This window comes from Camarhynchus parvulus, chromosome 2 (assembly GCF_901933205.1).
Source record: "Camarhynchus parvulus chromosome 2, STF_HiC, whole genome shotgun sequence".
Taxonomy (NCBI): Eukaryota; Metazoa; Chordata; class Aves; order Passeriformes; family Thraupidae; genus Camarhynchus; species Camarhynchus parvulus.
In genome coordinates this window covers 102,219,866-102,291,954 of record NC_044572.1, presented here as the reverse complement: position 1 = coordinate 102,291,954, position 72,089 = coordinate 102,219,866, and the positions used below count along the sequence as shown (strand labels likewise).

At 39.3% G+C, this 72,089-nt stretch overlaps 2 protein-coding genes across 2 annotated transcripts; both read right to left on the bottom strand.

The window, feature by feature from the left end:
- Positions 1-24,604: 24,604 nt before the first annotated feature.
- AKAIN1 (A-kinase anchor inhibitor 1) lies at positions 24,605-39,858 on the bottom strand. Its single transcript, XM_030943806.1, has 2 exons — positions 39,799-39,858; positions 24,605-24,795 (listed from the first exon to the last, which is right to left on the bottom strand). The coding sequence occupies exons 1-2, from the start codon at positions 39,812-39,814 to the stop codon at positions 24,605-24,607; spliced, it is 207 nt and encodes a 68-aa protein (XP_030799666.1). The 5' UTR covers positions 39,815-39,858.
- Positions 39,859-50,469: 10,611 nt separating this feature from the next.
- ZBTB14 (zinc finger and BTB domain containing 14) lies at positions 50,470-56,724 on the bottom strand. Its single transcript, XM_030944115.1, has 3 exons — positions 56,640-56,724; positions 54,460-54,528; positions 50,470-54,047 (listed from the first exon to the last, which is right to left on the bottom strand). The coding sequence occupies exons 2-3, from the start codon at positions 54,460-54,462 to the stop codon at positions 52,704-52,706; spliced, it is 1,347 nt and encodes a 448-aa protein (XP_030799975.1). The 5' UTR covers positions 54,463-54,528; positions 56,640-56,724; the 3' UTR covers positions 50,470-52,703.
- Positions 56,725-72,089: the final 15,365 nt, after the last annotated feature.

The window sequence follows — 72,089 nt, the reverse complement described above, 5'->3', positions numbered from 1 at the left end:
GAGGACAAGGTAATTTCCATCTGGATGTCCAACAGGAGATCATTACCTTCCACAGTGGCGTTGTCTTTATCAAACAAGATGATCTTCACTATGAACATTGCCTGACTTGTAATCGTCTCCCTTAGCCCCTGTTCCATGTTGTTGGGAGTCTGCCTATGCTGCTATCCCATGGCTGCAATTCTGTCCCATCTCTAACTTCATCTGGCTATAATTATCTTTCTTTCCTCTGCTGTTCTTCCGTCTCTCACCTGGAGTTGTTGTAAATGACCTTGGAGGGGAGACACGCCTGGCTTGTTTTACTTGGTCCTTGTAGACAAATGGCTGTTGAAAAGAGTTGTCCACTTTTTTATACTTTCCTCAAGGTAATATTCATATACTTCTTGGTTCTGGATCCTCTCTGCACATGTTCTCCTCCTTCACAACACCCCCAACAATTACAGCAACCAGATCCACCACAGGGTGGGACAGGAGACTTGTGAGTTTGCAGTTTTCCATGCTGGCGTCTGTAGAAATTCAGGAGGCTTAATCCTTGCTCTGCGTAATACACTCATGTCTCAAAATCCACCTTTCCTCTAGTAATGTGGAGGAGCATCAGCAAAGGAGGAAAAGGTGGTCCTCAAATTGAGAGGCCAAGGTCAGCCAAGGTGGGAGAGGAATGCCAGGTGGATAAAAGGCACTCTGCAGAGGAGAAGCCCCCGTACCTTTAGGATGCATGGTCTGCATAAAGATGCCTCACAACAGGCCTGCTTGGAAAATAAGGCTCAACAGACTGGGAAGTAAAATGCTTTCACAAATTCAGAAAATCGGAAATGTAGAGAGTAATTTTTAACAGCCTTGGCTCTGCCCTGAACGTACAATGAATATAAATTCCAAGTGGACAAATGTGATAACAGGAAAAATGTAGGACATGGCATAAACTGCATTTGGTCTTTCAAAAAATGCAGATGCTGCAGTGAGCATCCAAAGGAGTGTGAGTCACTTTGTTCAAGCATCTTCCCAAAACAAGGGGGCACACAGAAGCCAACAGCTCTGAAGCATCACCAGCTCTTGAGGGAACGCAGCCCCACCACAGCAGCTTGGTATCTCCACTACTGCACATCTGATTTTTGGACAAAAAATTGATTTCATAGAGATAAAAAACAATAAATCAAAACCCCTAACCAAATCAAGAGGAAAAAAAAAGCCAAAGCCCAAATGAAACAAACACATAACTATACAAAATGAAAAACTTTTTTCTATGGGGCATCTGGGCTGCTTACTTCTAAACAACCACAGCACTTATAAGGATAGGTTCAGAAGGGGAAAAAATTATTTGGGACAGTGAAGATTAAGTCTTCAAAGCAATAGAAGAGCAAATCTTGAAAACACAGTAAATTTTGCACATTTTTATTGGACTGTTGTTTTACAACTGTAAATAATTTCTGGTTTCATTGACAGCACAAGAGCTGCCGGGCTTGCTTTGACTCCCTTTACGCTTTAGCACCGTTTCCCGGAGGTGCTGCCGGGCCGGGCCGGGGAGCGGCGCTGCCAACGCGGGCGGGCGCGGAGACACCGCGCCTGCGGTGGCGGCAGCGCGCCGCCAGGTGGCGCCATCGCACCGCCGGCCGCCACCGCGGCTCCCGCGCACAGGGGCGGCGCCGACCTGGCATGGTCCTGGTAGCCCTGGCATCGCCCAGGCACCCCTGGCATGTCCCTGGCACCAAACCGGCATGATCCTGGCACTGACCTGGAATCGCCCCAGCACCCCCGGCATGGTCCTGGCACTCCTGGCATAGCCCTGGCACCCCTGGCACCGCCCTGGCATCACCTGGCTTTGCCCTGGCACCGAGCTGTTGTCACTCTCACGCTGCCCAGCATTGCCCTGGCATTGCTCTGACACTGCCCTGGCACCACTCAGGCCACCCACATTGCTCTGGCATTGCCCTGGCATTGCCCAGCGCCACTGCAATGCCCAGCAGCACCTGGCAGCACCTGGCACCAGTTGGGATCATCCTGGCACCGACTCGTCAGCACCTGGCGCTGCTGGTCATTGCCCTGGCACTGACTTGGCAGCACGTGCCAAGTGCTGCTTGGCTGCCCTGTCACCACTCTGGCATTGCCTTGCATCACTGCAGTGTTGCCCAGTGCTGCCCAGCATCAGCTGGTCCCAAGCCTGAACTGGCCTGGCATCACCTGGCAGCAGCCCAGCACTGCCCCAGCTCTGCCTTGGCATCGCCTTGGCATCACTCTGGCATTGCTCCAGCACTGACCAATAGATTCAGGGAGACTCTTCAGGACCTGTTCATTTCCCTCCACATAATTAATACAAACACAATTTATTAAATGCATACATTGCTTTCCATTTTTAATCCAATGAATTATTCAGGATGAGTACTTTATTAGGCTGTTCGTCTTCTCTCCTTCCCCCTTGGGCTGGGTCTCTCATATTTATCACTGGAGGGATGCAGCACAACCATTTCTGCAGAGAAATACTTGTCTGGGGACTGGTTCTAAGTTTATGCTGCGTGTGTGTATGCAGGTTTTCAAATAAAGCTAAATTTTTCCTCTTCCACAAATAGAGGTGCGGTACAAAAGCTTTGTATCGGAAAGTTGCAACCCAGTTCATCACTCAGTGTTTTTAGAGCAATTCATTGGTCTGTGGTGCTTCATGTGACTTTCATCTTAGTGCATCCACATAAATCATGGAATCATTTAGGTTGGAAAAGACCTTTCAGGTCATCAATTCCAACTGCTCAGCCCAGCACTACCTGTCCACCACTAAATCACGTCCCCATGTGCCACACCTACAAGCCTTTTAAATCCCTCCAGGGATGGTGACTTTACCCCTTCCTTGGGCAGCCTGTTCCAGTGCTCAACAGCCCTTTCCATGAAGAATTTTTTCCTAATATCCAATCTAAACATCCCTTCAGGCCATTTCCTCTCATGCCAGCACTTGCTACCTGAGAGAAGAGACCAACACATGCCCTGCACATTACACCCTCCTTTCAGGTTACACAGAGTGATAAGGTCCCCCCTGAGCCTCCTTTTTTGCCAGACAAAACAGCCCCAGGTCCCTCAGCTGCACTCATAATACTTGTGCTCCAGACCCTCCAGGATCTCCACTGCCCTTTTCTGGACACACACAACAATCTGTGAATAACAATGAAGTGTGCAAAATAACTATTTTCTCCCTGAGCAAGTTGTTGTTGCTTTTCTAGTGTAGACTCCAAAGTGGCTGTAAAAGATCTGTTTCTGAATTAGGGAAAAATCCACCAGATTAAGAAACAATTTGATGGGATATTTTTGTCAGCAGTGCTGGGTGACAGCAAACATGGGAAGACCCAGCTGCACAGAGCTCAGTGGGCTTCTCTGAACTTCATCTGGCCTTCCTACACTTTGAGACACATTTCAAGAGAAAAAAAAACAAAACAAAACAAAAACAAAAACAAACAAACTAACTAACTAACTAAAACAACAAAAAAAACCCAACCAAAGCAAAGCAAAACAAAACAAAAGAACCCCCAAAAAATAAAATCAGGAATTAAAAGATATCCAACTGTTGATATATATTGACAGATTGTCAGTTTGTTTTCTGTGTAAGTTCAGCATGTTTTTCAAGAGCTTTATGAAACTGAAAGAGAAAGATTTGCTGAAGAGAAAGATTTCTGAAATGTTTCTCAGGGTCACAGTGGAAATAATTTTTTTGGCAGAGGATTGTGAGGATTTCCATGGCAGAGCAGCCATAGAAGGAGCATCATTCTGAAACCTCTTGTTCATACAAATAGTAGGTGATTTCCAGAGGGACCTTTCCAACTAAATCATTCCCAGCTGTCTGTCTCCTTCCCATTGCTCTTCTGGGAGTTTTGCTGCTTCTGGGAGGTGTTGCTCATTCTCTGTACCTGCTAAAGTTCACAGGACCTGAATTCACAGTGCTGCCCTTTCCCAGACTGAGTCCAAAAACCCTACAGCTAAGCAAGTCTTGGAGAGTTTTTTCCCAGAAGTGCTGTTGAAAACATCAGCTCTTTCAAGAGCTCTCAAAGAGCCTCAGCAATGACCCTTCTCAGCTGGGCTGCCCAAAAATGCCCACAGAGAGCAGCTGAGGCAACTGACACCTCAATGAGGAAGGACAAAACAAAACAAAAAGGTCCAAACACCAAAACTGAGTTTCAAAGGAAAGTGAGCTGGCCCAGCTTTATGCTTATGAAGCATTAAATAACCAGCGCCAGCCTTGTTTTTACAATATACCTCTCCTTAAGGAAAGTTAAATCTGCTCTCTAGCTTCTACAGCAAAGATTTATTCTTTCTTTTAATCACATAGTAGAATGGTCTTGGTATGTATATAATCAGTAACCCATAAAACCTTAAGGGGAATTTTTGTTCTAGAGACACATCTCTGTCCTTGATGATTTAGTAGTAAAACTACAATCAAGCTTGGGACACATGGGATTATGAAAAAAGATTTAAAACATTTCTTAAAATGCCTAATGACACAGACTCTTAAAACATTGTGAGAAAGGAATGCTGGAATCCTTTGAAGTGACTTTCAATTAAGCTTTTAAATGAATTAGGATGTTATTTCTGTGTAACAGCTAGACCATAAATTTAGTTTCTAATTAAATACCGTGTGAAAACTTCATGTCACACGTCACTGCTTGCAAATTTATCCGCTGTTGGATTTGACTGAAGTGACTTAGGGAGATGCTTTTTTCTCCTTTTCAGGGGCACAGCAACTTCCCTCTGGGAAAACAAAGGAAACCTTCCATTGTGCTGTTCTATGGGAAAATAGCAGTTTCATTACTATAATAACCCAACTCACAGAGTTCTTCTGCAGCTCTGGTCAAGATTTCACTCGAATTTCTCTGCCATAGTCTCCCTGTTCTCTGGAGGAAGTCTGTCTCTGTTCTCTGGAGGAAGCTACCCATGCCTGGTACCACATTATTCCTCAAAGGGTTAATTAAATTCATTTTTACTGGACCAGTTTCTGTTATATCATACTTTAAGAAAAATATGAGCAGCTTTCACTATTTTGTCACAAAAGCTAAGGAGCAGATGATGCCAAGTCCTATTGGCAGCATTATGGGGCAATGTATTTTTAATAATTACACAGTATTACAGGTATAACTCTTTCTCTGAACATTATGCCTGATAGGTCTTTTGTCTCTGTCCTTTCTTACCCTTTATTCCTCCATCTCTCTAAGCATCTCCTCAATTTCTTCACCTAATTAAAATTAAAATGCCATATTTCAGGCTGTAAAAATAACCCTACCCTTTTCATTTTTGTTCCCTTTGCTTTGACTCCAAATGACACCAGTTCAAAGAAAAATGTTATTGGGCACTCAGATATTTTTTCCCAAGGTAACCCTTAAGTATTCCCAGCATTTAGTGATGACTCTTGTTGTTTTGACATAAAAGCAATAGAATATAGATGGTTGCTAATATTTAACTGTACCTAATCTGTTTTTTATTCATAAGGAATATTTACCCATGTTCCATAAGGGTGGGATTTGCCTGAAACAATCAGGAATAAGAAAGTGTCCTGTACTTTTTTTCCTAAACAACCGAGTTGGAAACAGAAGTGCTCTCAGTCCCTCCCATGCAATATAGCCAAATGTTGGAAGTGTGTAGCAGACACTGGTCTGGATAATCAAGCACCCAGAAACAGACCTTTGGTTTAGATATGCTGTAGGCAAATATAATCTCAAAAAAGCCCCTCAAATGGACCCTGTCCATTTTTAGACTGCAGTGTAGAGCTTCCCAAAAAGTCTACATAAGTGTTGTGCCGGATGCAATTACTGCAGTCTAAATCCTACCACTCTTACTAATAGGTATTTTTCCTACCTCACAGCCTTCATTATTTTCCTCCTCTTCTTTTTTTTTTAATTTAATTTTTATATGATCATAAGCCAAAATTTCAAAACTGTTGACTGATTCTGTGTTTGATTTGCCATGTCTCCAAGGTCCTGATTTTCCTAGTATGCAAGGCCAAAATTTTGTGAGTTCAGACCACATTAAAATGTCAGAAGTCAGACAAATACAGGCTCTCAAAATGCAAATGGCAAATGGAATCACTTGCAGACTCATAAGTGAGATGGACAAATTTTATTACCAGAAAACATCATTACCAGGTTCCATTAAAAGAAATGTTCAAATTAAGGCTTCTCTAAATACATGTCTAAAAGGCTTTCAGAGTAACAGAAATGGGAAGGTGAAGTTTGCTGTCTGCTTTCATTTATGTTTAACAAAGGTCTAGCAAACAGAGAAATTAGGCTCTTGCAAAGTCTGTGAAAACAGCTAGCTGCACAGCCATCTGGGGGAGTCTGCAGCAGGACCTCCTAAATTACTAGACACTGAAGAATCCACTTAGAAGACAGATTTTTCCAGATGCCATTATTAAGGAAAACACCTTTTGTTGTTGTTGTTGTTGGGCTTTTGTTGTTGTCGTCTGTTTGGTTTGTTTTGCTTGTTTGTTTTTGGTTTTTAATATGTCAGCCATAAGACTCCAACTCTGAAGCCTGTTCTATTTAGCATTATGCCTTCAGAACAAGCTTTACTTGCTGGCTTTACAACAGTTCATTGCTTCAGAATTTTTTCCCCAGGTAACTTCTGATAAGTCCTGTTGTATTGCACTAAATAGTTTATTTAGCTGTTGTTTTGCACTGGGTGATGGGAAATTTGTACTGAGTATGGTATGTCATGTAGATTATTCCCCCCCTCCCCTATGTACCCCCCTGCTGTATCCCCTGATGGTGTGTTCCCTGGTTACCCTTCCCCTCGCCCCTCCTCAATGGTATCCCATTGGCCGCAGGCCTTTTCCCCGCCCCCATCCCCTCGGGAATAAAACCCCACTGCAGGTGTGTTACGCCCTCTTTTCCACCTGGGTGGTCGCCGGAACCAGAGCGTTCCATCCCAAGCCAATAAACAGGACTCTCGTCCCCACGTGGAGAAGAGCGCTTCTCATCTTTTATTTCTGTCTATGCAAGGCCATGTGGGCTAGGGCTCGAGCTAGCCGGATTGGACCCATACAACAGCCCAGAGACATGTGGATTATTGCAAAGTCCTTTTTCTGGCCAGCATTTTAGAGGATGCTATTTTACTTTTCAGGGTGATGCAGTGGCTTTGTTGCCGCCCTGTGAAAGTCATAGAAGTGCAGGTTCCAGCTGCACAAAATCCACTACGTAAATAAAATGATTGCTCAAATGTCTCTCTTGCCATTTCTGAAAGGACCCAATTTCTACTAGAAATAGTGCAAGTACATGAGTCTTCTTATTGACTACACTCCTGCTCACTTTTTCTTGAGGCCAAGTCTTACCTGTCGTGATATGTACCCCATGCTTGGGTACACAATTTTCACTAACAACAGGGTGGTCTCCTCCATCTTTATCATGGAAAGCCTTCTTCCCACAGTCTTCAACAAATCCATCTTCTTGTGTTTTCAAGAGGAAGAAGAAAAACCCCTCTTTCCCTCCTCCTCTGTGTGCATCATATATCAGAATTAGAAAAAGGGTTATTGAAAAGAGTTAGCCCAATGGTGCCAAAATAATTGAAATAATTTAATTGTGTGTTTGGAAAGAATCTTCATCTGGAAAATTTATGATCTTTTATCTACAGAAGATATTAAAAAATACTAAGAATTGTGCTAAATATACAAAATTAAAATGATGATCTGAAGTATCCTGTGGTATTTCAATATGCAGTGGCAAGAAGTGGAAAACGTGTGCTGATGTGGAAAATTCTTAATTAACATTTAAGTAAGTATCCTCTGTCTACCTGTTTGTCTATCCTCAGCTCGCTGTGAAAGACTTTAATATCCTCATGTATTCCCTGCACTATAAATCCTCAGTTCTACATCAGGGAGTGTCATGTATGATCAATTACTATAAATTGTGATGGGTACTGTTGAGCTACTTACCAATAGGATACTTGCCCCTGACTTGGAATGAATATTAATAAAGCTGTTTGTCCTCTGTCAATAAAGCAAGTACCTTCTCAGTTTCAGTAACTGAGCACAGTAATTGCCATCGCTATCCTTAAATGTCAAATTCATTATTTCACCTCCAGAGCAGCCAACATAAAAAGTTATTTAACATAGTTCTTAAACATGAAAATTATTTTATTTTATTTTGAGGGAACTTGCAAGCAGCTTCTCTGTTTGTCAGGTGATGAAAAGACGTACCAAACACCACTGAAAATCTGTGTTTTCCTTGTTGGCTTTCTATGCTAGCATGACCCCAACTCATTTCTGATCTGTGAAGACAACAGCAGGTGAAAAAATAAAGTGAAGGATATTCCTGCAGGGCTGAGTGGTACCCACCATATAATTCATTTGATGTTGGTTTGTTTTCTTTTTTTGTTTTCCTGTGTAAAGTAAAGGAACCCATGGTTGGTGATCAGGATTGCTACCTGTAGCTGGGTTCCATTAAAAAGCCTTTTACTATCTCTCCCAGCTTTGTAGCCCATCCTAAATTTTCTAGAAGAGACAAATGCACGTTCCAGAGGTGCAGTCAAGGGCACACAGAACACTCTGGGGCTGTTGGAGAAGACTGGCAAAGATGGGATACACATGTGGGAGGCTGAACTGCAGCTGTCAGAGGCTCAGAGGCACGAGACAACTCATACCACTCCTGTCTCTTTTCAGTTGGATATTCCACAGGAATCAGAGACAATTGGGTTAGAGCCTAGGAGAGTGGTTAAAGTGTTCTGGAACAAAACAAAACAAAACAAAAAAAAACGGCCTCAGAAATGATGGTAGGAAAAGTACTCAAAGAATCATAGGAAATCTTCCTGTTTTTCCTAGACAGTCAAATTTTGAATCTAATATTCACATGAACTGATCTAAAATGTTTTGTTTACAAGACCCCAGACTACGCTGTAAAAACACAGAGTAAGCAGAAAAAACACAAATTTCCCATGTTCATAGATCAGGGAAAGCCATTTATAACAAAGGTTAATTTAGGGGTCTAATTAATGACCAATTGATGCGTGTGTTGTGCTCAGAGAAGCTATACACTTTTCAAAACCTCAGCCTCATTGGTTGGTGAGAAGCTCAACATGAGCCAGCAATGCACCTTCACAGCCCAGAAACACAACCATATCCTGAGCTACATCAAAAGAAATATCACCAGCAGGTCAAGGAGGTGATTCTGCCCCTCCACTCTTGTGAGAGCCCATCCGGAGTTCTTCATCCAGCTTTGGTATCCCCAGAGGAAGGATGTGGAACTTTTGGATTCAGTCCAGAGGAGGGCCATAAAGGTGATCAGAGGGTTGGAGCACCTCTCCTATGAGGACAGGCTGAGAGAATGAGGATTATTCATCTTGGAGAAAAGACGGATCAAGGAAGTCCTTGGAAGGCCTTAGAACACATTCCAGTGCCCAAAAGGGCCTACAAAACAGCTGGAGAGGAACTTTTGATAAGAGCATGTAGTGATAAAACAAGGGCAAATATCTTTCAACTGAAATAGACTAGATCTGGATGAAATATTTGGAAGAAATTCCTCACTGTGAGGGTGGTGAGGCACAGGAACATGTTGCCCAGAGAAGCTGTGGATGTCCTATGCTGGGAAGTGTTCAAGTCCGGGCTGGATGGGGATTTGAGCAACCTGGTCTAGTGGAAAGTTCCCCTGCCCACGGTAGGAGGCTTGTACTAGGTTGCCTTTAAAGGTCCTTTCCAACCTAAACCATTCTTTAATCCTATCATACAGTATTAAAAATAATCTAAATTTTGAGAAAATATTATCTTTTTAATATTTGGCCTGAAAAACACTGAAGATAGGGCCTCTGAAAATGGCCCATGAGCTGCCAGTGACAACTAAATTGTCAGATCAAAAAAGTGCTTGGGGTAGAAGCAGTGTTCTTGGATCCATGTTTGCAGGTCTCTTTTCATCCCAGGAAATGGTTCAGAAAATGCCAAGACTGTGAAGACACCCAAGGCTGAAGAGCAGGAACTCTGTTGGAGCTGCATCAGCCAAGTGGGCCAGCCAAACCAGATGCTGCTCCAGGGGATTATTCTTCCTTCACCCCCATATGCAGCAGCCTTTCACCATCCTTATAACTGGCACACTAATTGTGCCATTTTGAACAGCTCTAAAATAAACCAGACTGTAGTCACATTGAAAAAAAATTATATAATATGGCTGTGTCTGAAACCTAACTACAATCTAATTTCTTTAAAGGCTGCCTGATAACTATATCACAAGAAACAGTTCTGCAGCAGCAAGGATTGATTCCACTTCCTCTCTTTTCTCAGGGGATAACCTTAGAAAAACTTTCAAATTGATGGTAATTCACAAAGGCCAGACAAAATAAATCTTTAATAAAAAGGTTTGCCCCAAAAAGGAACAGGCTGTTTAAAGAGCTTAGACCTCCAAACGGTCAGCCTGTGTGCTCTCTGTAATTTAATTCTGGGGATCTTGGCTAACTTCATTAAGAGGATGACAGTGAAATTGAGATAAATTATCCTTTGGGGGGGGACCAATACAGAGAAAAATTATAACCAGCAGGACAAATAGGTTATATTTTAACACAGGTAACTTAATTCCATTTTAGTGTTAGAATTAATTTCATTAACACAAAATATGTATTTTACATTGGAGCCAATGTCATTGTGAAATTAAGCACATTGTATGATTCACACAAATGCATCCACAAGATGCTGGACCATTCTTCGGTTTAGTTCTTGACTATTTTCCCACTCACTGAGTGGGAACTTTCAAATCTGTTGCAGTAACTTTACAGTTGAAAGCACCATTATTTTGATTTTTACATCTTTACTAACTAATATGTCAAAAATATCTTTACTAACTCTGTCACTCAATCTGAATTGCTACTTCTACAATTACCTTGTGTTAAGTTTGGAAAAAAATTCACTGTGAAAATATGCCTCTTCTCTACCATCTCCTAATACTCCTGCCAGGCAAATACTTATGAAGACTTCCTACATGGCTCAGTTCTTGGTGGCCAGAAATAACCCAATATTAAGGGGTTTAATCCATTCCATAGAGCTTTAGTTCTGTCTTGTAACTGCTGGTTTTTTGAGTTTTTTTTTTTATCCTGCAGGGAATATCAGTGATTCCTATAAAGACTTTTCCTCTAGAAAGCTGAGTCACTTTTTTATTAAATGCATTCAGCATAAACTGCACATTTTAATAACATTTTTTCTATATTTTGCTTAAAATTGCACCGAATAGCATTCAATTCTTTCTACCTAAAATAATTTAAAATTAAACAATTTAAAATTTTATTTCAGGCTTTGTAAAAGCAGCTTCTCAACACCAGCCATCCATTGCACTTCATCTGTTTGTGTCCATTCCTTTCCAAAGGCAGAGTGCTTGATGCTGAGGGAAAGGCTGCCCTGCCTCTGCCATTCTTTTATCTCATTTTTGTGCTGTTGGTGGTGCACATCTACAGGACTGTTTCCATTCCGTGATTTGGAGGTGACTTGGGAGGGATAGGTGTGGGTTGTTTTTGGCTGAGCCCAGCCCTTCTGCTCTCATCTTCTCCCCTCTGCACTTCCCATGGGTTACTTGTCCCCTCTGGATGGGAGGCTCAGTGGAAGTACAAGTTTTGACTATGGATAAACACTGATCATCACAAGACAGTGCCCCATTAGCCATTTCCCAGTGCATCATGCAATGCTGTGTTTCACATGGCAGCTGCCTGACACCCTGCACTTTTGGACTACAAACTCAGCTTTAGAAAATGAAGTTAATCAGTCCAGCTAAGGAGGACACACACCAAAATGAGCTCTACTCCTTGTTCAGTTCTACTTATGGACTCTGTCATATTGAATTTACTAATTTCCTGAAACAAAGTTTATATTTCAACATAAAATACTGTAATGTAAGACTGAATGAAACCCAAGAGCCTTGTCTGTACTAGGAAATCTCTTTTTAATAGTTTTATCCCATTTGCATTGAGTTAGAATACATTTCCTTTAGTAAAGGGCGCAGGAAAATATTCTTTTTATAACTGATTGATTTAAAAGGGTTCTGCTCTACATCACCAAAGGGGAATAATACAGACCTGTTGTAGCAGACAACCTGATTTTGAAATAAGAGCACTAAACTTTAACAGCTTCAGTAACTGACCTGTCACATCATCTACATGAAAAAGGCTTGAAGAGTTGCTTATAATCAAAACTGCAGAGTGGAGAATCACTGGCTATGTATGACTAATTCCTTGCAGATGGGTGCTAATGCTAAAATTGGAGCAGTCACAGGGGTTACAATGTCAATGTTAGGTTGGACATGACATATACACACGTGATTAGGGTCTAAGAAGAAAAAAGTCTTTATTCTGTATGTTCTCTAGCTCATATACTCTTAACAAAGCACGATCTTAAGTCATTAACTACATTACAATAACTTATTATATTCATTGGTGCAGAACAATTAGCATAAATATAATTCGCAAAAGTTTTACAGAAATTTAATAAGGCACATAGACACATCTACTTAGGCATGTAGTCTAGCTTACAAAAATTTTAATGTATCTTTTCTAATCTGTTTACATGCTGACAGTCTTGTCTTCTTCCTTGCTATGGATACACTTGAAAATCATCAATTGTTATTTCTTCTATTAACTCAGCTTTGTTTGTAGGCCAGCTGTTAAGCCCCTCCATATTACTCAAACTCTTATCTGCCATCACCATCCTTGATAGGTCTCCTGGCTCTCTCTCATGGCTATGTCCCTGGGCCACGAGCTGGCCTCTGCTTTACTTGGGCAGGGACAGGAGGTGGCTGGTCCTCCCCTGGCTCATGCATGGGGGGAGAGTCTGTGGAGAGCCAGTTGCACAGGATGACATTTATGTCCAGATGGCTTTTTAATATCTCCTGGGATGGTGACTTCACAATCTCTCTGGGCAACCTGTGCCAGTGCCTGGTTACCTTCACAGTGAAATGCACACAACAAAATTAAATAATCATAGAATAAATTAAAAAAAAATTTAAAAAAATATTTTTTTTAAAGTCCAAAAGATTGCTGGGAAGGTTTCTATTCTGAGGATGGGAGCAGCTGTGTCTATGGTGGCACTGCCACAAGAGCTCCCTAAAATTTCCATGCAGAGCTACCAGTCATGCAAAAATGCATGAGACATCTCAGGGGGGTTCCATAATATAGCCTGGCACGACACAGCAGAGTGCAGTGATGCCTGCATGGCTGAGGAAGCTGCAGAGCTCTGTGATGGGAGCCCTGGGAAAGGCTCAGAAGGGAAAGGCAGTGCTTTTGAGGTTAAAACAATGTTTAAAAGGAAAACTAAATTGAAAACTAGATCGAAAACCTCTGCCATAAAGCTCTCTGAGACACTGACCTTTTTGTACTGCTTCACTGCAAACATGGATGAAATAGCCCTTTTTTCTAGCATCCACAAAAAGCAGAGCTATGCAGGCTTTTAAAAAACCCGATTTCTTATATTGCTGGCATCTCTTTGTAGAAAGGAATTCAAGACATCTTTAGCAAAAGCATATTTTTTCTCATGCCACAATTCACAGAAATATAAACTATTCCTAAGAGTTATTAAAATATTTATAAGAGTTGGGAATATTTACAAATTTAGAGAATGACTACAGTAATTTAACTATGGCAAATCCAGCATCAGTGACTAATAAGGAAAGAATTTTCATGGGAAAATACGGTGTCATAATTTGAATTTTCAGTCATTTTCCAACTGTTTCTGACTACAAGTGATGTTTTGCTTAAATGTTCAGAAATCCCGAGGCATATCTTCACTGCATTTGCAGTTAAAGGATCTTAACAAATTTTCTATGTTCCTGGCATTTCTGTCTGTGAATCAGGTAAAAAATGTATAGCTGCAATATTAAAAGGATTGAGAGTAGTCCTCAGTGAATAAGTAAATAATACTACTATTTCTTTTACAATATGAGAAATTACTCTGGACGTTAAGACTAATCAGAGCCTGCATTTGCTGCAGCTCATAATGTAATGCATTCTTTGAAGAGTGAACTTCAACAAAGACTAAAAAACAAGTTCTTTGGTTGTAGGTACATCTTTTGTTTGTGTATCTTGGTACAAAAGAAAGAATTTGTTGCAGCTACTGTTTCTGAGTTGTGTGTGTGTCTCACAAAGTTTTAAGCATTATTGAAACCTGATAAAAGCAGAAAATACCATGTTTATATGAAGAATAGTGTATGAAGTGAATAATTTCCCATATTTTAGCAACAAATTGTTCTCTCCCTTTTAATATGCACATTTACTCACCTTTTCTCTCCTTTATGTGTGAATTTTGATTTTTCCTTTGTTAAAGTACCTATGGAGAGAATATTTGACCCTTGTAAATATTTGCTTTGATAGCAAATATTTCTGTCTAGGTATCAAATAAAGGGTGCTCCTGTAATTTATGTAAAGAATTCAAAACCTTCAAGAAAACTCCCCAATCTCCAAAATCCCAGGTGTACTGATATGTCTCACAATGAAGTAAGACCTGTTACAAATAAGTAATCAAGTTATATATAAAGTGTGTAGCTCAGGCAGGCTCAGGAGAACTGTTTTTTCCTTAAAGCATCCCTCAAAATCAAGCCTTGCCCACTGTTTTTCCCTGGATGCTCCATCTTTGAGCAGGAAGGGGTGTCACGTCCCGAGACCCTTCTGTCAGGTTTTGTTGCATGGGCCAACAGATACAAAAGATTTCAGGAGACACAAGTCCTGACAGCTAATACAAGCGTGTAAACCTCACTTTCTCAGGAAGTCAGGCAAAGAAAACTTCACCACTGACCCCAGATGACCACATAGTGGGGTAACTTGGGTTCAGCTGAGCTCATTGTGCATTGTTGCATAAGGTGTGTTGCCAAGATATGGACTGCAATTTGTACAATATGAAAGCAGCAGTTGCAGCTTTGAAGCCAGTGTTGGAAGTGTAATTGGGTAAAATCCAGACTTCTTTCAAGATAGTGAGAATCCCGCCAGGATTTTTAAGAGCTTGGGTTCATTAACTGTAACTGGCTTCAGAAATAAAGGCAAACATGAATAATATTTTCTCAGCTCCTAGGAGAAATATTCTATAGCTCATTCAAATTATTGATTTATTTACATGACTCTTCTAAGGTAATTTTAGAAACAGGTAGACTGCAGACTTCAAAATGGGAATGAGCTAGAGCCAGTGCCCCTCCAGGTGCTGTTCTTACAGGAACATCATGTACCTTTAATGCAATTAAAACATACGCACGTACAATTTCTAAACCCCAGCTGGAGCCTTTGGCTTTTCTTCTTGATTTGCCCTGAGTGATGCATAATGGCTAACTTGGCAGGCTGCCTTTTCTGCACAGAGACAGGTAGAGCTAGCATGTGAAAAGAGATGACTTATAAAATCCCTTACCCCATTCGCTAGAGAAAAAAATTCTCCCTGTCATTGATTTATCTCTAGGAGGTTCAGCTGAGAATTTATGTTAAACCAAGAAGCTGCTCATATGAGATTTTAGGACCACTACAGCTGATAGAGAGTGAGATCTGAAGAAGTTCATTTATAGTACCAGGAAAGTTGCCTGTCAAAATAGAGCCTACTGAATATTTATCAGCTACTCCTGCTCTGACATGTTCCAGAAAACACCCTTAGAAATCTTTGTGTTTTGAAGTTACTAATGGCTTCTGAATCTATCCATGTACCAACTGTGAACACAAAAGTGCAGCTGCTCTCTCACCCCTTGATTTCTTTCAGCTCCAGCCAGAACAAGTTTTCTTTGTTTCCAGATAAGTTAATGGTTTCCCCTTAATAGCAAAAGACTTTTTAAAAAAGGCAAAGACTGGCACGAGCCTGTCTCTTTCTCCCACAAATACAAGAAGAAGACTAGTCAGAAAACCACCAACAATGACTTTTGGGATGGAGTTGACTATGAAAACAATTCTGACAGTCTGACCCATGTGTTTAGTTCTGGGTTTCGTGTCCCATCACAGGCTTTCTGCTTTCATGCATTAACCCTAACCCCAAAAAAATTAATGGGGGTGTGATTTGAACTATCACAGAGTGTTTACAGCAAAATTACTGCATTTGAGGTTTGGGGGTTTTTTCCATGCATAATGCACAGATAAAGTAGGCAAGAAAGACTGAGCAGTGAGGATCTGCTCTGGTCTGGGCAAGTTTATATTGGTAAGTAATTTATTTTCCCAAAAGAGACTGCTGTTTCATTTACCCCAAAACATACCATGATTTATGTTACAAAGGAATAAAGATTTGTAGGGTGCATCTGTAGGAAAGTGGTTTCCTCAGAGCACCCCTGTAGATCTAGTGTCCCCTCAGAGTTTCGACTGATGTTTTCAAGGTCTTCTATGCCTATTTATGGCCTTTTTTCCTGTTCCTCTCAGTGCTGGTGGTCTGGTGGTGTCCTTTTATATTTTAATAAGGAAGGAATTGTAACAGAGGAGGCCAGGGACCCTAACCCTGTAGCTTCATTACTGCATGCCAGGAAGACTGGATAGGAAATAGAGTTTTTAGCTCTGCTTTTGTGTAGCTAGGCCAAAACCATGGCTTCATCACATCTTTTTATAATCTTGTTGTTCTCCATGTGACTCCCATGCTGGAGTCTCAGTCCAAGGCAGAGGCAAAATGACAGCAGGAGAGACACAGTCACAAAAAGTGACAGTCACAAAACAAAAGAGGAGTTGTCTGTCTCCTGTAGGTGTCTGCAAATGTACACTGAAGCCTTAGGCTGATGTGTTGTTCCTCTAGAGAGGCATACTGAGAGGAAAATGGGTTTCTTTTGGCCTTCTGCAGAGCATTTGGCGTCTCCCCGCGTGATGACACATTTGTTGTCACCAACAACATGAAAATTCCTATGTGAAAGTATTTTTTGCCTCTGTAGATATGGGAGCTTGAGTGAAATGAGGTGATCACAAAATAATAAGGAACGTGGCAATTACCAGCAGAACTCATTTGTTATCTGCCGTCGAGCCTCAGCAGTGGAGGAAACAGTCATCCCCAGATGAAATGCTCCCTAATGAAATGTGACAGACGTTCAGAGAGCGAGGGCTGATATTTCCTGACAGCATCACCATCTGCACCCTGAAAGCTGTAGAATCCAGACATCATAATCTGTTATGGGCTGTTTATTATTGTACCTCCATGTCGCAGGGCACGCAGATCCTGGGCTTACATGTCAGCAGCTTCGTATGCAGTCCCCTCACCTCAGCTAGGATCCTAATCCTCAGTCTCTCAGCCTGCTCCCCAGCTGGATGTTTAGCTTTTCAAATAATCGTCAGTAGCCTCAAATGCAGATATTTGAAAAGGGTGGGGAAAAAAGGGGGAAAGAAAGGAAAAGTCCTCTAACCTGCCAGCAGGCAAAATAGATGTTAACCTAATTCTTACTAGGGCAGATAGGGTTGTATAATCTGATTTCCAGAAGTAAGGAATTTTTTCAAGAAAGTAATGGTTTTGTATATATGATATTACATCAATTTTCACAGCTTCAAAATTCTAATATGGCAGTGGTTTTATGATCCTACTTCTATACACAGCATAGGCACAGGGAAAATTGTTAAAGAACAAAAGATGCAAACAAAGCAGAGAGCTTTGCCTAAATCAAGGAAAAATATGTTGCCTCAGATATACTGGAACACAGAGATGCGGAGACTACAGGACTAATCCAATCCTTTTTTTTCCATGCATCTTTTTCAGATAAAAAAGATTTAAAAAGTGACCTTGAGAGCCAAAAGTACATCCAATTAAAGAAAAAATAAGCAGAGACAAAAAGCAAAATAACCAAACAGTGGGGGTTAACTTTACCCTGCATAAATGAGTATTTCCTTACGTTATAAGGAAGAGGAAGAAAGTCTGAATGCACAAGTCAAGTTACCAAAGCAGTGGTCAAGTTACCACTTTGGCCTTGAAGAAAATACTTTCATTTGAGATAACTTACCCTGAAGAGTGGCCTTGAATTTCCAACTTGTTTGCTAGTGTACTGTGTTTGCTGCCTGGTAATGAGGTAATGAACATGGGGCACTCAAGGTCTTAATTTTTTCTCTTTTAAATGAAACAAAACCAAACAAAAGACCAACACAGGCCCTCCCCCCAGAAGGAGGGTCTTGTTTTGCTTCTCTGTCTCATAGGGGAGTACTCCTATTCTGATCATGTGAAAGCCCAGGGTCTTCTGCAAAGTGTTATTCCTCAGAGCCCAGCTTGAGACGCTGTTTTGTCATACACTCAGCTCCTCTGAGCACAGTGATGAGCAAGCTGTCACCTGACACAGGTGCTGATCTTTGAAGCCACCTTTAGCAGCTAGAAGGAGGAGTTTGCATACCTCCTGTGGCAGGACCCAGGACATCCCTCTGGCTGTCCTGAGCAGCCAAGACCCCTGCCAGGGGTCTCAGAGACCCTGGCACAGAGCCCAGAATGCCTGTGGTTTTGATTATGACTCGTGGAGCAAGTTACCAACCTTAGATGAAGATCTGCAAGCCATGACAAATTAAGTAGAATGATAGTGAATTTATCACAAGGTGAAAAAGTAGATTTTGGGATTTTTAGAATGGGGATTCAGGGGGCCAAGATGGAGGGATCTGGGCATGTCCAGCTTTTCCCCTTCTTCTTCTTGGCCTCCATCTTCTGCTGTGATGTTGGCACTTTTAGATTTTTTTAGAGTAGAAGCTCACTGTCTAACATAGGTGATAGGTATTGGAAAGTAATTGTAAACATTGTATACGTAGTTTTTAGTATAAAGACATAACACCACTCCGGGGGCAGGCAGAATGCCTGGACTGTCCTGCTGAGCAGACATTGGCAGGACAGGAGAAAGAATTTTATAGATAAGATACAATAAACAACCTTGAGACCAAGAAATTAAGAGCCCTGACTCCTTCTTCAAGCACCGGCTGGGAAAAGAGACTTTCAAACTCTTCTCGGGGTCACTCTGACAAGCTAAAGATCCCAACACTCCTGAACAGAAACAGCTCTTCACTTGGTTGCATCCCAGTGCTGAGAAAAAGTGGAGAATTCAAGTCTTGTGTTCCTTCAGCTACTTACCAGAAGGATGTATGACCTGGGGCTGATTTCACAGAATCACAGAATCCTTTTTGTTGGAAAAGACCTCTGAGATTATCGTGTTCAGCCTTTGGCTGATGACCTTCTAACTAGTCCTTGTTAATTGGACTGTTAATGTTTATATTTCTTGACCCTGAAAAGCTATAAAATTGGAAATGATGTGGGGACGCACTTGGTTCTTGCACCACTGGTATCTCAGATATCTCTGTTTTGTAGGTCTCCTGATTTGACTGATTTCTGGAAGTGAGTACATAAAAATAAAGAAACGTGAGGTGAAGAGAAGAGCCACAAAAGCAGTTCAACACTGAGAGGGTAATTGGTGTAAACAGTGCAACTCTGACACTCCCTGCAGGTCTCAGGGATCAAAACAGAGGAGGACAATGAGACTCCCTGTTCCTGCCTACAGATTTAGCAACTGTAATGCTTAGTAAAACAAAGTAGTTGAATAAAAGTATCTATGATTCTGGGAAATATGATAGGAAGAATTACAAGATCTGAAAAGTTTTACTTTAAGTTCTACTTTGTGAACATATATAAACAGGTGGACTACCAAGAAAACTATTAGATCCTCAGCAATGTAGATATTAGACCTGAAAGTCTGGTCTTGTACTATAGGGGATAAAAAACCAAATCATGTATGTCATCAGCTGAAGTCATCTGGGTCTAATAAACTGTGACAAGCCAGGGCAAACACTGTTCCTGGAGCAGTTTTTCCTTGGAAGAAAATTTGAAGATCACTCGTCTAAACTTTATAGGTAAACCAACAGCCAGTGATAACAAGGAAGCATTGGCTAACAGAGTTGTCCTCCTTGGAAATAAACACATACAGGGAGATGTGGGAAAGAGCCAATATCCCTCCAATGAGGCAAAGAAGATTTATTATATTCACTCTCCCATTTCTGGAAGCAGATGGCTTCTACAGTTAGTCTTGTAACTGAGGATTTTTAGAATGAGCTGCTTCATGGGAAAGAAATGAGGGGGAACAGCATTAGTAGGAGTTATGTTTACTAAGCAAATACAAGGCAAGGGCATCTACTGTAGCAACTGAAGAGAGAAGCTAGACCTTCTGGGATTCATGCACACCCAGAAGAGCAGCTAATTCACTCCATAGGGCAGGAGCAAATGGGTCACCTCGCCAAAAGACACAATTCAAAATCTTCCACAGACACAAGGAGGTAGCATTTAAATCTTCAGAACAATACAGTAGTACTCATTATCCACCTCATATCACAAAGCAAGCAATTACAGTCTTCACTAGCTGGTGTTTCTAAATGGGGTTCAACTCTCAAAGCACATATGGAATATTTTCCTTAAAGCTATCAGTAGTGTCTTACTCTAACATTTTAGAATCAGCTTAGAATAGCTGGATTCAGCTTCCAGCTTATGTAAGAGTTAATTTTCTCTCTTTCTGTGCAAGTTCTACATTGAGCTACTGTCACAGTGCATGTGAATGATTCATGATGATTTGCCCCATGTGGTCTTCTGCTAGAGGCAACTGGAGGAGAAAAAAGCAAGCCCCAAAATGCCAACACAACTACAACTCCCACACAAACTCCCTTCTCTTTAGAACATCGTTTATTGTTACTCATCTTTAGTGAAAGAAAAGATGAAAACCACACCAAAATGAAACATGTAACACCACAGGGGTTCTAATGAAAGCCAAATTATAAATGTGAACTATTGTTGTTTCAGTGTCAAAACTAGCAAGCTTGTATAACAAAATCCAAGTAGCAAGTCACTGGAGGAAAAGTGATGAGAAAAGAAAAGCTGCTTATGTTAATTAAACAAAGAAAATCTGCCTGGCAGACAAGAACAGCTTAGAAGCAAATGAATTTAAAATATGTATCTATTTCTTGGTGTTCCCTGAGCACACAGATAATATATGTGCTCACCCATTCAGTCTTAGGGATTAAAGAAATCACTGGGCATGTTGACTAAATCCAGGGAAGATGATCTTTAAAAACAAAAGTTCATGCATGTCCACCTGGTGTTGTGAATGAAGTTCTGGAAGCAAAGAGTAGAGATCTTACTTGTACCTGTTTTGAACAGCAGGATACATCACAAATTAAAAACCTATTACCCAAAATAGGGAAAAAGATTCTGCCAGACCACACCATGAGGCACCAAAACCTAATGAAGAGAAAACCCATTCATCAGGCTCCATCAGTACTGCTGCTCACTCCTTACTGAAGCAGTGAAGAAGACATTTACCAGTAGCTCAGGTTCTCCCCCCAGCTCCTACAGACTGTTTTGGCAACTTGATCCCTGTGTTGTAGGAACTCATTGCGAAAAATTATTTTATGTCGAGTCAGGTTTTTATTAATTTAATTTCTTCTCAGACCTGAGTGGATAACCAAAGGAATGGGTGAATCACATATTCTTTCAAGAATTCATTTTACTTCCTTTTATATTTTCTACTAATTGAAATTAAACTTTTTTTAGAAAAGCCTTCAGTAATGACACATTACCTGTGTATTTGGCATAGAACACATTTAAAGAACAGCTGCAGCATATTTCATGGTAATCATAGTAAGAATAGTTACAAAGCAATTTTATATACTTACCATGGTAAACATACTGTAATCTGAGACACTTAAAAATATCACCAGAAAAAATAACTTTTTTTTCTGACTTGAGTAGAGTCAGTAAGACTTCTAGGTGATTATTTGCTATTGAATAAACATCCAAGAATCTCCAACTCATAATATTATCACAGAATGCTTTTTTATTTTTCTGAAATGATAAAATTATTATGGCTGTTTCCAAGTCACAGTTGTTGGTTTTATTTATTTTAGAGCAGAGATTTCCAGTGTAACCACACAGGACCCAAAACTTGGTGTACAGTGGCATTTAGTAATCTGTTACAACATCTTGCTGTGGCCATGTGAATCTCCATTTAGGCATTGCTGCTTTTTTAACCTTACAAAGAAGAGTGCAATATGATAATAAAATTGTTATAATCAACCTGAATGACAACATAGCAAGCATAGTGCAGGATAGCCACACACACACACATGATTCCTCTGTTCTTCTGGTGTTGTGATAAATATAATTTCACATATTTGTACATTTTACTTACCACTATAAGTGCTAATAAGTGGTAAGTTTTTTTTAAATACTTGTAGATACCTTTTTGATTGCCTTGTATTTCTAAGATATGTATTTTTTGTGCTGAATAATGCTTCAATTACTACAAACCTCATGAGCACACATTACTTCATGAGATTGTCTAATAAGCATACAATAAGCCAAGGCTCCCAGCCATTTTTGATTTTCCAAAATATTAGGCTTCTGATGGCATTGGTATTCTGACAATGATAGACATGACTATTAAACAGCTGAGTAATAAATAGTGTGCCTAATAGGACTAGGGCAGTTGCAAAGAAACAGTAAAGGGATATTGTAGAAGTGCACAGTGGGCGGAGGAGTGGAATAGGCTCATACGAAGGAGTGGCAAAAGCCCAGATTCACTGGTTTTTGAAATTCTTCTTTTCCCAAAATGATTAATTTTAAAAAAGGCATCAAAAGAAACAGTTTCAACACTATATGAAGGTAATTAACATAATTATTATTAACAAAAAACAAGACATAAAAACCCCAAAGCAAACAACAACAAAAAAAGCACCCAACCAAAAGAAAACACCAAACCCAAACATATTTAAAATATCTGGGGACAAAAAGCATTTAAAAAGTAAAATAATTTTGAAGAAATTGAGATGTTCTATATCTCTCCTTCCTGCAGCATGGTGAGTCCATGGCAAAAACCATTTTGCACCACAGAGTCTCTCCAACAGATTTGCTCTCTCTCATCCACCAAACTTGTCTGCTCATCAGCCTCAGAACTGAACCTTTATTCATGATCAGCTTTCTTAGGCTCTCAGAGAGAAAAATGCAAAGAGTGCTTAGAAAAGAGTTACCTCCCAAACAAAGATGAACTGGTGAAAAAGCTAATGGTTAAAAAATTACTATTACAAAAACACATACATGCCTCAAGACCCAACTACTTTCACCTTTCAAAGTTTGCTTGAATAAAAATTCACCCAGTGTCTACAGAAGTGAACCACCTGTGTACTTGGAATCCAGGTCAGTTTTCATTACTAGATGATTTGGAACACTTTCAATCATGTTGAATTCCTCTTTGCATTTTTAAGTGAAAGGAGACTGAGCTAAATCACTGTCTTGCACGAGTCAGTGCTGTTAAATTAAAAAAAAAAAAAAAAAAAAGAAACCCAGCAGATTACAAAGACTTAATATTGCAGTATGTGGTTATTCATGACTAAGCCTCTGTCCAAGAGAAGGAATCCCAAAATCGTTTAACACAAGCAACAGGACACAGTAATAGCCAATTATTTAACCCACAGTCTCTTCGAGGATCATCTAGCTGAGTAGAAAAGCCATTAAGAAAGTTTTGCAGGTCATCTTCTTCTTTGTATTTCCAGGTGTATTACTACAGAAATTCATTTGAAGCAGAACTACAACCCATTTCTAGATTTAAATATACTGTTATCCATTTCACATATATAATAGTGCAATCATCATTTCACAAAGGGAACAATAAAAGTGTAGGGTATATTTATTTAATTTGTATTTTCAGAAACATCATGGATTTCTTCAGCTATATAGAGCAGTTGAAAGGATAAGCTCTGTATCACCAGCTTCATGCAGTGCTATTTAAGTTGAATATGTAACAACTGCAAATATCTAAAGTCACTTTACACCCAGCAGGTGAGAAATATCTACCATGACAGAATTCAGATACTGTATATTTTCATCCTTTAAGATATTAATATATTCAACCCCCCTCCTTTTTAAGACACTTCAGTCTTCACTGTCTGTAAATCAAGACCCAGAAGAATTGCAAACCTGGAGCAAATTCTGGCCAACTCCTTTTCTTCACATCAGTTCTTTTTCTTTCAATATCAAGAAAATTAAAAGGAATAGTTGAGGCACAAGTGATTTTTATGCAGAAGTATAGAAGTATTTAAATAAGTAGACTAAAACTTCAGTATTTAACGTCTTCTAAAAAAAGACATAGATCATAGGTATATGATCATAGTCATAGATCACAGTCACTGCAGTCTTACTGGATTGCTTTTTTTTTCCTCCCCAAGATGAAAAAATACACTGGTTCACAGAACTTACCAAATCCACTTTATACTGCCATTTCACATAGTTCATGTCTAATCAAAGCAAAGTACAAACCCGTGCTTCAAGAGGGCCTGAAAGCATTCTGCTACACCTGACAATAAATGATTTCTTCAGCCAAGAGAACTTCAGTGAGCCCAGTAATGCAGAGAAGAGTCCATCCAGCTGAACTGACGTAAATGGCGCACGCAGAACTTAGCATGAAAGTGCACTGGCAACAAGCTTTTGAGAATAAGCTCATATCATAAGAGCTTGTACTTGAAACTACTTTTACAGCTATGGTTATATCGTTTCTGTTAAGAGGCACTGCATAAATATGGAGTCATTCATCTAATGCACTTAGTATTTCTCAGATGAGGACTATTGCAGTTTTTCCCTATGTCTAGGTGTGATAATACTTTGGTTTGCTTTACAGCAGTAGCATTGCACTAGCAATACAGCTGATACTAAAGAGAAGGCTGAAAACACTTGCAGACTGGAGTTGAAAAACCCCAATCTCCTCCTTTACTTCTTTTCATGCTTCTTAGTTAGTTTTCCTCTTTCTAGTTGGAGGCTTGTACCAGTGTTTGTTCGCTTCTCCTTTTGCTGGCTCTCCTGGGAAACTTGTTGCACTGCTCGGAGGATGGCAGTCTGCACAATCTGCTTGCTGGCAATCTGCAGCTTAACTTCATCTTGCTCCAGCCCCGGCTTCTCACCTGCCAGAGCCAAACAAAAAAGAAAAGGAACTAAGAATTTGGGGCTAGTCCATGAAAACATGAAGGACAGAAAAAGAGGAGGGGGGTAACAAAATCACAGAGTGACTGAGGACAGTTTATTACATAGGAAAGCTGCCAATACTGAAGAAGATAAATTAGGGAGGAAAGTGCCTGTGCGTGTTCAGCACCACAGGACTGAATGAAGGGGGAGATTTTGAGTCATACAGCTCAATTACCCACTCCCCAGCACTGGGGAGAGCTATGACTTCACAGCTGAAACAAGAACAGATGTGTTATGCAGTACGACAGGAGAGGAAGGTTTTCTCATGCAGCTGTGATTCACATGCATTTTGACTTGAACTGTGCCTCTGGATAGGGAATTAGACTTTATTTTGCAAACCTGACATGTATTCCCTCACCACCACATAGCAAAAACACTGTTTCATTAACATTTCTTTTATTTTTACTTCAGATTAAAAGCCCTCATCCATCAAATCCCAATTGACTTCAAGGTACAAAATTTTGTTTAGTGTAGTTTATTAACTCTTAGAAAGATTTTCAAAAATATCTGCAAAACATTAAGAAATATTCAGATTCCTGTAGGTAAAACAGAGAACATTTTCTATGACAACCTGTCAAATACATATTTTCATGTGAAACTGCCTTGTTTGGCTAAAGTTTTAATATCTGGAGAAAAATTATGTAGTATAACTACTGACATCAGGTAATGAAGAACAGTAGTTTATGTTAAGAGGTTTGTCTTTAAAAGTATCTTGACTCCTAACATAAGTGGCAATTTGGACAATATAGAATGCTCTGTAATGGTCACAGCTGATACTGATTAAGAAAAAATAATTCTTATGTACACTTATTGGCATATAGGAAATCAGTTTCTAACTGAAATGATTAGACTAGGTGCTACTGACATCACTAGATTTGATTTTAAAGGTTTGAAAGATACTCATCTCAGTTCTTTCTTAGTTGACTGTTATGCTCATGTATTTCATTACATAGGATTTGTAGTTTACTGTCTGTTTTAATAACATATATTAAGAGTTGCATCCTTAGAGGAATCAAAGAGTGAATTAAAGATCAGGTGTTTTTATGAGGTTCATATCTGAAATTGTGATGAATTCCCAATGTTTAGGTTTTTTTCAAGGAAACTGAACATACAAAGAAAAGAAGAACTACTTGTTTCCTTAGGGAATATGCTATATGCTTGAGGAAAGAGACAAGGGGTCCTGCACCTGGGTCAAAGTAATGCCTGATGTCAATGCAGACTGGCTGGTGAATTTATTACCAGCAGATTTGTGGAGAAGTACTTGGGGATACTGGTAGACAAAAAGCTGGAAATAAGATGGCTTGTAGGCCAGAAATGTGTGCTGATCTTTACAAAAAGGGCATGGCCAGGATCAAAGGGAGGTGATCCTACCCCTGTGCTCAGCCCCTGTCAGACTTTGGTGTGCTGTATCCAGGTCTGGGGTACTCATCACTGTAAAGACAAGTAAAAAGTTAAAACCTGTGAAAACATAGAAAAAGTGTTTTAAACTGGAAAAGCTGACTGAAAAGATCACTTGAATACTTAGCACTGTCAGCTTCCCTGATTCAGTTTTTTCCACTCCTCAGCACTTGAAACAGTGTGGTTTTGGATGGAATTAAATGTTACTTAACAGATCAAGTATAGATATTTCTTTACTACTCAAATATGGACTCACATTTTATCACACAACTAATTAGTCTTCTTGCCTGGCTGAAAAAGATCAGTCAACACATTTGATTTCAGAAGATAATGTATTAACAAAAGCAGGGATAAACATAAAATTCTAAATAAAAATGAGTAAGTTGGAATAGACAATGAGGTTATATGAAATGTAAAAAATTTGCCAATCCTCAAAGCCACAAACCCCCAGAATATATAATTGAAAACATACTGTCATTAAGCACATTGCTGTTGAAAATTACTCAGTTTGGTCTCCTTAGGGATGCTTTGTTATTTATTTGGTCCTTGCCAATCAATCTACAAAATCTGATGCCTAAATATTTTTTCCTTTAGAAAGGTCATCCATAGCAACAGTCAGTTAAATGAAAAGAGATTTCAAGTGCATTTCTCTCTGGGCTTTTCAGTTGTTTATTCTGGAGAAAAACCTGTCTGAAAGCACCACACAGATAAGTGAGATGTAGAGTATGTCTGCTCAGCTTTAAGTCATTAGATGATTCTTTTATTTGCTGAGATAATCAAGAACAGAGAACTCAAAACCTCTGGGCTACCTCTGCCCAGCCTCTGAGGGTTTAGGCATGCACAGAAAGGAAATGAAGCTGCTTGAATAAACTTAATTAATATTTGTGTAAAATGGTTAGGATGGTAGCAACTCAGATAACAAGAGATAATTGGCTTCAGACACAGAGAGAATCAAAGCTGTTGGCCTGGGGTGATGTGAACAATGAGACCATTGGCAGCTTGTGTGGACCACCTAAATTAGAAACCAAGTGAAAATTATAGTTATTTTGGAGGGTGATATCTGACACTGTGTTTGACCCAGGTCTGAGCCTGTGCTGGGACCATTATTTGTAGGAGCTGGACTGCCAGAGATTTCAAGCAGTCAAAAACAAATATCCAGCTCCCCTGCGTATATGGTATCTATTACAGCTGGTCCAATATGAGATGATTCTGGGCAAGTGGTTCTAGAGGACTCTGCTTGAGTAGGAGCTGGACTAGATGACCTTTAGAGGTCCCTTCCAACCACAAACCTACTCCATTCCTGTGATTTTAGCTGGTTAGGCTGTGATAAATCATAACTTTTTCACTTCCTGAATAAGTAAACAACAATCTCCCAAAAAAGCATCCCCACTACCTCCTCTTCTTCCAATTATTCATTTCAAGGAAAGCAGTTGGATAGTTGTTTTCTGAGAAGTTCACTTATTTATTGATACACTGGACCTACTCTGAGCAAGAAGAAAGGAAAGCAGAGATGACTCATACAAGAATCCCAAAGGGGCTGAGTGGAACATATCTATGTCCACCTTGCTGAAATACAGACTGCTGTGGACATCCAGGCAGAAATTGGAGTGCCTATAGAATTAATTAGGTACTTTAAGAACAGCACATTTTCAGTCAAGTAAAAAAAAAGGCATAGCTCCTGCTGGCTAGGTGTTTCATGGTTAGCTAATCAAAATGAGAGTTACTAGGATGATAAAATAGAATTCTTTTTATCTACCATTTTTTTTAAGATTTGAAGTATAACTGTTAAGTTAAAATTCCATTATAAATATGTCATTTGAAGTAATTTCTGGGAAAAACTTGAACAACATCAGAAATACATGCAACCTATTAGTTTTCCTTCTCTAAAGACTACATTTTCCTCTTGAAGTTAGAAAATCTTTACTTGTTCTCTATCTTTGGATGCTCACCCCTCATACCCAGCACCCCAATTCTGTAAATAGAGAACTGAAATATCTGGGTTAAGGGACGTTTAATACAAACTAGCAATTTTATCATCAACACATGATGAAGCCTCTTTAGCATGTTTTTATTACCTTGTGCTACTCTCCATAAATTTTATGCCAACTAACTCAGCAGACAAAAAGTAACTTTTAAACACTGGTCTGGTTCTGCAATCCAAAATACAGTTTGAGAGATCCAAAAAACATCAAAATCTTGGACTGGCTGCAGGAGTCAGTCACATATTCCATTTCTACCTAAAATTAGTGGCATGTATCAGTGCCTTGAAATTGGCTTGCTTGAGGATGCTCCCCATGAAGGGAAATATGACAGAAGTTTGGAAAAAGAATAAAAATATTTGAAGTAAATTCCAAGTATTCATTTCAATTAATAGAACTAATATTAGTTTAATTCTAAGAACTCCTTGCGTGTAAGACTTTACATCCTCAGAGAAATTTCTACACTATGTAATATTCTAGAAAGTTATACACGGAAAAAAAATAACTAAAGAGAAAAAGCATTTAGAGATCAAATGTTTAGGAAATTTACTTTGGTTGCACATCAGCCTTCTCTCATTTATACACTTCACTTTCTTCAAAGTATCCTGAGTCACTTCCTTTCCAGCCTGCAATCAGTCTCCCGCACTTTCTGTTGATATCCCCTGGGGCTCTTTCCTTTCAGCTAGCTAGAAGTTAAATTTATTACACCTTTACAAAAAACTCCTAATAAGTAACACTCAATAATGGCTAATATGTTTGAATCAACAGCTAAGCTCCCTGCTGTACATTTTCCTAGAATTATCTGGAATACTATCATGAAGGTAAACTACGACAGGCATGATCTTGCAAAGATGCAAGTCTATCCCAGATCCACTAAGGCTGTCAATAAACAGTGGGGAGTTAAAGACCTTTACACTCACCTTTCCTCAAAGCTTATAATGTTTATTCTTCCTGTATATTGTATAAACCACTTTGAACTTTAACTGTATCTAAAAATAAGAACAAAAATCACACTTCCCTAAATAAACTTCTGATCAATTTAAAACTCAGAATTACGCATAATGCATTCCCCTGTTTGCTATAATTTAAATTTATGCAACAATTCTGAAGCTGAAAGAGCCAAGAAGTAGATATATTTTTCTTCAAATTTACATAAGATTATACAGGTATAGTCTTTAACTAAAAATTTACCATTAGTTTTAGCAAAATATTGGTTTGAATTGCAATAATTAATGATTACTCTTTCCTGCAGCACTGCAACATTAGAATTAGTTTTAAAATAAAAATTATTGTTATTATTATTATTAATTCAGGGAAAATACTGATCTCTGGAAAATCTCTCAATTCTATTGAAAATTATACTGTAATTTTTTAACCCAGCTGACAGTAGTAATGAAAATTTCAAATCGAATGAAAGTATAAATGGACAAGATCGTGATGATTCGACTTCATCAGGAGATCCAATGTGGATGCATGGGAGCTGTGCATACAGCAAAAAGCTGCACGTTGTTATGTAAATTGTGTTTATAAACTACAGATATTGAAAAACCTTACAGAATCTGGCAGGTTTGTAATGACATCATGTATGTGTGAAGGTTGTAATAATTAATATTAACATTCTTTGCATCAATATTGATATTCTTCTACAAGAAACTAAGCTCAGTTCTTTAGCTTCCCTTTGTCATTAGGCAGTAACATATCTCTCCATCTTGTTGGCCACAACATGGAAGTTCTAGGTGAGCCTCCTCAGGTGAATATTTTGTAACCTGCGAATTGAAGTGGTTAAGACTTCTCTTTGATTTGCTTTAGAGGTTGGTGCTGGGATTTCAGCACAAGAAGCCAAATTTGAAGAAGAGATTCACAATCAGGAAATGTTGATGAGTCATGTTAATTACATTCAGAGTGAATGAACATGGCAATCAGCCAGGGCTGAAGACTTTCCAACACATGTGCACAAACCAACTTTGCACGTGAGAATCATTAAATTATTTTACAGAATTAGAAACCAAATTTGTCTCAATGTCAGTAATGGTGTGAGCTCAGAGACCTCATTAAAAGGTCCTACAATGAAGTTACAAATTTAATATTTAAAAAAAAAATAGTAATAAATGTATTCTTAACTGCACTAGAGTTAATTCTGTCCAGTACCATTTCTCAGGCTCTAAAATAGAGCCCAGTGAGGTTCTGACTAATAGCTGTCAAGCAGCAGGAGATGATACTCTCTTACCCTGATTCCTTGAGGAAGAAGAGAGGACACTGAGCCTATCAGAAATGCCAGAAGTACTTTAATATAGGATCCTGTGTTTTTCCAATTTCCTGACGTGCTATGTGCAGGAGATTGCAGCATGGACTTTCACCAGAGAAGTTAAGGTGTCAGTTCAGGTTTATTTTCTGCCCTAACCTCAGAATATCCAGTTCTTGCTGTTCAACCAGCATGGAAGAGGGACTGTATCATGAAGGGGACCAGCACAGACTACTTTGCTCTTCAAAATAAATTTTAAGAATGAAGCTGGAATAACTCTGTTCTGAATACAAATGGAGGATGAATATAAAGGCAAAAGAGAAGAGCAGAAATGTAGATAAGCTGTCTCAAAAGACATACTAATATCTACAGAGCAATACTTCATTGTACCTTTTTATTCAGACATTAGCTATATCTCAACTCAGGTTTTGTAATTTTTTTCCACTGAGTTTTTACTCTTTCTTAAGAGACAAGAATATCTGAAATTCTCTTTGGGATTTTTGCTATATATAAAGCTATCTTTTTAAAGACTCCAGCAAGTTATTTAATACAATTTGAAATATGCCAGTGAAAATTAATTTTTTAGATTAAGAGATTGCTGAGACCTCTCAATTCTTAAGCATTTTTTCAATGTTTTAGTAAGATTTCTTGCCATAGTTCAATAATATTAACTAAAACCAGATTATACACTTCAATCTATATTTTTTTGAGGTATTTTCACATACAGGAATAACTTCACTCCTTAAGGACTGCGTCTTTCAGCTTTGAAGTCTGACTGTAGTTAAAAACATTAATCACTGACAATTCTGTCACACCCAAACCCATAAATGTGATACTCAGATTTTGGTCCCAAGAGGAATATTTCTGGATTCAATAGTGTAAACTAAGATTAATTTAACAGGGTTTTTGAGTCTTAGGCTGCAGTTCAGTGTATTAAAAAGAAGATATTCCCTAAAGAGCATCTGGGACCAGCTGCTTCAAAGTTAATGAAAAATTTATATTCTCCTTATCTGCACTATTTTCCTACTTCTTTTAGAGAGCACATTTCAAATACTAAAATAAGAAACCTCTCTACACCAAAAGCTGTGATTCTTCCAAGGTGGGAGAGGTCCAGCGGCACAGGTGACCCTTATCACAGAATCATAGATTGGTTTGGGTTGGAAGAGAGCTTAAAGAACATCTAATTCTAAACCCCTGCCATAAGGCATCCTGAACCTCTCTGGGCAACCTGTTTCTGTACCTCACCATCCTCACAGTGAAGAATTTCTTCCTAATATCTAATCTAAAACTTCCCTCTTTTAGTTTAAAACCACTCCTCCTTGTTTTATCACTATCTGCCCATATAAAAACTCAATCTCCCTGTTTTTATAAGCCCTTTTTATGCACTGGAAGGCTCCCTGAAGGTCTCCCCAGTGTCTTCTCTTCTCCAGGCTGAACAACCCCAACTCTCTCAAACTGACTTCATTGGAGAAGTGCTCCAGCCCTCTGTTTATCTTTTTTTCCTCTTCTCTGAACGCACACTAACAGGTCCATGCCCTTCTTGTTTTGAGGATGCCAGAGCTGGATGCAGCACTACAGGTGGGATCTCACCAGAGGGGAGTGGGGGAACCACCTCCCTTGACCTGCTGGGCACACTACTTTTGATATAGCCCAGGGTATGTTTGGGTTTCAGGGCTGTAAGCGCCTATTTCTGGCTCACATCCAGTTTTTCATCCACCAGTAGCCCCAAGACCTTCTCATCATGGCTGCTTTCAATGAGTTCTTCCAGTCGGTGGTCATCTCCGGAATTGCCTCAACCCATGTGCAGTACTTTGCACTTGGACTTGTTGAACTTTATGAGGTCCTCAAGTTTGTCCAGGTCCCTCTGGTCCAGCATCCCATTCTTCTGCTGGGCCAACTGCACAGCTCAGCTTTGTCTCATCTGCAAACTTGCAGAGTGTGCACTCAATCCCACTGCCCGTGTCATTGATGAAGGTATTGAAGAGCACAAGTCCCAAGATGGGGCTCTGAATGACACCATTCATCATCTGACCCCCTCTGCCTTCTATTTTCTACAGTTCAGGTGCTCAGAGATTCCTATCTAAAAAGAAAACACTAAGCACAGAAATCTAGATAACATTCATGTAGGTCTTCCGAATCTGTATCAAAAAGCCCATTTTGATCCCCATTGAAACACAGGGTTTGTTAGAAGACTTTCAGTGTCCACCACTATAGAGCATAAGCAAAGGGAAAGTTTTCAATTGAAGTTTATTTTGCTAGATGCTGTGTTTGTATTTCTACAACTTTTTGTGAGTTCTGGTCTTAAAGTACTATGTACAGGTTAATTAAAGTTTGCAATATCTGAACCTACTTTTCTTTTTTAAGTGTAGAAAATAGAGAAAAGGTTACATAACCTGTAAAAAGCCAGCAAACATTCTGCTTTAGCCAGTGAAAACATCCTTCTACATTTTAGATATATTTCAATTTATACCAGATTATTCAGAGTCAAAAATTGTCTGGCCAAATTTCAGGTGAAGCAGAAAGCAGAGCCCTTCTCTAGCTCTAAAATAAACCCTAAACCTCACAATAAAAACCCCCAGGAAAAAAAAATATCCCCACAAAAAGCCCTAAATTTGCACATGCACAGCAGTACAGAAAAATTTATTTCAGAACGTGAGTGGGGTATGAAAGCTGTAAATACAGCTATTAGCAACTGAGCCTGAGATTACATATACTCATATATATATATATGTGTAGATGTAGAATTTTGTATATGTAGAGTCTCAGAATTACAGAATATGCTGAGTTGGAGGGGACACATCAGGATTATTGGGTCCAACTCCTGCCCTGTTTGGGACAATCCCCAGGAGTCACACCAGGAGCCTGAGGGTGTTGTCCAAATACTTTTGAACTCTGTCAGGCTTGGTGCCATGACCAGCTCCCTGGGGAGCCTATTTTAGCACCATGACCACCCCTTGGGTGAAGAACCATTTTCTAATATCCAACCTAAATCTCCCCTGACACAGCTTCAGGCCATTCCCTTGGGCATATACACATGCATGTATATGCACAAAGTCATGATAGAAAGTAAATCACAGATTATATAAACCTAAAAGGCACCTGAAAGAGCAAAACCCTTTTTTGGAATTTTTTTCATTTCATAGCTGTAATCTTGACAGAATCTCTCTACAACAGGATGCCATCACATGTTGTTTTCCAGTCTTGGAACTGATTCTCTGTCTTCCCAGAGAAATATTTTTTGCTATATTAAGAAAACTTACTTCAAGACAAAATGTAATGCCAATCTGAAAGTATTTAACAGAAGTGTTAATGGATATGTAACCCTTCTGTACTGATAAATTATGAGTGGATTCACTGCTCAAAGACAGAAAATTCAGGGTTATTCTATCAATATACATACTACAAAGTGAAGCAAACACAAGTAATCCACAGGAGGTTATGTCTGCCTCACCACTAGTGAAATGCCTGAGTAGAACATGGCTCAATTTACTTCTTCAGGCAAAAAAAATTCAAACTCTCTCCCTTGAAGGAAGACAGCACCTTCTGGAAACACAACTACAGGATTTGCAAGGGCAGACAGCAGCAACATAGAACTCACCTCCCCTGACTTCCATTACAAAGCACTCTAAAGGAACCTGAAGCATTTTAGAGCTACTCAGGTCAGCTTTTCATTTCTGCTAACATCAGTAAAGACTATGTTCCAACTAACATTCACTAGATTTCTGTAGAATCTTTCAAGTTATTATGTAAGACACGATGCAGATGGCCAACTAATAGTCAAAAAACTTCACAAAGACTATAAATAAATTTGAATGCATTGCTTGCAAATAATTTTTGCTTAACCTAGTATTTGTAACATAATTCAATGTATTACGTCCTTAAAATCTTTAATAGACAAGATTGGAAGTATAGAAGAAAATTTACCATTCACTGTATTTTACAGTAAGGGCATTTATTTCCATTAGCACAATAAAACTTATAAGATTGGAATGATGCTATTTATGTCTATAACAAGTACAAGAGAACAATTCACCTGCAAGAACAATGACTTGGAGGGACAAACTCTAGAGGTCAGTGTAACTCATTCCTTTTCTACATTCATGATTTGACCTTCCTGCTCAATAAATAGTTCAGTAAGGGTGTTAATAAGGACTATATCACTTATTACCACTATCCCCCAACTATGAACACCTCCTTCAATATAGGCCATACACAGCAAGTGTGATAACAGAATTCTTCTCACACCTAACCTGAATAGGATTTAATCCAGTGACAGCAAAGTGAAAGGTGCCAGCTTATTCAAGACTTCAGTTCTGTTAAAAATTATTTGAAACAATAAATTCTGTGCCATTTTTAAACACTATGTTGAATTGTACTGTAAAGAAAGATTGGACCTGGGACTGCTGATTGTTTTCTTAACTTGCTAATTTCACCACATTTCTGAATACCGATGAACTAAATTTCTTTCACCTCACTAATGAGGTCTGCTAGTGGAGTTTCACAGCAGGGGAAAGATGAATGTGTCACTGGGAAAAGGTCAGCACAAGAAACATTTTTCTTCAGCAAAAGAGAATAAGGAATTTCCTCCTATATGATTTCTTCCTACCAGGTGGCAAACACTTTGAACTACTGTTGAGAGCTGTAAATGCATTCAGACACTTCTGGGCAGCAACTGGCCTCCATACTCACTACCAACCATAACAAATACTGGACAAAACCTCCATTATATCAGACTGCATGAGGCTGACAAATAGTTTTGGTTTTCATTTTCAAATTATGTCCTACACATGGACTCAATCAACATTAAGCTATCAAATAAGAATTCTAAAATCCACTTTTACATTTTTTATTAGGGATTTTTGGGGGAACTGCAGAACTCAGAGCATTAGCAGAATGTAGCACAGCAGTTAATAAGGACAAGGACTGTGTCCTGTATTGTTCTCATGGATGAAAGGCACTGCATAACTGAGTGCTAGAGTACCACAGTCAGCACATACACTGGAGATATCCCACAACAGGGTACCTTCAAAGAAGTAAAGTTATTGATAGCAATTTTTGCATTCATGAACAGGCCCTTCCATACTGTCTCGATCTGGATATTGTAGTCAGGAATCTACAGCAGTACCTGTAACACTATAATAAAAAAAAAAGAAAAATTAATTCAAGAAATTTCACATCTTCAAATTCTGCAACACAACAGGTTGTTGTTATGCCAGTTTTTCCACTGGAGAAGATCAGGACTATTCAGACCAGTAAGAACATCTGTTTCAGTATGCAGCTGCAATTTCTTCAATTGCAGTGTAATGAGATTCCTAAAATGTTTGGTACAGGATGCATTTCTGATCTTCAGTGTCATTATACAAGTCTGCTGTGTTGCTCCCAGCTTAAAAATGTCAAGAACAGCTGCGCTGATGAAAAGCTTGTTGAAAACGTACTGGTGTTGCTTTTGCATGAGAAAGGCGCTGAGCTGTGAACATTCTGACTTCTCTAATGTCTATCTTTAAACTTCGTGTTCACACTTTTTTTAACACAAAATATTGATACAAAAATTAATTCTATATCCTCCTCCTCCTTCTAGAACTATAGGGTGTTGAATAAAACATCTGAGTTTCTAGTTCTAGAGAAACTGTCAGGGAAAAGGGAATTCTTCAAATTACACTGACAAATAACAAGATTCACCTGAAAGATGAAGTCACACGATTCAAAGCAGACACAAGCTTAAGAAAGAGAGTGTTTGACCTGAAATAACCTGTCAATGTAAATATTCCAATCTTTCTTGAGGTATTCAGTTCAAAATGGATTCCTTTCTAAAATAAACTATGCCAACAAACAAACAAACAAACAAACAAATAAATAAAAAAAACCAAAAAATCACAGATTTGTACTAGATGCAACAATTCTGGCCTGCAGTGATGAGACTGTATTATTTGGTTATTTAATTTATGGCTTTACAGAGTAAGAGTCAGACATAAGTGTTTTCATGATTTGTGTAAAATAACATCAGAAAAAAAATTCTTGAAGCATGAAAAACACCTTTGTATTGTGTTTGTTTAGACAAATCATAAGAAAATGGTATTTTTTTAATCTTTGCATTAGGAAAACATTTTGGAAATGAAAAGAAGCAAGGAATATGCCCAAGATAATTTTTGGAAAAGTAAAAGTCTGCAAAAAAGTAGTTTGATTAGCAACATTTATAGTTACTGTTAAATCTGGTATTGGAAGTGATCACATCTTTGTAAACTAATGATCTGCTATCAGCAGAAACTTTGCTGCATAATCTAAGTTTTATTAACATGTTAGAACAAATAAACGTTTTAATGCCTCTTCATTTCCTACCTCACAATGACATATATATATAGTCTGTGGAATTATTTGTAGTTAGCAATATTTTATAGGCTAATCTGGTGTTGATATTTTTAAAATTCTGGAATACACCATCTTCTAAACAAAATTTAAGAAAAACTTTTTAAGAAGATCTGCCAATCCAAAATTATGACTTCTCTCTGGTTTTTGGTCTAATCTTTGAAATTTCATGGTTCTCTACTGCAGTCTCATACATACCTCCATCCGTACATGCAATTTAAAGTAATATATTGTTATATAGTTATTATCTACATTTCAAACTGCCTAAAGCATTTCAGTTCAGGAAATTCAAAGAAACTAAGCCTTGTAACATGTAGCTTGTGTGAATTTCATGCATCATCCCCCTATTCTAAGGGCAGCAAAACATGTGTGAATTATCCAGGAAACTGAATGCCCAGACATCTCACAGAGCTTGGACTGCATTTCCTATACATCAGCACATCATTAATCAATCAGCACAAGACAATGCAATGAAGCCCCAGCCAAATTAAAACAAGAAAAGAAAAAATGCACTCCTAGTTCCTTTTTTGGAACAGTCTCAATGTTAATTTTAAGTGTCAAGGAAGAATATGAATAAATTTAGAAAATTAAGAATACCTTTTTGCACACCTACAAATTGCAGTATACTGCCTAACATGAGCCAGGAGGTCCAATTTTGGCATGGAATATTGGTCATTTTATTATAGTTTTATCTATCTATCTATCTATCTATCTATCTATCTATCTATCTATCTCAGTAATAGCCACGCTTCTTTGGAGGTTGTTTGTTTTTGTGCTGCTTTGTTGTGTTATTTTTTCAACACAGGAGATAATAAGTTTTAGGGAGTTGAATGTTAACAGGAAAGTATGTATTCAGTAAATAGTCAGTCAGTTTCTCCTTTTAAAAAGTTATTTAAACTTGATAAACTGATTCTACTTAACAGTTTATAAATATAGCCCATTAATTCAGAGTTCTGAAATAACATATCCATGACCTTAAGAAAAAAACCATCATCCTTTTCATCTGCAAAATCTTATCTTTGTTGTCAGGTAAATTACTTCCATAATTTTGGTTTCTGGAAAAGAATTTTCTCTTGGTTACTGTTTTGTTTTCTTTTTTCTATCCCATTCTTGAAGTTTATAATTCTGACCGTAACCATTTACAGTTAGATAAATCTTTTACTTCCTCTCCCTTCACACCCCAACAAATAAATGGAACAGAAAATGAGGTCATTCATCACAGTGAGATAAAATCAGAACATTGACTGAAGAAATGAAAGTCAGTTTCTTAGTAGACTTATAGTTTTTTTACATCATATGGCCTTAAGTACTATGAAGATGCTAAAGATGCATAAACCTCTTTTTTTTTTTTTTTTAATATCTGGTGAAGAGATAATGCCAGGGCAGAGCTGATTTGCAGGGAAGAAAAGCAATAAAAAATTGGAATCTACTCAGGCTTGCTCTGTTTGAACACAATAGATTGTTTTATCATCTCTTTTACAAATTCCCATTTAGTTGCCCTAAGTATTTCATGGCAACATTTGCAAGGAGACCATGGGCTTTTCTTTGAGTAAAGGAAAACTGAAGGATGAGTGTATAAAACAGTTTTAGACAGAGGATTTTTTTTTCCATCAATAGATTAGAGTTGTGAAAAGAGCAATTCATGCAGTTATTAATGAGCTTTGGGGTTTGTTCTTCTTCAGCCTTTGGAGAAAAAATGTGGATGTTTTCATTATTTTAGTGGTAATCTCTTCCTGAGGTATTCCAGTCCCACAGAGCATTTAAAAAACTTGTACAATTAATGGTGACAGTGTGACAGACATAAGGAGTTCAGAAAAGAGCCACTATTGCTGAAGGTGTATTACAAAAAGCAGTGGATCATTCTATTAAGACAAATAACTTGGTCCCAATTTCAGAGCAGGATGTAAACATGAACACATGAAATTAGAGTGCAACCGGGCAGTTAAATAGACAAAATTAACTAGACTGTTGAAAAGGGATACTAATTTTCAAAACATTAAACTGAATTGGGTAGCAAAGTCAGACCCAAGGTTTTTTTTTTAATATAAAAGTGTAAAGCTTTTGGATTCTTATCCTTTCAGAGATTGGATATAGAATTTCATGAAAGATAAAACTTCTGTTAGCTTTGCAGAACAAAGGTATTAATAGTTATTCATTGTCAAGTTGCAGCATTTGCTTTACCTTTTCTATTGACCCACTATTTTACTGAAAGTTATACATCTTTAATGAAGTTATTTTCAAGTCATGTCCCTACAGAAGATATTACTCATGACTTACATTTACACCCTGGAGCTACTGGGCCTCTCATCCCTTTCATCCTTTTCCGAACAACCAACTGCCTATTTCAAGCAGAATGTACCAAATCCAATAAAAAATTGCCGTAGTTTTGCTTCTTTTATGGGTTAACACAAAAGTATACTATGTACTAGAGATTCTGCACTCTTATACAGTGAACTCTCACATTACACATGAACTGCTGAAATCTTCAATTTAGCTCCAGTAAAAACTGGACTTAACAAACTTTCTGTTCTCTTTCATTCAAATAGTTGTTTTGTTTTGAGGAGGAGGAAAGAGGAAATGAAATTTACAAATTATCCCCATGAGTTTCAGGGATGGTCATATTAGCAGCCACTGTTGTGGGTGCAGAGGGGGACTCACTCTCCAGTCACTGAAAGGCCACATCCCCCTTCATGACCCTTTAGTGCAGTCTGACAAGTACAGCACCCTGCATACTTCTATAGGAGGCTCCTGTCCCTGATGAGAACCACAGGGGTGACCCTCATAACCTTTGGATCCACAGCTAAGAAATCCTAAGCTAAACATCCTCGTTTGAACCTACCGGCCTCTGCCTGCTGGCAGGTCTGCCTCACCCATTACCCACTCCCCGCAGCACCTCTCCGGCACGGCCGGGGCCTTCCTGCCAGGCTACCCGGCTGGGATCGGGATGCAGCTGCCCTTACCTGGAGCGAAAACCATGGTGCCGCCTGGGCAGCACGGCTCGGCACCTCAGATAGCTCTCGGCCCCGCTGGGATCAGCACCTCGGACAGCTCCCGGCCCCGCTGGGATCAGAACCCGGACGTCGCACGGCCCCGCTGGGATCAGCACCTCGGCCAGCGCCCTGCCCTGCTGGATCAGCACCTCGGACAGCGCCCGTCCCGCCGGGCTCAGCACCACGGACAGCGCCCGGCCCCGCACGGCGGCGGAGGCGGCCGCGGTCCCTCCCTCCTCAATGCGGCGGGGCGGGGAGGGGGCCGGGGCGTCCGCACGGACACACACACACACACACACACACACACACACACACACACACACACTCCCCTCTCTCTCTCTACCAGGGAACCATCACTGCCATAACTTCTTACCCTGCAGTGGCAGCAGGGCTAAGGGCAAAAAGGAGAAAGGCAACAGCGATCTGCCCGGCAGGGAGACTGGCTAATTGCTCCTAATTACCCCTCTCGACAACAGTCCCGCTGCCTGACATTTTGGGGTGCGCTGCTTTCACTGCAAGATGACAGCACTGGTAATAGGCTTCTGCAACACCGTACTTTGTCACAGCATTTTTGCTTCCAGAAGCCCAGATGCCGAGGAATTTATACTCTGATTTCACAGGCCCGTTAACCCAGCTGTACCCAACAGCAGCACTTTAAGAGGCAACATGAATATTTCAGCATATAAAAGACGACATCAAAGCAAAACAGTAAAGAAAATAATGAATAGCAATAAAATAAAGACTATGAGGGTCAACAGCAGAAGACTACTTAAAATTTCCCACCAACTTTTATGTTTCAGGTTTAATTTACTTTTGTTTGTACAACCCATAGTCAGGATTCCTTTGGGCCATGAACTTCTACAGCAGAAGTGAGAAATACACAGCCAGATGGGACAAGCTTTACAAAAACTAACTCTGCTCTTTAAGCCTAACTTGGAAGAGGGATTTTGAAAAACATTATCAGTGCAAATTATAGAAAATACATTAAAAAAAGCATACATTGTTGCATGTATATGTTTGCATTATGCAATATATTTTCCAATCATATTTTCATAACCTAAGATACTCTTACAAACTTATTTCATTCTTTTCATAGTGAAGCATTTCACAGACACAGAATTCTCCAATTAACCTGAAATAATTGAAGTCTCAAAATAAGGCTTTATTCTTAAAATACAGGTACAGAAAAGCACTGACCTCCTTAAATAATATTGCTTATATACCTCAGCAAGAGCTCAAGAGTGGCATCACTGTCAAAGTTAAACTAATCATCTGGTTGCAGTTTTGGGGGGTTTTTTTGGTTTTTTTTTGGGGGGGGTGGTGGGGTTTGTTGGTTTGTTTTTTGTTTGGTTTTTTCTTTTTTTAAAAAGTGTGCAACATCTTTGCTCCTTGGGAATTCATCATTCCAGATTTATCTTCACTTACCATTTCTAGCATCCAGTTTCTGGATATTCATTTTATTCCCCTTAAAACCTTTAGCTTCTTTATTGCTATTTGTTTCCTTCTTCTGTCTTATATTTCAGGGATCAGTTTCATTTCTCTCAGATGGCAACTGAATGAACATAAACATACCCCTGGTTGCTCAGGAATGGTGTTCCCTTTAAAAAAATCTCTATTCCAACCTTTTCTCACCTATCATTATTCCCATTCACCTTAAGTATGGGAACCAATTACCTAAGAACTCAATTAGAAGAATTTCTAGTAAAAGTACCCCACAAAAAATACAGAAACAAATGCAGTCTGCAACATTCAGCATTCTTAAGAGAAAGGCAAAAGATACCCCATAATCTTCAGAAAATCATGACTGATCCATAATCTGAAAAGATTGCAAGAAAACTTACACTTGTATTTTTATGATATATCTGTTATGTGGTCCTTAATGCTTGATGGACAGTTATCTATCATTTTAAAAAGGTATTAAAGCACTTAAAACCTCTTAGTGCTTTACTTCTGCTCAAAAAAAAATTCTATTGGACATATTTCTATTACATACATTCTCAAATTATATGGATGTTTCTAAGAGATTGTGTTTTGAGGTGGTGGAGCAGCTTGCTAACAGATTTTTAAAACAATAAATACGATTAAGTGATATCAAAGTGTGTAAGTAACCTGCAAATTCTAGGTGAGTGTATGCAACTTGGTAACAGAACCTACATCATTTTGGTGAAAGAGTCCAGTTCATTAATTGGATGATGCCAATGAACATGTTTCTTTAACTGCTATCTGTATTTAATCTGATAAATAACTCAAACCAGTCACATTTTATTCTAGAGTTTTCAGTTTTCGTGCTCAAATTACAAGCTAACAGCAAGTAATGTTTCTGTTAGAGGAAAATATGTTATCAAAAAGCTTTTTGAACTTATTTTTGTTACATAGTTAATTTCTGGATTTTGGATTGTGTCACAAGTTCAAATGCACCCAAAAATCATTGAAATAACTGCACAGGACAAAGGTCTATAGTGAACTGTCACCTCAGAAAGAGTGTGCAGTTAATGCAGTACAACCCTGGAAACAAAGAGTGCACTACTAACTTTTTTTTCATTCAACTTCAGATAAGTGGAAAACAACACTAGTTATGCCCACTTACACAAAAAAATCCCTTGAGAATTAAGCATATTGGTAAAAAGGAGACTATATAATTAAACACAATTCATTTAAAGATGTTCCAACAACGTGTATGAAATAAGAAGCACAAAAACACTTGCAGAAACATCTGCATAAATTTTTATCAGTAATTATACAGTCCTTGGCATGTATATCATTTAAATTATTAATTTTTAAGTGAGGAATTACTGATTTCCATATAACACCTGTGGATGTAAAAATTCTTTGGTATGTAGCTTTAAATACTTTTTTACGGATGTCTTGGCTTACTTATAAAGTACTTTGTTAAAAATTTTAACACTTTTTTAACAAACAGCTAACATTTCTAGACAGCTACAGAAATCATGTTGACTGATGTCGCTTTAAATCACCCATGCTATTCATAATGCTGTAGATTTAGATCTGAAGCAAGGCCTTTATTCTAATGGAGCTGAGAACAATTATTTGTTCACAGAGGTTCAGAAGCTTAGTAAATCTCTATTCAGTATGGAGCCCTTTCCACCTGGTGACATGCAAGGTTTCAATGTTTTGTTAACAAGAACGTACAACTAACACTTTACAGGTAGTATTTTAAACTCTTTTCTAAAAGAATAATTCAGATTGAATCACCTAAACATACATGAATACATTCTATAGTAAAATTAATATAAAGAGATAAGATTTCATATGTCTTACATCAAATACATTCAAAAGTATTATATTTTGTAAATTTTTTTTTTACTGACATTTGAGAACTAATTATCTCTGAGCCTTTTTTCTTTATTTCCTCCTACACTTATGCATTAATAATCAAATCTAGATTTTTGGGAGGGAAAGGTAATATGATTAGAAAACTGCTTGAATTATTTGATGTCTTTTGCTATATTGGCTAAGATCATAATGGCATTCAAAAAGCGATTACAGTCACTGTAATCTTATGGTTAAGCTTAACATAAAAATCTTTACTAGCCAAGATGCAATATATTACATCTGAAACTGCAAGGAAGCTGTTTAGGAAAACTGTGACTGGGTGTCATCAAGAAAGATCTAAACATTAGATGACTATTTAAAATGTCAAATTGCAATCTGTACAGCAGGGATCACAATAGTCAGGATCCTAGATTTAGAAATCTAACATTTAATACCTCTCTGATTAATATAGCTCTAACAGATAGAAGTAGAGAATAAACGAGAAAGTAGAAAAGAAAAATAAAAATAGACCCAAGTGCCATTCTCCTGAAAAAATAATGAAATGAAAACCCAGTTACCTTTCCATGAGTGCTTCAGAAGAATAGTGCTGCACAGCAGCCAGAGATGACACCATGAAAGCAAGAAATGCAACATTTCCCAAGACAGTAAAAAGTGAATACCATAAAAGATAAGTGTGACCAATAGTATTTTAATCCATTGGTCTTTTCATTTTTCTTAATTAAACTGATAAGCTACATGGTAGTCCAGGGCTGTGATTTACAAATACTAAAAATTTTTAGAGTCTAGGAGAAATAGCTGTGCAGTTTTGTGGTGTTTTTCTGGTTTGTTTGTTTGGGTTCTTTCAAGTATCACAACGATGCATCCGCCACAGGACTTCTCACAGCCTGTAAAGATATCCCAAAACACCCACGTCCATCTAGGTAATATTTCTAGCTGATTATATTGCCACCCTCACAACGTCTGAATGCCTTGCACCCATTAATGATTATTTTGAAATAGTCCCATAAAGAGTAAATTTGTATCTTTCTGTTATAGACAGGAGTCAAAATTAAAGAAGCTGAACCCAAATCAACAAAAATCAACCAAAAAAAAAAAAATCAACCCAATCAACAAAAACAAAGACCAAGATAAACCTCAGGAGATTTAAATAAAAAGATTCAATGACTCACCTAAAATATTACTACATCCACAGCTGTGCAGTGGAGCCAAAGTAATCGCTGTTCCCACCTGCTACACCTCTGCTGGTTGTCAGTCCTTTCACCAAGACAGATGAATGAGTCACAGTCCAAAATGTAGAGTCTTTCCATCACGCAGGAATTCTTTTATACATCAAGGAATTCAGTTCAGTCAAGTCCTTGGCTAAATGACTTTGGATCTAGCAGTGACACTGTGAAACATAGGCAGAGGTTTTAAAGGACCTTACACACAACCACTGTTGTGTGACATGTCTCCTGACATGTCTCCATGGACAAGGCCATACCATTCTGCACCATATGGAAAATGCAGAGGTTGAGTTGGAAGTCTCCTTCAAGTGAAATTCTCATCATCAAACCTTTTCTGTTCCTATCAGCAAAACATTCACTACACTAAAAATGAATATTTTTGTATATGTCTTTCTTTTTTCTATGAAAACTGTTTTAAGACTCTGATCATGCCACAGCTTATTGGTGTGTGTAACTTGACACACAAGTCATAAAATTAGGCCTTTTTCTCAAGTTTTCAAGGAACTTAAATGGAGAGAAGCATTTATGACCCATGGCAGACCAGCAAGCCAATGAGCTAAGAAGAAAAGTCAGCTTTAGAATGAATGAGGATTTTCAGACTTAGGAAAAAAAAATACTATTAGAATTCCCAATCAATCAATTATGTATTTTGATAAAAGTAAACCTAAATACTAAACCACATGCTTCATTTAATGCTCAAAGAAAAGAAAAAAGGTCAGTAAAATGTAAACACCAAAGTCATAATTTGAATGGGCTACTAAATAGCTTAGATTGTTCACGAACTGAGAATAGGGAAATTATAGTGAATCGCAGCAATATGAAATACAAATGGTAAATACACAATGCATCTTCCTAACTGGTCCTATAAAGGCAAAAGAATGGGGATTTTATTGTGCTTGGCTAAAAATTATGCAATGTGAAGAAATAAGATAAATATGTGAATTTTAAATTAAGTTTGAAAACATCAACTTTGATACAAAAGAAAGGATTTAAAACAGAGTTCTAAAACTTTAAATTATGACAGCAAGATTCTCGGAGCATAATCCATGTCCATCTGGAAAGCATCTATAACAGGACAATCCTACACTGGTAGAATTTATCACATCCATCAAATCAGAGCTCCTGTCTGACTCCATTTAATATGTCCTTGAAATAATGGGAGATCTGCAAGAAAGTCACACAACTGGATTGAAGTTACTTATTGAAGTGGAAAGTGAAACCTACACTTCAGATTGAAAACATTGACTAAGACTCTTATTGTTCACTTAAATTAAAACATTTGTGTCTAACACATGTCTGATTATGATGGCAGCAATGACATTTTAAAGTAAGCATTTCTCATGTATTTCAGGGCTGGTTTTCTTGCACAGACTGAATTGCAAAGCAATTCAGCATAAGCAAACCTGCCAGGCTCTTTAAAACTGTAAGTTTTAATTATTACTATATAGAGTTGTAGACAACTGTTAGTCTAGTAACAAAGCCCAGTTATGTTCAGACCTTTAACTCCTCTGAAATACAAAAGGGTGGAGCTGCTCCTTCCTACTTTCCAAATGGACTGTTGAATTATTTTTCCTTATTTGATCTCAGATTAAAAAAATTCAGAAACACAAAGAGAATACATGTATGCAAATATTTTGAAAAATCAACTCTTTCCAATAGAAGCAGTCAAAGAGATCTTACTGCTTTTCAGGAGTATAAGATTTCCTGTACAGTCCTGTAAAGTTAAAGACTGAAACCTCACACCAGCATTACAAAGTTTATGTCTCCAAATCCTGGTATAAGTTCTATTTTGTATTTTAAGAGGAAGCATATAGGGACCATGCTCATTACAAGAGTTACTGGAGAATGTGGATGAATCAGTAAATATCAAAATCAGTAATAGCTATAATAAAGCACCTTGTAAAAAGGAAATATTTAAATGCTATTACTTCAAATGGGAAAAAAATTCTTGTTAAATTAGCATAGAGAACCATGAGAAAAATTAGCGAACAGAACTCATTTCCAGGGAAGAACTTTACACTGAAAGAAGGCAACTCTTAACAAGGAATGCATCCTGAAGCCTCAGCTACACAACTCAAGAATTACATTTAAAACTGATTAATGTCAAGTACCAAGTGGAAATGTAAGAAAACCGAGGATTTTTATATCCAGGCCTTTAAACTGATTCATATCTATAGGTGGAAATAAGCCAAAATCACTCAAACTTTAGGATTGCCACAGAACACTAAATTGAAAAGGCAGAAAATTAAATTATGATAAAAACAGTCTAGCTGACAGTACCTAGTGAAATACAGAATCTATTCCTATACTTTGGATATATATTATCTGCATTAACTAAAAAGAGTGATTATTTTTCTTTTTCCAGCATGGCATCTAAACCAGTTCTACAATAGATGTAAATTACTATGAAGTGAATATTGTTTACTTCTAATACTTGAAAATATTAAGTTATGTTGAAAAATGCTTTTTTTTCATACTTTTGGGATTCTAGTTTTGTCCTTCAGTGAACTAAATACCTTTGTCTTTTATTAAGATACCCTTCTTAAGTTTTGAGCAATTTGCCACCATTCAAGACTGTGCAGAACTGTTGAATAAGAGGCAAACAGGAGTAGATTAATTTAAACAACAAAGGAGAAGAAGAAAAATAGCTTCAACCCACAACTTCAATCCCCAAATTCCATCCTCCTGAAAAAGTGACACACACAGATCACCTTCTTCAAAATCCCACAAGTCTACCAGCAATGGATAATGCTAGGAAATGGTGTCTGATGAATTCTGTTGCCTGGCAGCTTCTCACAAACACGGTGCAACATGTGCTGTGCTTCACTGCTTTGTATTTAATGTGGTGCCAAAGTTGGGCAAGCCCTGCTCCATTCCTTCTCCTAACTCCAGCAATGTGCTCCTGCCACTAACTTTGGATCAAACCTAATGAATTGGTTCAATTTAAAACTAACTCACATAAGCGTTGAATTGCTTTCTTATGTAAAATCACTCCACTGACTTACTCTAAAGCCACAAAAGGTGCTAAATCTGAGACAAACAAGAAGAAGGAAACAGGTGCAAAAGGTAACAGGAAGAAAGAAAAAGAGAAAATGAGATTACCCCTTTTAGCAACAGTTTGCAGTTTCACTATGGCAGTCAATACACAAAGCTGCTGTCTCAGGACGCAGCTCCACAATAGCTTAAACTGCTCCAAACTGAGGCTGTTCTTCCACTGACCCTAGTGGAAGCTCCACCAGTGGAGCTAGTGGAGCTCCACTATACTCCATTCTCCTGTCTGAGCAATTTGCAATGCCACAACAGGGCTTTGTTCCTGTAAGCACTGCTTGTGGTACCCTCTACCCTGGGAAAAAAAAAAAGGATTTTTATTAGTGAAGAATGAAAACTTAGATGCAGGGAAGCTTGGTCTTTAGAATATTTTAGAAGACAAAAATACTCTATGTTGCTTGCATATATAGATTACTTAAATGTATAGACAGACCATAGGGAGGATGTCAGTAAACTGCAAGTGGAAGCACTGTACGGTTTGAGTGGTTTTGGTTATTGTTTTTAATAACAGAATGTGCTTACATCAGAAAACCCATTTTTCTAAACATATAAACTTTCATCCTTTGGTGGGAAAAAAGTATTCTCATGTTTTAATGATTTCATGAAGATGATCCATATTGAATGCATCATATCTATGAATTTATTTTACTTCTGAATGAAAATACAATTTAAGATCTATCTATTGCCTAATGTGTAGCATGTAGTACTGTCCTTTATACTTCTTTAAAGTGGCTCAGTATTACCAAAAAGAAAATACATTTGGAATTTTGGTTCAGTAAGAATTCTAATTTCTTGTTAGTACCACTTGTTTTACAAACTCATGCTCTCAAACTATAGACTTATTAAAAAAAGCATAGAAAGAATCTGAGATACAGGTATCCAGAAGTTCTGCTTTGGCCATGGTTTTTGATACTCCTATATACCAAACAGATCAGATGTAGTACATCTTTATTCATACAGTCCACATGGTTTTCAGGTTTACCTATAAAAAGTAGATGCTTAGCTACTAAATAGTAAAAATACCAGTAAATTAAGAAATATGTATTAATCAGATTCAAAAATATTATTTCTATTTTAAAGAGTTACATTGCTGTTCATATTGGAACCACTGAAGTTCACCAATTTTCAGATTTCTATAAATATCTAAATGATCAGGGCATGCAAATAAAAATAATATAGAAGGACAGTGGAGAGAAAAACACTGGAAAACATAGCAGTACTGTATAAATTACTATTTTTAGCTATTCAGTTATTTCAGATTTCTTGCATTATATTTAAAAATACTTCCTGAGAATAGGTGTCTCAACTCTTATGACACATATTTAACAAATCTATTCATGGAAATCTTCCATCTGTTCTCAAATGAATAAGAATGTTACTATAATTGTTTGAGATCTATATGAAGACAAATGACAGACCAACTGCTGTAATGGAATTTTTAATGAAATGTTCACATTTCTGGCTGACTGGGCACACTACTGTGATCTAAGGACTAACAGAAAAAGATGAAAATTCCTTAGATCTGTCTTCACTGTTTGGGCAGAATTATCCTGTCCTGTACCTATCTGTAAATGCTTACATTCAGAAAAGTCATCTGTTGCACACAGTAGATGATGTAGTCTCTTTCACAAATGCTTTGTCTTCTCTGTAATACCATAGCTGTATGTGTTAATAGAGTACTTAACAAAAGATAATCTGCCACTAGAAGTATACTCTAACTTTAGGGTAGACTTTCTGACATAATCTGGTATTTTATTCTGTATTTCACACAATTCTATTCATTTTAAGTATCCCTATTTAATGGATTCATGAAAGAAATCTCTGTATTAGAAAACTGAGGCCTGATCTTCAAAAGAACTCCAGTTTGGCTACCTAAATGGCAAGATTTTGAGGAGTATTTAGCATTCTGTAGCTTACTGGAACAAATAGAAGCTGACTTCAAACTTTTGCTACTGAAGTAAGCATGAGAAATTTCTTTTCACAAAACAAGCTTTAAAATTCTAATCACCAAGTCTAAAACTTTCTGAAAGATTAAAGCAGAAAAAAAACCCCACAAGTACTCACTCAATTGTGATTTGCTCAATTTTCTAGTATTTTTAAAAAATTGATAAGAGTAGTATGTAAAAGAAGGGCTGAGGAGTGGAGAAGGGCTTTCCTGAACTTCTAGTTTCCAAACTGAGTTGTGCCAAATAATCAGCACATACCCATGGCTAATATGATTAAGATGAGAAATTAAGCACATATTGCAGTTCAAAATGTGTTATTTTTGTTCCTTTTTCTCTTAAAAAAATCCAAACAAAAAACTTTCTAAGGAATGTTAGACTAGTCTGGCCCCAATAGAACCAACAGCAAAACTTCCATTAATTGGACAGAATCTCATCCACTGTCTCAAACTGTAAAACAAGTTGCTGTCCCTGTCTAAGCTAAAATAAAAATGTGCCCATTCCTCAATGGACGCAGCTCATACCTTACAGCTTATCACGTTGGAAAAGCTCATTGGCTTGGAGCTGATGCCCACCTGCTTTTGTGCATGGTGTCTTCTGGCACAGACAGAGGAGAGATGGGAGCAGTAGCATTGTAAGATGCAGATAAATTTACCCGAACTTCACAGACACACCCCTCCAACATATAGGCTAACATTCTTTCAGAATATACAGATTAGTTTAGAACACTAACAAGAATGTATATACAGCTAAGGGTATCTCCATCCCTCCACACCTGTAACTTTTACAGCTATAAGCTGTAACAAAAGCAGAATCTACTCTGATGTCACACACAATGCTCACACTTCCCACTGCAAGTCTTCTCATGCAAGCCTGCTTTTCTGTAACAATTTCAAATTTGCAGCCTGACCACTTGTGCTTAAAAGTCAGCAGCAGTTTTCTTTAACTGTAATACTTGAGTTCAGTCTCTTCACTCCAGTGTCTGCTGCCCCTGTGAGCTTCATTTTAATTTATTACTTTCCAAAAAAATCCCAATGAGGATCTGCTTGAGAGGTTATGGAGTTTATCCCTCAGCTTCAAGGCAAAACTAACCATATTTAAACCACTCCTAATAGATGTTTCTCTAACCCATTCTTGAATGTTACCACTAGTGGAGATTGCAGTACCTCCCCAGGCATTCTCTTTTAGTGATTCATATTTTAAATATTTCCATTTTTTTCTAATGTAATTGTTTACTGCTGTAATTTGGTTTTTTGCATTCTTCATAGCAGACCTTCATAAAATTTACTTTCTTCACATTTTACACTTTTGAACTCTTATAATAACAGATCTGTTTTGTACAGTCTTTTCAACCCCAACTTACCTAGGAAGAAGTGCACACAATTTCAGATAAGAAAACATAGCAAGACGAATATATTTAGAAAAAAAAAGTAGATCCTATTTTGGACCTACTATCTTTATATCTATGATCATATACAGTAAAACATTTTAACAATGGTCATTTATCATGTTCCTCAAGAGAACCAATAAAATGCAATGAATACACATCGTCTGATGTTGCACAGGTACAAAATGTATAGTTTGTTTACAAACTAATATTACTGAATGTAAAATGAAGCAACATTTTAAAAAAATATATTGGTAAAGGTCCAAATTTTACATTTTCTAAAATATTAAGGTCATGTTTTATTTACAGACCAGCGTTTGAACAATTACTGGCATTTAAAGATAACTGCTTAACCTGATGAATACATGAATAAAACAAGGCTGTAAAAAAAAAAACCTAGACCAAATAAAAACCCCTCAATAATTGAAGTTCCATATAACAGTTCCAAAAACACTATTTTAAATTTCTATTTAGAAAAGCAAGATGTGATCTACCACACAGTAACTTATCAGAAACTGGTCTAACACTTTGATATGCTATAGTTATCGCAAGTGACCAATGTTACCAACCATGTGCCCGAGTGTGTTTTTTGCCCATTCCAACTTCAAATGAAGTTTTCACAACAGCTGTAGTATTTACAAATTTAAAATAAAGGGTCGATATACCTTTGGAAGGCATTGCCACTGTTACTGTGTCTGCTCTTGATGACCACAAGTAGCAGACTGCAATCCAAAGACCACTTATTTCCTTGACTCTGTGAGTTAACTATTGTTACCAGCATGTACCCCAGCTGGTTCTAAAAAAAAATAGACTAAGCAACTGACTAATAGTAAACACTCATCCAGGATCAATTATGACAGAACTCACTCACTGAAGTCCCCCTCTTGATGAGGGGTGGTGTGTCAAAAGGTGGAAGCTTTTAAACTTGAACAGGACCTATGAGCTGTATGATCAGCCATGACACAAACCCCAGCTGAGCCCTGCAGGCAGGTATGTGACATCCTTGGCTGCAGCTTCGGGAGTCTGGCAGTGACACCTGGTCACCTGCTCCTGCAGATACTCCTCTGTCTTCACTGTGCTAGGTTAGGTGACCTGAAGTTGCATAATAAAAAAACCATCTCAGGCTGTATTAGCTTTTACTGATTTTTACTGGGTTTGAGTAAGGAGCATGTCTCCTTTATGCTCCACCCTTTTTCCTTTGTGGCCCAGTCCCACCTCTGGGGCCCTGTATAAAAGTGAACATAAAAACAAATGAGGCAGACATTTGTGCCCACAGAAGGGACTGGTGAATGCCATGACACTTCTGCTTTGCCAGCCAGAATCCCTGTGAATAATGCAGTTTTTTCAAGAATGCAAGTAATTAATTAAAACTTGCCACCTTTATAAAAATAGGAGGATATCTGAGGGAATGGAATAAGAAGCAATTTCATTTTGATTACCATCCTCCTTTACACTCTGTTGTACCATCCTACATTAGGTGAAAAAAGGAAGAATTAAAAAGCTTAGGGATTCAGTGTATGCTTCTCATAAAAATTGTAGGTACAACACCTAAGAATTATGAAAACCAAATCATTTCTTTCCATGTTTGTGATTTTTGAGATCTCAGCGTTTTCAAGCATAACTCACTGATTCTCACTGATTGCAATGTTTACATCGTATTCAGTATTCCATACTGGATGAAGCAAAGTATCAGCCAGTGATGATCCCTGCTACAGAGAACTTGATCACATTCTTGAATTAAAGCAGTTATTAGTGCATTATACTGCTAGTGACAACGAAACTGTTTCAAATTCTGAGAATACCCATCTCTGAAATGTTTTAGCATACCTAACCAAGCGACGCTACGTATTCCTATGCAACATTCAAATCCTCTAAAAATATGCTTTCTTGAATAGATTCTCAGTCTAAATGTATATTGACAACAGATTTTGCTCCATTTCATGTCTTATATTATTTCTGATAAAGTTCCTGCTTTAGTTTTTAACTACAGGCTATAGTTTCTAATTGCTGCTCTGCCTCAGCAGCCATGGCTGCTGCCTGCAACTGTTCTGTTTCACTCTGGATGGAATTGGCTGCTGTAACTTGCTTTCTTTCACTGTGCATATTGTTCTCATGCCTTTTTAGGTCAGATGCCTTAGCAAATGCTTTAGTGCAGGAACTGCAGACAAAAGGTTTCTCTCCTCGGTGCCTTCTTTCGTGGTCTTTGAGGTGGGACTTGTGCTTGAAAGCTTTATCACACATATGGCATGCAAATGGCCTCTCATTACTGTGAACTCTTTCATGCTTTTTTAGATCTGGCGCACGGATAAAAGATTTCCCACACACCTCACAACTGTAAGGCTTGTAACCTGTGTGTATTTTCAAGTGTTCTTTCAAATGAGCCTGCGTGGTGAAGCCCTTTGTACACATTTCACAAACAAATGGTCTGTCTGCAGTGTGTAGCTTTTCATGTTTTCTCAAACGCGCTTCATCGGAAAAGGTCTTGCCACAAGCCTGACATACAATGTGTTCCCTGTGACCGTAAAGCAAGTACTCAAACTTCATATCCCCGGCTGCTGTGGTCCATCCTGGTGTCTGTTCATCTTTCACTTCACTTATGCCATCATTAAATGTGAGTGCCTGAGGGGTCTGAGATCCTAAGTCTTTAGATTCCGTTGTTTCCATAGGTTCTACTTCTTGGCCATAGCAGTTTACTTTTCTAACTTCTTCACTTCCCAATTCTTTCAGAATTGCCTCTTGCACTCTCAGGGTAGTGGTTGGTGATTTACCATCTTCCTGACTTGGGGGAGTGCCTTCTACTGTCACATCTGATGGACTGTCATCATGATCTCCAATCTCTTCCACCTCATCATCTTGGGTATCATTGGGTTCCCCAATAGAACGGTTCATTTTTAGACAGTACTTGCTCTTGGACTGTGTGTTTTCTTCAGGACTAGACACATCACGTTTTTGAGAGCAGAGTTTATCAAGAAACCGAATACCGAGGATCTGGCCTGACGACATCATCAAGTTTACATCCTCTTTTTTAACAGAAATCTTTGCAGTATACATGTAATTGAGAACTTCCTCAAAAATATCAGAACGAAGAAAATCTATTTCTATTACTGATGAACTATCAACTTCAAGTTTTTTGAAAAGCTTCTTGAAGTAGGTACTGCAGGCAGCAAGCACGCACCTATGGGCTCTGAACTTAACATCTTCAACCACAATAGCGATGTCACAAAATTCTCCTTCCAAACGTTGTTCATTCAATGTTTTCAGGAACACAGTTTTGTGATCGTCGTCATTATATTTAATGGTTTCAGACATACTGATGAAAAACTCCTGTAAATTAACAGGAAAATTTTGTAACTTTTATAAAGCAGTCTAAGTCACAAAATCCCAAGAGATGAAGTAATTTCCATCATTTACCAAAAGCCCAACTTTTTTTTTGCATAAAATGACCACAAAAGGCCTGTTAGACTGTAAAAGCATTACTCTGAAACTGATTTTAAAATTGTGAATGTATAAAGGTCTTTCTTAGGTTACAAAATTTACAATTATTCAAATCTTTATTGATTCAGTTATATAAAATTGAAAACTTTCTCTTTAAAACTCCAATTCTCATTAAATGTATGACCCAACTCATAAGTCACTATTATAGCTAAAGGAAATGTTAACACTAAAAATGTGTAAGAAATACTCTAAATAAGTCAGCACAACAAACTAAATTTGACATATCAAATATAAGCCTTACCATGAACAATGCGGGAAGTTTTCTAAGCAAATGATTATTAAATTAATCTCAGAATGGGCCACCTTCAGCCTGAAAGATGGGAAGATAATAACATTTCAATATGTGATAATATCTATTCCAAAAATATTTTGAGTGTTAAAAGACAGCATTTTCAATTATTTAAAGTTAAATAAAATACATTGTGAAAATACCCAGTTATTATTTCAGTGACACTACAGACAACTGTAGAGGACAACTCCATGTGTTTACTTTCCTATGGCTACTGCAATTCCCTGGTTCCACTTTCCTGCTACTTAACTACACTAAATCTAAAGGTCTGAATCACCACAATTAACGCAGTAACCAACCCATCAAGAAGGTGATCAGTCTTCTGCTGAACCAGAGAGCTGAGCCAGCCTAGCAGAGGGTCTGGCAAGCAGACCAAACATCCCAAAGGACAGCAAACCAGGGACAGGGATGAATGCACATCCAGGACCAGGGGAAGGGACAAGTGTACCAGAATTCCAAACTATGGAGATACCAGAAAACAGAAAGATAATGCAAGACACATAATTTAAAATTATTCCACCCCAACAGACATCTAATTGTGCTAAAGCAGGAAACGCAGTGGAGCGGAGGGGAATTTAATACTTTGGAACAAATCCAGTGCCACCTGGCACAGATCTCCTGGTAATTTCTTCCCTAAATTCTAATTTATCCATAACCATATATGAAACAGAAGCAGATGACAGGTATGATGACAGGTTTGCAACTCTTGGTGCTGTGTGTTTCACACGATATGGGAACACCTGGCTCTGCAGGTCTGGCACCTCCACTAAAGTGTCCCCGGCTACACAGAAAAATTAAAATAAAAAAAGTAAATAAAGGACGGCCAAAATTATTTTCTTAGTCCTAAATAATCAAATTTTAAGATAGCTAGATATTAAGTCTGTAAATACTTGAAATATGCAAAAGGAAACAAAACCAGAAAGCGATATTGTATATATTTATGGGCCGTCTGGTTCTGCTGGCCCAGGAAAATGTATCGGTCCAGCACTGAAGATGGTAGGACAAACAACTATTTAAATGGGATCTTTTTCGAGTTCTTTGCAAGATGGGAAAATGCTTTCTTTTTAAGCACGCAACAAAATGTCACTGTTAATAATCTAGCAGCAATTGCACCGTCCTGTTAAACAGTATGCAGTTTTGCTGCAATTCTGTCGACACTGAGAATGAATTATAGAAGGAATTGGCTGAAAACAGGGCTGCGGAGTATGCAGGGGTGTGCAACTGGCAAAGAACGAAGGTTTTCCTTTGCGAATGGAGCGGGTCAGGCACTCGCCCAGAGCGTTTCCAGCTCTAATTAAAGAAAGCTCTGGTTTACTTATTCCACTGGGCAATTCAGATTTATTCCTCCACACGCTTTTTACACGGCCGCTACCTCCGCAAGGGCCGCAGGGAGGTGATTGCGGGGCTGCGACTGCTCAGCACGCGCTCGGTGCCTCCCCGCGCCGGCTCTCGCGGCCGCCGTGCCCGTGACCGCGGAGGCGCACGCCCGCTCCACGCACCCGCGGGCGCGGCGCAGGCGGGTTCCCGGCGGGGACCGGCCCGGCCCCCGCCGCGCCGCCCGCGCTCCCGGCCCGGCGTCGGGGGCGCCCGCGAGCGCCGGGCGGCCGCTCTCCGGAGCGAGCCCGGCGCTCCCGCCGCTCCCGCTTCACGGGGCTGCGCGGGGACGGCGCCCCGCTCCGTCCGTCCGTCCGTCCGTCTTCGTGCCTCCCTCTCTCCCTCCCCCGCTCCAACGGTTCTCGCGCGGCTCCCGCCGCCTGGACGCGGCCGCGCGCCCCTTTGTTGCGGCGGCCACCGCCGCCGCGCGGGACCCGCGCGCCCCAGCGTGCGCATCCGCCGCTGGACGCGTCCTTTCCTCCTCCTCCCCTCCCGCTGGCCCTCCCCTCGCCCGCGGGAGGCAGGCGCGGCGGCGCCGGGGCTGCTGGCGGCGGGCGCGCCCGCGGCGCGTCATCTCACCAGCGCGCGCTGCCGGGGCTGTAACGGCGGCGGCGAGCGGGGGAGGGATGGCAGAGGGAGGGGGGAGGAGGAGGAGGGAGGGGCGTGCGAGGGAGAGCGCGCGCGCGCGCAGCGCAACGGCGGCCGGGCCGCGGCGCGGGAGGGCGCGGGGGAGGAGGGGGGAGAGGGCTCGCGCTTACCTGCCGCCCGCCCGCGCGCGCGGAGCCGCGCTTCCCGGGGGGCCGCCGCTACCACTGCCGCCGCGCGGGAGGGGGACGGGGGAAGGGACGGGAAGGAGGGAGGGAGGGAATGGGGGGGAATTTGGGGAGGGGGTCTTGGGGGGGCCTGCGCGCGTCTCTCCGGCCGTCACCGCCGCCTCCTGCACGAGCACTCCAGTGCGCGCGCGCGCGCGCTCGGGGGGCGCGGGGGGTGCGTGCATGCGCGGTGCGAGCGGAGGGCGCGCCTGTGCCCGGGGAGCGCGGAGGAGGAGGAGGAGGCTGGGGCGGCGGGGAGGGGGGAGCAGCGGGGCCTGCGGCGCGCCAGTTCCCATCGCCCTCCCCCCGCTCCGGGGGACGCGCGGCTCGGGCCGCGGGGCGCGCGGGCCGCGGCCGTTCCCGCTGCGCCTGCGCCCGCCGCGTGTGCGAGCCCGGGGCGCGGGCACGGCCTCCCCCGCCAGGCGGCGCACGGCGGCGAGCGCGGCGCGGGCTCGGCCCCGAGCCGGGCGCGGCGGGACCCGCGCGGCCGTTGGGCGGCGCTCGGGAGCGCGCCCGCGCGTGTCCGCGGAGGGGCGGTGTGATGTGCGGGAGCGATGCTGCCCCTGGTGTGTCCCTTGCCGGCCACCGAGAGCAGAACGGCTCTGCCCACCCAAACCCGCCTGCGCTCCCTGGTGCAAATACCCGGGGGATTGGATTTTAAAAGGCATAACGCGATCGCTGGGAAGGAATAAAGATTTTATTGCACTGCTCATCTCCCACCTCCGGTTTTCTTTCCAAAACGCATCTCATTAGATGCTGCTCTGCTGGCACAGCTTTCACTGGAATCATTTGTACATTAATAAAACGCTACAGTGCTTCTGCTAGTGTGAAATGCAGCATGTCTGCTTGGGAAAAATCTCGGTAAGTACTTGTGTTGGAAAGTACTGCGAATTAAAGAACTCACTGGAAGAGTGGAGTCATCTCAAGGAGCAACAAATTGACCTTTTTCATTGGGTTGATAACTCCTTCCCCTTCCTGGGCTGTTTTCTGAGAGGTTTTCTGTGTAATGCACTGACATATGTACTGGGTTTTGGTCCAGCTGGATCACTTTGTTTTGCTGGTCTTTTTAGATAATTTTTTCCCACCCCCTATTAAATATAATGGAATGAAGTCCCTTTTTTTCCTGGGCAGTCAAAACTTCCAGGCTTGTTTTTGTAGTAACATTGGTAATTTACATTCAGAAGGCAGAATTAACTGTCTTAAATAAGACAAAGAGTAATGGGTTCAAACTGAGAGGGGATATTTGGGTTGAATATAGGGAAGACATTCTTCCTTGTGAGGGTGGTGAGGCACTGGAACAGGTTGCCCAGAGAAGCTGCCGATGCCCCATTCCTTGAGTTGTTCAAAGCCAGGATGGATGGGGCTCTGAGCAACCTGGTCCAGTGGAAAGTGTCCCTGCCCATGGTGAGGGGGTTGGAACAGGATGATATTTAAGTTCCCTTCCAACCCAAACCATTTGATGACTGCATGAAGTCTTTGAAGTATTTCTGAATCCTGTAAAAGACCTCTCTCCACATTGGAAGGAACTTCCCTAAGACAATTTCACAATGTGCTATTTCTTTCTTTGACAGTGTCCCAAACGCTCCTACAATAACCTTATTGCTCCTGAGAAACACATAGCAGCTGGTTTACCACACTGACCAGCAAATGACACCGGTTCATTTCGTTAACACTCTCTCTTCCTGCTCTATCTGTACCTGACAGTGTGGATATGCCTGGCTTTTAGGGCCAGGTTCTGCTGTGGGTAATCAGAATTAAACTAGTAATGGAAAAAAAGTTACAAAAGTTACAGCTGTCCATTTTCTCTCTCTGCTTTTCTGTATCTTAGGCTACTGCTGAATGTCTGTTTCTGTGTGTTTCAAATTCTATCATTAGTAGCTCCCACTGAGATACTAAAATAGGGGAAGCATATGTTCAATATCCAGACTCAATAACTATGGATTGTGGAGAATTAAAAAAAAAAAATCTTTGTTACTATCTAACTGTGTGTGGTGGGTTGACTCTGGCTGGATGCCTGGTGCCCACCAAAGTAAGGGTCCGCTGAGCAGGGGAGAGAAAGTATGTTGGAAGGCACATGTATTGAGATAAAAGGACAGGGGGTGGTCAGTCACCAATTACTGTTACAGGCAAAACAGTCTCCACTTAAGGAAACTATTTTAATTTATTACCAGTCAAATCCAAGTAGAGAAATAAAAGCTGAATCTTAAAACATCCTTCCTCCACCTCTCGTTTCTTCCCAGGTTTAACTTCATTCCCAATTTCTCTCCTCTCTTCCTCTTTTTCCCTGCCAGCTGCTGAGGGGAATGGGGGATGGGGATGGGGGCTGGGGTCAGTTCATCACACATTGTCTCTGTTGCTTCTTCCTTCTCAGGGAGAGGACTCCTCAGACTCTTTACCTGTTCCAGCATAGGTTCCCTTCCACTGGTGACAGGCCTCGATAAGCTTCAGCATGCTCCCCATGAGCTTCACAAACTGCTCCAGCGTGGGACACCTCCCATGGGATGCAGTCATTTAGGAACAGATGGCTCCAGTGTGGGTCCCTTACAGGGTCACAAGTCATGTCAGCAAACCTGCTCAGTGTGGGCTCCTCTCTCCATGGGTCTACAGCTGCCAAAAGGCTGCTCCAGTGCAGGTTTCCCGCAGGGTCACAGCTTTATTTGAGATTCTTCCAGCTCCAGTTGGGGGATCTCCATGGGCTGCAGGTGAGTATTTGCTGCACCATGAACCTCCATGGGCTGCAGGGCAACAACTGCCTCACCATGGGCTGCCTCACAGGCTACAGAGGAATCTCTGCTCCAGTGCTGAGCTCCTCCTTCCCCTTCTTCACCTACCTTGATGTCTTGCACAGCTGCTTCCTTCATGTATTCTCCCTCCTATCTCTCTGTTGCACAGGTTTTGCCCTCACTTCTTAACTGCTATCCCAGAGGCACTACCTCCCTCAATGATGGGCTCAGCCTTGGCCAGCAGTGAATCTGTCTTGAATTCTTCTGGCATTGGTTCTGTCAGACACAGGGGAAGCTTCTAGTGCTTTTCACAGAAGTTACTTCTGTTTCCCCCCCAGCTACCAAAAGGTTGTCACACAAACCCAGTAGAGTATGTAATATTTTTCATTACATATGAATGTTGCACTAGGTTTTGGAAACAAGATACAAAAGGTAAATGTCACAAAAATTCTGGATGAAAAGACTTGGGATTGAAAATATGTAATAGTGAAGGTGAAGCATAAGAATAAAACCCATCACATCTCCACTAGCATGTCTGTGGGCTAATATGTGTAGTCATGTCAGTTGCCAAAATCAAGTATTTTTTCAATTTACTGGAAAATACCATTCTGCAGAAAAAGTGTTTGAATCATGTATCTGACTGAAACACTCTTCCTATTAAATTATCCTTTACCCAGCTAGCACAGATTAACATTTAAGCTTTGAAATAATTCTGCTGTTTTCCTATCTGATGAACTAGACTGTAGATGCTGTGGATATGTTGAACCAACAGGCTGTTTCCAGACTGTTTGGGTTGCAGGGATATCTGTAAGGGAAAAGAGTCCTTTGTAGGATGTGCTTCTTTTGTTTAGAAAATTGTGTAACAGGAGGGAAGAATGACAAGTGCCGCTTCATGTAACCATGCATGAGACATTGGAGATGGCACGCAGGGAAGACTGAAGCTTCCATCTAACACTTTCAAAGTGATGACTGGTGTAAAATATGTATTAAGTGTCTGCGGATTCCTGTGTCTTTGAATGGTTAGGTTTATGTCTGTGTAAGTTCCAAATGACAATAGAATAATGATATTGTGGTCAGTTTTCATGTGTTGAGATTGTATCTTGGTCTTGCAGAATTGACCATTGTACAAGGACACAGATTTTCCGTGGGTCAGATTTCTTGTCAGGCTGAGTGCACAAAAGAAGGTGAAGATACAAATCATCCAGTGTTTGTGAAAGGGAATCATAGACCCTGTTAGTATATTCCTGTGTGCCAGCAAGGACAGCAAAGCCTCCTGAGAGTGTAAGTGAATGTGTTAGGACAGAGGAGGGAAGTCAGGGAGCAGATGCTCCTTGCAGTGTGTGTTTCCCATAGCAACCTGGCAAATTTCCCGGCAGAAATTTGCGTGTGAGTTAGTCATGTTTTCGCATCACTTACTCGTGCCTGTATTTTCAAGTATCCCCACGAAAGAGGAAATAGTAGAGACAACTGGGGAGGAGCAGAGCATAAATGATGGAGGTTGGTGGCACAGCCCCTGGCTAATCTGTACAAATGGGTGGTGAGAGGCCACACCACCCTCCAAATGACTGAACAGCACTTGGAGCTTGCAGTTTGCACCAATGCCTGAAGGGACACAAGTCCTGTTGAGAGAACCTGATCTGTAAAATCTTACTTAATACTGTTGTGTTCTAAGTAGACAAGCATTTTAATGATATGCTTCCCTTACCAATTAATTCTACTACTACTGCTACGGTGTGTTTATCTACAGTCATATATAGTAATGCCTGGAGACAGATGATTGTCAGGAATTGTGGAAAATAAAAATATGTGGCTGTGTGAACATGGCAGTTCACACTCTGCATGTACAAGACATCCCATAGTCTAGTCAGGTCTAGCTGTAATTTGCATAATTACACACACCCTATTACTGTCCCTGTTAGTATCCTCTCTGTCTCCATGTCCCATCCCTATTCCCCCTACCCCTTTTAGGGGTATATATTTTTTCATGTGTTGGGGTTTGGACTCTATTTCTTCAGTATTTTTATCTATTTCTCCCCTATATCTCACTCATCATCCTATTTTTCCATTCTTTTTCTTTCTCTTTCTCCTTCATTGACAATTACCTTACTCTCAGCCCAATTCCTTGACTTTGCTGACACCCTTATTTGATTAGAACTATATGGAGAGTGAGTGAGGAAGGATGGATGCCACTTTCCAATGCCAAATTCCAGAAGCATATAATGAAATTTCACTTTTTCTTCCTTCCCCATGGTATTCTCTCTGTGTTTCCTTACTTTCGTGCCCTTGTCTTCCTACCTGATTCCTTCCTTCCTGATTCCGTTGTAATCCTATATTCTGGTGCTGAAGGTAAAAAATGCTACAGGTAAAGACTTTAAGGAATAGAGGTGTCTACTTTATTCACAGCCCCCAGAGGAAAGAGAGCATTGAACAGATGTGAGAGGTCCCAGAGAAGAAGGAAGGAGGGGGATATATATTTATATATATATTATCCTATGTAAAGATGGTATCAAATGGATAAAAGCTTAAAATTACACATTTGTTTTTTAAGCTGGGTATTTCTTGACCTTTAAGAGTAAGAAAAATAGAAAGCTTTTTGGTGAATTAGTTAATGTTCACTTGGTGAGAGCTGTATCTCTTCTTGATTCTTGCTTGTACTGCAGACCTGCCAGCAGTATAACATACTGCTAAGAAACAGCTGGTCCACAAATGCATTATAGCTTCCTCGTGCCTGATCTATCAAAAAAGAACAAATTTCTCATTCACAGGTCAGGTGCATTTTTGATTTACAGAGTACATATAGAACTTGGTCCTGTATGGTGTTTTCAGCCATGTTTCACGTTTCTGTCAGAGTCTGTCAGTGTGCAGTTAATAAAAGAGGCTGCCATTCTGTGAATTATTTATGCGCTGTCCAGTTTGTTTGTGTAAGTAGGGCACACAAATTTTTTTGGATGAATTATCTGCTGGCATGAGAATGGGCAGAGCAGAGCAATTTAACTTTTTTTTGAGCTGAAGTTGTCATTACCAAGATATCATGGATCTCATCATGGATATGCAAAAATGATTTTTATTCACATTTGAATTTTAATGATAGAATCATTTAGGGTGGGGAAAGCCTCTAAGATCACTGAGTCCTGTTTTTAATCCAGCATGGCCAATTATATCACTAAACCATGTCTCTAATGCCACACCTACATGTCTTTTAAATACCTCCAGGATGGTGATTCAACCAGTTCCCTGGACAGCCTGTTCCAATACTTGATGACCCTTTTACTGAAGACATTTTTCCTAATGATAGAATCATTTGGACATGGCATAGTCTGCATTTTCTGAAAGGGGCCAAGCTTGCCAAATGCAAACAAATGCTATTTACTGTGATGTATTTATTTTGTGAAAAACCCAAGCTTTTATCTTGTGTTTGAATATTGGAAACTGTTCCTCATAATTATGGATAGACTATAATTGAAAAATCAGTCATCTCACAGCTACAGCCCTCAGTCCCCTCCAACCTTATTCTTTGTCAACCTCATGTTTCTTAAAACAGTTAGATGTTTATTGTTTAGAGCAAGAACAATCCATTTAATTCCCCATTGCTATATTTGTTAGTCAATGCTCTGTAAAAAACCTAAAATCAATATAGAGCATGATATTTTCACATCACTGGATGACCAGTATTCCTGCATTCATAAACCTCACACAAAATGCCATTAGTAGAGAGGAATCAGGCTCCCCCTAAAAGACAGCTTTGCCTGCTTCTGGCTGCTACAGCTGCTTGCTTCACTGTTCATTGCAGGTGCTTATCTGCTGACATTTTCCCAAGAAGTTGAGCATATGAGCCCTGATATCTGTAAAGAGAGATGGAAAGTTTCATTGCAGTGAGCAAGCTCTGTGGCTTTATGTGTGACGGTTTATGCGCAGCCTATCGGGTTTGCTGCACATTTGCTAATGACCACAGACTTTCACATTTTAAATGTGTGAATTTTAGAATGGAGAGCACTTCTGCTATTTTAGTTTGTACATTTTAAGCCTTTTTCAGCACCTTTCTCCATGGAGATCAGAAAGATTTTATACTGTTAACACCTGCATTTTCAATCTCACTATTGAATCTGAATATTTGCAGAAAGCGTGGAAACAATTTTATCATAATAAAAGTAGTGATCTCTCAGAAGTGATCTCATCAAACAGCTAAGTCATTAAAGATCGCTGCAGGAACACATCACCAAAAAACCCCAAACTCACCATAAGCACAGAAAACCCCTTGAGCTTAACTGTACTCCAGTTAGAAGCAAAAAAAACCCCTTCTATGCACTGTTGAAACAAATATAATTAATTATAACCCATTCAAGAATAAAAAAAATTAGATAATGGAAGATGTGTTTGATTAATTTTAATGGAATAAATCAGCCTAGAAAGCTGAAAGAGTCATCCTGATGTCACACAAAATTAAGGAACTAAGGTTTGGCTTTTCAATTCCCTGGACAAACACACGACCTTCCTTGCCAGTTATTAAAAGTGCAGAAAAAGAAATAATAACTTTGGTATCCATTTTTCTTCCCTGATGTGACTTTTTAATATTAAAGGTGGTAATACCTGTCTAGGAGGAGGAATTATTTTTTTCTCTAATGTCTGTTATTTATCATCTTCCTTCTAATGGCAGGAATACATACAGGAGTAGCAAACACAGAGAGAGAAATTGAAGTTCTTTGGGTGCTTGCTCTTGCTTATAACCTTTTCCTTTTCAAAGAACAAGGTTTACACATTGCCTTCAGGCAGCTCTGAGATGTGACTCATTTGTAGTAGCAATAAGACTGTTTTAGGTATCACTTTTTGCTGATGTTTTTTGCCACATGGTTGTAGGAATGCTGCAGAAGGTGGAATCTTGTCTAGCAGCCTCAAATGCAGAAAAGAAACCAGAAGAAGGAAGGTGAAATCTAAGGTGGGATTGGGACAGATTTAGTAAAGGCAACAGCACTAGCAGGGTCCCCTGGCTGAGGATGGTCTGAACATCCTTAGATGAAGGACCAGTGTTCCTACAAAGGACCCCAACCTTAGAACAGTGGCAGGTGGCAAAGTATTCTCCTTGCTGTCTGCTTTTCTTCTACTGCTGGTGGCAGCAAGCCTTGTTGTTGTGTAATTTTTTTCCTGTATTTATTGTTTTGCAGAATGTAACAGATATCGTAAAATAGAATTAGTCTCATAAATCTAATAGGTCTGTACCTGTCCCAAAAAGGATGCATAACTTTTGCCCGAGAAAAATAATAAGTATAGGTATAGATATGTAGATATATAGATATTTAGATATATCTGGGTAATCTGAGGCAGGTGTGCATGGTTTTGGTTTGGACTCGTGATGGGTATCAGTCTCATCTCCTGTTGAAACACAGCACATTTGTGGTTCCCATGTTCTGAAGAGGATGAAAAAACAAAAGGTTTCAAAATTATTTGGAGGGCTGCAGGAAATGTTTTAGAGTGAGAGAGTCTTCAGAACTACTAGTTGTTTAGCTTTCTCAACAAGTATGCATTAGGATGACTTGATTACAGAGACTAAGACACTTTATGGAGAGAAAATACTGGCAAATAAAGGGATCTTTAGTCCAAAGATTTGAATTGTCTGTAGCTGGAAGTTGTTACCATGAAACCATTCAGATAAGCAATGATGCATACTTTATTTCTAAGCAGAGGGAATGATTAACAGTTGGAATAAACCAGCAAGAAAACTAATGGATTCTTCATCTCTCAAAATCCACAAGTGAAAAAATGGATGCCTTTCAAAGTTATGCTTAGTCACATCCTAGTTAATTGGCTCAAAGTAACAGCAGCAAGTCACATTGTGTCCTGTTTTATATAGGCTGTCAAATTAGGTGGTTATAGTGTTCTTTTTGGCTTGTCAGTCTGTGAAATACTGCAACTGCCAAAAGCCTGCATTAAAAGAAAAGTAGTGCTTTGAAGTTAAGCACTCCATGGATAAAGAAGGAAGAATTAAGGTTACTTTAGTAATCTTCACTGTGATCCTCTGTGTATTTGCATTATGATGCAGTCTTAACTGCTCAGTCGCTCAGATTACCAAAGCTCTAATCCTAAATTTCTAGAAATCAGACCATTCTTTTGCTTGATCTATAGAAACAGCTCCTTCCTCTTTTATGTGGGTCAGCCCTTAGCAAGAGGTGCAGTGAACAAATAATTGTATAAAGGACTGGTGGAATGAAAAGCATTTTAAATCAATGTCAAGTTAATGGAAATACATGGTCTTCAAGGAGAAAGGATACCCCATTAGGCCATCAGAATGCCTGTTCTGAAAGGCAACACAGTTATGGAGATGTCATGATCCTGCATATTAAGAACAATTATTCTGTTCATAAATGCAGATACAGGACATTGGGCACTGCCCAGTTGTAGAATACAATGGATTTTTGCAGGGAAGATTTTATTTCTCATATTTATGTGCGTTACCTGAGGTGCATAGAAACATCTTGAGACTACCACAGTCCTGTTAGGAAAAAGAATGAAGCTGGGAAAAATTGCTGCCTAGAAATTTGCTTGAGCTAATTCTCCTCATAGTCATCCCTCATTAGGGAAGCAGATGTGGGTCCATAATTTATAATGTAAGGCATAGATAATACTGGCTTATTGACTAACAATGACTTTTGAACACATCGCTTCGTATACAGAAAAATATTATAAAATTTATTTTGAGCTATGAAATAATCTTTTAAACCCATTGAAAAATATCTCTCTCTATGGCTCTGAACAAAGAATTTAGGAAATAAATTTACCAAATAAAAGTAGAAGTGTAAGTGCATTTTTAAGGGAGAGGGGAAATGGGATTTTAAATTATAGTGTTGCCTACTTTGGCTCCTAGTAGTCTCAAGAACATTAAAAAGTTGTATGTTAGAGTATGAAAGAAAAATACAAGCCTGCATTTGGGGATATTTTTTTAAGTGTGCTCCTCTCATTTCAAATGCCATAGTGTTCGGAGATCACATCCAACATCCACGAAAGTACCTGGAATGGCTCCCATTGATTTCCATGTGAGACACTGTGAAGCAGTGTTAAAGATAGGACTGAACACATACTAGGTCTCTTCAGATGCAACAGAATTTACTTTCTGATAAATCCAAAGCTATTACTGTAAATCATCAGTTTCATTTCTTAGAAGATGAAAAAACCTCTGTCTCTCCATTTAGTTTAATGGGAGTTTAGAAAAATGAAAATCCTGTATTAGAATTAGTATAAGTATTATTACTGCCTTGGTCTGCTTTCTTAGGACTGGATTCTGCAAAAGCAGTATTTCATTTATTACTTTAATGTATTGAGGCTACTTGTATCCCCATGTGCTACACAGTGTGAACAATGTGGAATAAAGACAATGGTTATACTGAATCCTATTAGTTTTATTATTTAAAACAAAAGCAATCCCCTGTCACCTAGTCTGGATCTTCTTCCATGTTCCTTATTAGTGTAAGCTTCATCTTTATATCATGTAGCTAATTGTTTACCCAAAAGAAAAGATATCCTGTTATCATTTTTGGACCTCATGATAATTCAATATGAAGGGATTTTAACTATTGGTTATGGGATATGGTGGCTACAGAGAAATCTTTACTGGTATGCAGGTATATAAACTGTAGATAAGAATGATTTTCATTGTCTCAGAAACACATGAAAAAGCTTTACATAAGATCAGAAATAACTGTCATTTTTAAACTGAAAACTGTAGGTAGGAGAGGTAAGGGAAAATAGTTGCCAATCACTTACTTTGTACCATTTCCCTTTAAATAATCTCCTGAATATATATAAATTAAAGGCTGTGACTTTCAATTCAAAAACATATCCAAAAGAAAAAGAGGTGTCTGTTAAGGATAATAGATTTCAACCGTGATCAATACATCTGTTGTGCAATCTTAGACAAATTGCCTTGCCACAGTTTTATAAATTGCTAAGAGATCTAAAGATAAGTACATCAAAGCAATGATGTGCTGGAAATACTAACTTAACACAATTTAATCAGCTCTTCCCTTTTCTCCTCCTATTGTTCCTTGTCTACTCAGCATCTTTCAGAGGCTTGGAAGAGTTCTCAGTATTTACTGGACTACAAAAAAACATGTGCAGATATAAGAAAATAATATGTAGTGGCCAACAAAACACTTTCCTCTGCTGTCAGTATGGAACATGGTGACAGATACAACAGGTGCCCACAAACAATGATATATACAATAGTTTATGACATATACAATAGTTCTCTCTTTGTGGAGCCCTATTCATTTTACCTTTATAGGACTGCATCCTTTGTGTTAATTCAGACAAGGAATTACCAGAACAGAGTATTCCAAGCAAAGGGATTTGGGTTTGGAGATTTGTTGTTGTTGTGTTTGGTTGCTTGGTTTTTGGTGTTGTTTGGGTTTTTTTTTTGTTGCTGTTGTTATATTGGCTGTTTTGTATTGTTTTGTTTTATTTAAAAGTCTGGTATTTCCAGAGCATACTCCACAAATTCCTTTTTCTTTTTTTTTATCTAGTTTCCTATGAAGTCTAGTGTCAAAAAACATAATAACTTGTCTGTCTGAAGCTCAGATCTATCTGTGTTTCTATATTGACTTTAAACACAGTACTCTTTAGTGGTGTTTCAGGGCACCCTGATAGCTATAGGTTGGCTTTGCTACCATTGTAGAAGCTTTGCAATAAACCAGTACATTGTAGCTTGTGATGTTTAACCTATGGGAAAATAATCTGCCCTTGACTTCTGAGATAATGGGTTAGATGCATGCAACTAATGTACAAGGTCCCCAGGGATAAAGTATGTCCTTAGGAAGATGGGTAAACACAGTTAATAAAATAAGAAATGGAAGGACTAGAATGTAAAAAAGTATAGTGCAACAGGTATAGCAAACTAATTTTCAGTTTGCCTGCTGCAGCAAGAAGATATGTTACTGATAAGTGCTTCTGACTGAGGCAGGAAACCTCTGGATTTTCCAATTCCATGAGTTTGTATAAAAGTGATTGGAAAATTGGAAAAAATCCATGGGATATAGCTATTGCACACTAAAATGGTAACCTAAAATGGCTGTGGTGTGCTGCTGTTCCTAATGCAATGATGTACAGTTGGACTTGGCCTTCATTGTTCAGCCACAGGATTGTCAAAATTTCTGCCAAAACAGGCTATTCTTACCAGCTTGTTTGATCAAGATTCTTTCATCTGCTTGAGTACCCAGTACTCTGTGTGTATCTGTGTTTTTCAAGCTGAATTCAACTGCACATGGACTTTTCAACCACATTCAGGTCTGTGCTTCAATGCTGTAAAAGTTGCAGGAAATACAGGAAGCATAACTTGCAATAAATTACAGGCTTGTGTGAATTATTAGTCCCATGGAAATAAGTAGAAGTTACATTTGCCTGGTTTGAACAATTTATGCTTTCTAACTACAGTCTGTTAGAGTCTTTTTCACAGAACACATATAAATATTTCCAGCAGCTGTGACTGCCAAATTACTTGGAGCAAGTGAACATTGCTCAGTCTCAGTATGAAGAGATTAATAACAATCATGCCTTATGCTCATCCCAAACATTCGTCAATCTGCTTTACCTCATACATACTTGGGACTTAAATGCCCACTGACATCTCAGCCAAAACTGTGAGTGATACAACTGCAGCCTGTGGTGGTAATACAAGAAGTCTTTTTGCTTGAAATGTGCTATGAAATGGAGTTATGTGCTTTAAAATAGAGTTACATTAATCACTTATAGTATACATGCAGCAGAATTTGCAAACTTAGGCTGGTTATGTTATGTGTTGGCAACTTAACTAACCTGCATTTACCATTCTGTCTGTATTTATTCAGAATTCAAGGTGAATGGCTAAGTAACCATTTCTGCTTTCTATATTCTGCAGTATGCCTTCATGTTTTATTTTGATAGGAAAGCAGTCAGCTGGTCTCATAAATGTGGAAGAGAAACATATGCCAAAATAAGAATCTCTTCTTGGAAAACCCTAGAAGAGTTTCACAACTAAGTCACTAACCATCCAACTGTAATACCAATGAAGATACAGCAACTTCTCAAAAACCTTGCATAAATACCACAATAGACATGCACAGTTCAGGAACAATTTTTACAGTCCCTCCTTGGTCTCAGTATGTGTATGCAACATAAGACAAATGGGATAGGGATGGAGAGAATAGAGAACAATTTTCATAAGATTAACATGCTGGCTCTGCCTACTGTCTCCCAAGTAGTCCAATTTACAGAAAGTAATGTTGCCAGTCTGGATCATCCTTTAATGGTGGGTGCCAGGTGGAAAGCCTAGAGTGCTTTAAAATAGATTCTGTCCCTTCACAGACTTTTCCATCTCAGTTATTATCACTCCTTAAATCAAATGCAACTAGCCATTGTAGATTTTCCTACCTGTTGGGGGGAGATATGCACAAATAAAGCAGGTGTGTGGTACACTGCTATTGCATATTGACTCTCATTCTCTGAGCTTACCATAGTCAAAACATAAATTTCCACATGCTGGCCAGTGCTGTCCATCATGGCAGCACTCACTTAAATGATAATTGGGATTATTTGTGCACATTTTAAGCTATAGATATTTTGTAACTGCAGCACTTTCCAGACTTTCTCCTGTGCTAATAAGATATATTGTTATTAATAGAAGTAAACCCAAGTTCTTTTTGTCAGCCTTTGGTGTGTGTACTTACAAGCTTTCCCAGCTGTTAAAATGACAACAAGTAAGTTTCCATACACACTTAAGCAAATCAAACTGCTAGGATAACTCTTGCTTCAAATACACCCATATGAGAGAAAGTGGCTGTTTTTTCTGACTTAAATCATGACACCATTCTGTGAATTTCTCCCATCAGTGCCTAAGAAACCAGTCCTAGCATGCACTAGAAATTTCTTAGGGCATACAATTGGTACCTTAACAGTGCAAGCTCTGATTTCAGAGGTGTCTTTCAAACAGACTGAAACACAGCAGGAGTGAGAGTGAAATGACAGTAGCTATAAACTTCACCTCTTATATTGACATAGATTCTGTAGATGTCATTCATTTCAGTAGCAGAAGCCCCTCTGTTAAGACATGACATCCACATGTATATGACATCCACAAAAATATTCCAGAAATCATTTCGCTTTTAACCCATGTGGTGTCTTTTGCACCTGGGAGGGCAAATGCTTCTCAGGAGATACTGTAACACATAAATATGCACTTAGCTGTGTTATAACTCTGTCCAAATCCAAATTTAGAGAAAAATAGCAGGAATTTTTTCTGTTTGTTTTAAGATTACCAAATATAAGTGCTGCACAATTCTCAGAGATTTTCTTTTGCGAACATAATTGCCATCGTGGTTCAGAAGAACCTGAGATAGCCTTTGTTAGCCCTCTAGCTTTAAAAGCTTGGGTGTAGCTGTGTATTAAAAAGAAAAGAAAAAAGTGAATTTATAAGCTTAAGAGCATACAGCTCAGTAGGTAATCACACACTGACTGTTAGAATCACAGAATATCTTGCATTGAAAGGGATCCAGAGACATCACTGAAGTCCAGCTCCTGGTCCTGCACAGGAACACCCTAAAAATCACATCCTGTGCCTGAGAGCATTGTCCAAATGGTTTTTGAACTCTGTCAGGCTGGGTGCTATGATCCCTTCCCTGGGAATCTATTGCTTCAATCATGCTCAGGGTGAAGATCTTGTCCCTCTGCTTTCCCTTGTGAGATGTTGTAACTGCAGTGAGGTCTCCCCTCAGTCTCCTCTTGTCCAGACTGAACAAATCAAGTGACTCCTGCCTCATAAGTCTTCCCCTGGAGATCCTTCACCAGCTTCATGGCACTCCTTTGGATGCTCCCTGATAGCTTTATGTCTTTTTCATATTGTGGTCGCAAGACTGCATGTGATACTCAAGAAGATGCTGCTAATGATCACAATATTTAAGTATTTCATGCACTGTGCAAGTCAGAGCATCTGTTAGAGCTTTGGATTGGTATGTTGTCTATTAGCCCACCACACTAAGTGTTAGCAGTACTGTATATGCTTGCATGTTTTGCTGTGACAGTTGAAGAGCCACAGGATTATGTATTGTCAATACAGAGGCTAAATATGCTATAAGAGCCTTAGGCATTGCAGGCTGCTTTGATTCAGCAATATTCTGTTGTAGTCCTCTAACACACTGTTAAAACTTTTTGCTTGCTCGTTTTGCAGGAGCAATTTAACCATGAATTCTGCTCAGCTAATTACTTTGCTTTTCCTGAACATACAATATGTTGCTCACCGAAGTTTTACATAAGCAGTAACTCAAGAAAAATTTGGGTGCCTTTTCCCTCTCAAGATCACTAGTGCAGAAAGACCAGAGAGAGGATGTGACAGCTTTTACTTTCTAGTCTTCTTATTTTCAAATACTCTCACCCACTCTGACTTTAAGAGCACTGAATCTCACCTGACCCTTCTATTATCTCCTGGATACCTGGTATGTGGACAGTATAGAGCATTGCCTTTAATTTTGACTTACTGTTGTCTGTTGAATGTCTTTCTCCTCTTCTCAAGGTCCCTCATGCTCAGATGTCAGCGACCTCCTTGTTGATGGATGATTATATCTGCCCATTTACTCATCCTTATAAGCTTATCTAAAAACTCCCCACAAGCATGATTACTGAGTTCATGTCTTCCCTGAACAAAATCCTTTGTGATCTT